Below are 60,948 nucleotides of genomic sequence, written 5' to 3' on the forward strand. Positions count from 1 at the left end.
AAACTTGCTTTTTCATTGTTAGCTGCTCATTTAACAGGCATCTGATATCTGAAGATTATTTATGAGGGTGCTGGTGAGGCATCGGTCGTGTACTGAATGAAATAAAGATGAGTATTGTATTACCCAAGCATGGAGCCAAATATAACATTACCCAATTATTTTGTTCTTTTCACTGTCTTTCACAGTCCTTGAGTGTCACCACATCTGTGGCTCCGTTCCTATTATAACACTTTGACGTATTGGATTTCTCTTTAATACATAGTTGGATCAGGGCAGTTTGTTTGAACCAGATGAATCATCAGGACATCTGAAGGCAACACTAATTGTATATAATCATGTAATGAGCACAGTTAGACTAGAATAGTTAGAATCAGGCCTTTATATTTATTTTAGGGTGTTTTTTTTTTCCCCGTCAGCCCACTGAAAGACATCTTTGAGAACAGCTGATTGACTGATTAAGGTTGACTTTGAGCGTACAAAGTAATTATGTAACATGTAAGATGACTAATTGAAGAGGTGTATTTATATGCACATAATTACTGTTGTAAAAAAAATACAGTCAAGGGGTAACTTGAAGTTTGACATGTTGCACAAAAGCATCTTTAAAATGCATATATAACAAAAAATGAGTCCCCTCTTTTTTCTAGATTACTGTATTTTTTAATATATATTGTTGATATTTTGATATATTATCTTTTTACTTCTTTTATTTGAGATGTATCAACATTTTGACCTGACTAAGATCTCACATGTGGTCAAAATGTTGCCTATTTGAATAATTTTTTTGGTTTGGAGACCTCGTTCATTGAGGCAAGATGATACACACTCCAACACTGGTGTACTTAGAGTCCTGCATGGTCACAGTGTTAATGAAATCAGTTTTTGCAACATAAGAGAGTCGTTAACATCCTCTGCTATTTGTTTGACTGTGTCATTCTGTCCCTGGTAACCCTGGGCCATCTCGCACTCATGCATAGATTGTGTGACAGCATGATTAATTGTGTCGTGTTTGGAGGCAAACTAAACTAGCAGATGGATATGTGCAGAGTCCTCTGCAGCGGGAAATAAGTGTTTATTCCTTATGTGAAAGAGAGAGGACTGGTATAATGATGAATGAAACCACAGAAATATTCAGCTGATGTCTTAGAAAATGCTGCTGAGGAATCTCCAAACAGTATATTTTTCAGAAGGATAAATGACTTCTAATCTTCCATTTAGGCGCTTTGATGGCACCTGTACCGGCAGAATAAACTATCACCGTCATATTCTCTTTGAAAGAGCGAGAAGGGACAATTTTACTGCAAATGCAGAGACTAAAAAAAAAAAAGATTTTGTAGATTCCATCTATATTTCTTTTAGTGTGCACTCACCAAATGCAGATATGCCAGGAGAGGTATTATCCAAAAGTAGTTTCCCACTCATCAGGAGAATAGGATTGGATTAGACTGCAGATTATCATGTAGGCTGTGAGCACCAGGCAAGCAGATAACCATGCCTTCAGAAATTATTCATCACAATAAACCAGCACTAAAGTGTTTTTTTCCCCCCAGTGACTGCATCAGCAACTGAGAAAAAAAAAAAAAAACTGCCTTAACATATAAGATAAACTATAATATGCAACTGCAAGCACAGCACAAGCAAGATTGATGACTTGGGTGCAGGAAAATATGCGTGTTAAAGAGTTCCTTATCCTTACACCGCAATTTATGGCGACCGAACACAAAAAAAAAGAAACACATTTCAATCATCTGCATTTCAATCTCATCACTGACAGCTGACAGGTTTTATGATTATGTTTTGCAATTTTGTTTTTCTCTATAATTCACTGAGCGGAAGCATCCAGAAAGATGACATCTGATAACGATCAACACTTGCAGATGACTGACCGTGAATGCGATGTTATAATTTTTCATTTGTGCTATAATCTCGCCGTGGCATGTAAACACCGGCCGGATGAAGAGAGAGAGAGAGAAAGAGCCTTAAGAACACGGAGGTGGCGTCAGTGTGTAATTTGGCATTAACCGTGTTTTACATGCGAGTCACGGAAATAATAGTGACAACCAAAACGTTTGACAGGGGATTTTCAGTCTGTTCCGGGTACACGCACACACACACACACACGAGTGATGCCTGAGTGAAAGATGCTCTTTATGGCTCGGTTGACGGCGCATGAACAGTGTACGGGGCTCTTGCAACATGGAATAACAAACAAAATGTGAGCTCATGTGGATCCCCCTCCGAGCACAGGAGAGCCCATTACGCTGCTCTACCACGTCTCCTTCGCTACATGATAAAAATTTATGGCGGCTGCAAGACATTAAATCGTAAACTATGTAGTTTCACTGTTATATTGTCAGTTTTGGTAAAAAATGAGTTATAATCTACATGTCAGATGTTGCACTAGAGAGTCATGAAACAACATTTTAATAAAGAAATGATAATTTCGCCTCACTATTTAGAAAAAAAAAAGTCCAAGGAAAGTAATTTATTTTTTGTTTATAAAGCATCAAACTAATTATTGTGGATGGTTGAGTCTCGGTATAGCAACCTCTTCAACTATTGCTGCATGCTGAATACAGATATTCGGTATCTTCACTGAAATAAATCTGCTCTCAGGTGTATTTTTCACGCGCTGTAGAAAATCATAAATAACCCTGCAACTAAAAATAATAAATAATAATAACATCTCAATGCATGAATAATAATGACTTTAAGAAGAATGCATATAAATAAATAAAAAGAGTAAATGTTTTTTTTATTTATCCAGGGAAGGCTTTGCTGACCAAACCAGCTCCGTTTTAGCAGCATCCTGCCTCTCAGTGTGATACAGTTTAAGAAAAGAGAACAATAAAGATGTGTTTGCTCAATATGTTATGCCGCTACCTACTAATGTTTTGTTTTTCCCCGACACCCAGATCCACAAATAATACACCTATTTATTCAACAAGCCCAGGCTGTGTTATTACTGAGCCCTTCAAAGCTGTCATCCCATGGAGAGGCACTGCTGTGCAACAATAAATTTGGAATTCAATTAACCAAAACACATCTTGACCTTTTTGATATCATATCCTAACACAACGTAAGAAGGTAGTCATTGTCATGTGTTATATAACGGTGTTCAGGTAAAACATGCAAAACTGTGCCTGCAAGTCGCAGCTTTGTTTTCAAACGACCTCGAGGATTATAACTTCTGCAACTTCACAGTTTAATTTCTTATCAGCTGTCGACCTTTTCTTTCTTTCTCTGTGTTGCTCTGCTTCACTTCTCTCAAGCGACCCCGTCTACCTCTATTGATCACACTTCTACATCGTGGTTTCTCTCACTTTCTGTCTCTGGGAGCTGTATCGACATTCGCAAGTCTGTCATATCAATAATTTACAGAGTGGCTGTGCTGTGACCTTAAATATGTAACAGAGCATCGCAACAACAAATGCTTATAAAGCATCAATGTTATAGATGTAACTACTGTAGTGTGCAGTCAATTTACCGCCGGACCATTAATGAAGTTTATAAACTGAATGTTTTCTTGCTTTTATCCCATTAAACATAGCAAGAAATAGTATGGAAATGAATTGATTAACTGATTAATTGATGTCTGATGAATTATGCTCTTTAAAATCAACTTCATACAGTGTTTGGAGGTGAATAAAGATATTGTTGGTTTGAATTATCTCTCTACTAAAGGAAGGAATGTCTGTATGTATATATGTATGTATGTATGTATTAGGGGTGTGCCCGAATACAAATACATTATTTGGCAAAGCACAAATAGTGGGTTTTATACAAATATTTGTTTCATACAAATATTTTTAAAATTATTTGTTTTTGGGAAGAAAAAAAAAACCAAAACATGTCAAATACCAGTTTGCAGGTCGGTTACATCGTTATCTCAGTCTCTCTCCTCTGCTCCACTGTTACATCTATCAGGGGTAAGTCCCAACGGACTCTCCATAACCAGTTGTTCACCTTCTCCTTTCCAAGAAGTTAGGTTGTAAAAAATAGGCAATAAATGAAAAGTGCAAAGCAAGAATCGCCTTTGAAGTTCTACTACATGTTACGTGCTGTGCTGTCTGTGTGTTATGGGTGTATAGATAGGTAGAGGTCTGTCTGCAATGAGGCGATGAGTAAAGTTTTAGCTCAGTAGTCAGTGCAGTTGTCTATGATCTGGGAGACTCCAGTTCAAGACCCGGTGTGGAAACCTCCTTCGTAAGGTAGTTTATTCATGAACACTTATTGTAACACTTTAATTTTCTAAAATTAAAAGCATGATAAATAGAAAAACAGGATTTTTAAGCCTTTTTCCACTTTTATTCGAATACTAATAATTTTGCTGCCTCAACAAATACAGATACAAATACAAATACTGGGCTCTCTGCACATCCCTATTATGTACGTATGTATATATGTATGTATGTATGTATGTATGTCCTTCACATTTCTTGAGAACTGTTCATCTTATCGACTGCCCCATAGTATGGTTGGGGACCCAAGGGAGTGAATTGTCGAATTTGGTGCAATTTGGACACACAATACATTTAATATTAATAAACTTTGAATAAACCAGCGTTCAGAGAGCAGCTCCGCTCTGTGCAGGGGCAGAGCGGAGATTAACTTGTTAATATACAAAGAGTTCATATGGAAAATGGTTGACACACCTGACCTCTGTAATAAGGATGTAAACTTGGCAGTTTTAAAAGTACATTTCACAAAAATAACACAGAATACCTAAAAATACAAAATCTATGTCAGTGATGTTCGACTAAATGACTAATGAATAATGTTGGCTATGTTAGCATGATCAGATCTTTGCCACTCTTAACTGTGTGAATGCTGTTAACTCTGAAACATACATCCAGACAGCACGGCAATGTAGCGCTGAAGTAGATGTGCCGTATGGGGAAAAGTAGGTGCTACGCAGTGTAGCGATCATTTGCTCATCGGCAAGATGTTGCATAGACGTTGCTTACTGCTGCTTCGCTGACGTTCCACCAATCTGCACAATCTTCATCAATACAGCTCAACGGGGGCTCGCTGTATATCCTACACACTGCCTACATATATTTGCACTGTAGCGTGCCCATATATATCCTTTGTCAGTATGATAATATTCAGTATAGACCTATATTATATTATATTATATCATGCCTGATAGGCTTAAATGGAGTGTGAGAGACAAATAAACAAGCAGATCAGCTCTTAAAATTTATTCAACAATCAACACATCAACCTGTATTGTTTTAATTAATCAATCAATGATCATTTTCTTTATTTCTTTTATTTCTTTTTAAAGCGTCCAACAGGTCTAAATCATCAACAGTAAACAAAGAAATTAAGGCCTCCTCGGGTGCAATCTGGAGCTACTCCTGAAACACCTTGTCAGGGTCTCGCTACGCACTGCTGATGCTGTGAATATAATGATTTTTAGGTAAATTTTAGCTGCAGTGTCATACATCAACAACCTACAGATCAGCAGTTTCAGAATTATGTTAGTATTCTTTTTAATCTTTGTTTAAAGCAGCACCACTGTAATTATACAAACTAGAAGCTATTTCCGCTTATTGACTTCCTTCCATTTGATGGACTGGAGACCATTATCTCACAGTTAATTTACAAGCAGGGGCGTGTGGTCCATTAAGGGCACTGGGGCACTGCCCTTCCCGCAAATTCCAATTGTCCAATACATATTTTAATGAAAAATCATTTTTGTTATTGTTGTTTTATGTGTGTGTGTGTATAAATTTGTTAATCTCACATAAATCACACATAATTACAGAAGCATGTGATGACCAATGAAAAAGCGCACAAAAGCTCATTCTTATATATCCAATTATTGATATTTTTTTCTCCCTCAGAGTGGATTTACAGTAGAGCCCTACAGATAAATGGTAAGTTGTGTAGACTGACCAAGTATAGACTATGTAGGCTAGAATGAGGAGTATAGATAGAGAGCATACATGGTAGACCACTATCTACAGCTTTAGAGGAGTATATTACAAGGTTAGCTCAGAGGACACCATTGGAAGTGTTGAGATAAAAGAAAAAATCGAGTTCTTTAAAATCTAGGTGTTATTTCTGTGGGTTTGACATCATTCTTTTGGCTTATGATAAAATTTAATAGACCGACTTAATTGTAGAGATAAATCTGAGGTAATCACTTACCCGGTGCTTTGACTTCCAAAACTATGGTTAAGATGATTGTGTTACGGTGGACTGATTTAAAGCTCCTATGAGGAGTTTTTCCAGTGTTTATTTAGCAAACACGTGAACTTGCTGCTGTTATTGTGTGGTACTTGGTAGACATTGCACTTGTTGTAGGCTGTGTTGGGAATTCATCAATATGCTGCTGCTGCTGTTGTTGTTGTTGTTTTGGTGATGGGTGTTATTTATCTACAGAGTGCTGTATGGTACAGAATTAATTTTCGTTAAGGGCAATAAAATTGTCAATCAATCAATAGCCTGTAGCATGTAGCCCTCTAAAAATTGCTACAAATCTTGTCAACAACTGTCTTCTCTCCAAAACAAATGCAGTCATCCATCTAAGAAATGTTATCACTAATGTTTGCAATAACTGCTAAACTCAGTCAAGATTCAGAAAGTCCTTTTAGGGGCTTTAGACTTGTCTGTGGTTTTTGATCTTTGCCCCCCTTCACCACTTTAAAGCTCTTTACTCATAACCCTGTGTCTCTTCAGTGAAGCAGATGAGAACAGTGTTGTCATGACCGATTAGGTAGGAAGCAAAAAAAAACAGAAATAAGAACAAAGTTGTGGAAGAAAAAAAAGAAAAGATATTTTAGCTGGTCATCTACTCTATGAATAAGATAAAAATCCTCTCAGTCATCCGTGCCTATCTATTATAATTTCTTGGTTTCAGAAGAAACACTGCAGGTAATGTTCAAGTTAAAAATTCTTTGTAAAAATACAAAGTGTTAATTAATGCAGTATAGAGGACGTGATATACACACGAGAAAGGCTATGAAATAGGTTGTTGCTCTCTATACATATTGGATTCATCACCAGTTTGTTTTTTTGTGGAGGTGTTTTTCAGCTTCTCCCCAAGTAAGTCATCTGATTCTTCAAGTGACTGGAGAGGAAGCTGAACATCGATATCCTCCTCCTCAGGTGGGAACTGCAACCTCCTTTCACTTCCTGCCTGTAGGGTTTGTACCATGGCTGTTTGGTGCTGGAGCTGCACCTCACTCAGGGTTTCCAATAACTGTTTGATATAAAAGCAGTACGAGAATGGTAAGATAAATAAATATTATTATGATTATACAGAAATATTCTAGGAATCTTGCTATCCCATTTCAAACGTACGTATGCATTGAGCAGGAACTAACCACCCTGTTGGCCAGACCCTGGATCTCGAGGAAGATGCTGAAACTACAAATCACGGTTTAGTGTATCAGTGGTATTTAATACAGTTACAGACAGGATTGCAAGGTTTTGGAGATGATTTTTGGCAACACTTTGTACCTTGAGTTTGGCTAATGTTCCATTTATGTATTATTGGGTCCAGTTTTCGAAGCAGGAAATGCACATGAATGCCCTACCAAGTATTGCAAACAAGTCTGATAAATTCGATTTTTCCTAGTTGTAATGTTTCAACACGGCTGTCCACAGCCAGAGTCTTCTGTGAAAAGAAATGAAATTTGATCTGATAAAACCTCAGTGAACCACAGTTAAAATTTTAAAATGTGGTAGTCTCCAAATGTTTCCCTCTCTGCTGTGGTTGTTTCTGTAAACCAGAGAAAAACCAACACTTGTTATCTAAAGCAAACTTTGTGATTAGCTTAAGATGCTAACAACAACAAGGTTTGTGCTTCCATTCCGAAGAACATGAACCCAACTGGATTTTTTACATTTAACTTTTACATTTAGCTTCCTGAGCCACCCCATGAATCTGATGTATGTGAACGTGACATAATTTCAAGTTGGAGTTTCAGATGGGGGGAAAAAGAGAAATGGGTTGCATTTTTAGGGTGTTCTCTGCCTTCATGCTGCATCATGAAAGTGTTTAACACTTCTGTGCAGATTATCCCTTACTTGACTGCTGTTTACATGTGAATAGACATAATCTTTCTTAAAATATCATAACTAATACTTCATTTGTGTGTGTGTGTGTAGCAAGAAGGGAGCAGTTGCCAAGTGGAGAGAATGATGAGATGGAGAATCACGGAAAGGTTTAATTTCTACCATGTGTGAACAACTTGACCTTGGATAAAAGATCTGCCTGATGTGACAAAACACAAAAGGACTTCATTTCTACTATGAACTGATTGTGGTCTTACCCTGGTAGGTTGGACTGGGTGTGAAGAGTGCCTGCCTGTCTTATGTTGGACTTGTTGTGGACTACCTATTAAAACAGGTAATGATGTGTGAATCAGTCTTGCCATAACAAGTCTAGTAATTAACAAAGCAGTTGAATTCCTCACACATAACCCTTTTTAATTTCTGTTACATAAGAATAACTCTCGTGTAACCTTGGAAGAGGTCTTGAGATTGATTTAGGCCTTTAAGGGCAAAAGTGTCACTCATTATTGCCAAAAGAACGGTGCACCATTTGACATAAAACACAAAAGGACTTAATTACCACAACGAACTTAATGTGGTCTTACCCTGGTAGGTTGCCCTGGGTGTGGACCTTGCTCGCCTGTCTTGAGATGGCTGTTAATACAGGTAATGAGTTGTGAATCATTCTTGTCATAACAAGTCTAGCAATTAAACAAAGCAGTTGAAGACCTCACACAGAACTCCTTTTAATTGCTGTTACATAATAATAACTCTCGTGTCACCTTGGAAAAGGTCTTGCGATTGATTATAGGTCTGTAAGGGCAAACGTGTCACACATTATTGCCAAAATAACTGTGCACCATTTGCCGTAAAACATATAATGACTTGATTTCTAGCTTGTGTGGTGGAGCTTCAGCTTTGCTAAAGAGGGAACAAACAAAAAACAAATGGTCCTACTGCCTTTGCATGGCTACAAGAGCTTAATCAACAAAAAGGGAAGGCCGTCATACGTCCTACAGCAGCTATAGATGATAGACGCTGATAAGAATCAGCTCTTAATTTATAGCGTTACAGACTCAGCCTTATTGACATTATAACCATAATCATATAAAACTCTAAGTGCGATTGAACGTATCTGCTGGTCAGTGTGAAACAGGCGAACATAACATACATCAAGGGGTTCATGTGATTTTGGAGGGGTCTGTGCCAGTTCGCTAGCTAAAGCCGCAAAAATATCCCAGAACACCTGTGTCTGCGTTAAAACATGGTTTGGAAAGGCAGAGACGCAAGCTAATTTTTGGACACCAAATATTCACTGTGCCACCAGATAAATAAAAACATATTCAGAAATGTGGACATTAGTGGACATCTAGGAAATGTATTACTGTCAAATGGAACTTCCTGCATCCACCCTGTAAGGTCAACAACACTTTTAAAAGTAAAATTCACAACATACCTAGTCTTCTTCTCTCCCTCCACATCTGAATTTAAGTCCGATGCCTCACACGAATCTCTCCATTTTTTGATAACCTCGTCCATTATGTCTGTGGGGGAAAACAAAGAAAAAGGTCTTTTGTGTATTCTGAAGTTTTATTCGCTATGTGACTACCTTAGATGTTGATTAATTCGATTTGTATGGTAATTTGCAGAGCAAAATGACAGCTCTAGAGAATGAGGCTGAGCATGATGTTGTGTTTGAGTTTAATAAATTATGGTTTTATTGATTTTGATTTTATGTATTTCACTAAATGTCCTACAAACTGTATATTTTGTTTTGCAGATTACCTGATGTTTTGTCCACCTCCTCATATGGGGGCCAGGCAACCATCCACCCACTCCTTGGTCACTGGACCGGTGGATTTTTCCTTTAAAAACTCAACAAAGGCATACATGGTTGACCTGATGGACACCATGTTAAAAAATGAAAATGAGGTGTTGTTTTTTCAGATGAAATGTTCTGGTTGGCCTCAGAGGGGTCTCTGATAATCACCTCACAATTAGGCTCAGTGGAGACTGTGATTTTCTCACAAGCTTCTTGCGGTAGTGCAGAAAAGTTTCATATTTGAAACTGCTGATATTATCCAACATCCCCTGATTTCTAACATCCTCTGCCAGGTATATGACATTATGCACATTGTAAGAAATGTACTTCTTCCCATACAGTTCCCCAAAATGCTGGACAAATGAAACCAGAAGTGCATTTGGGTATTTCATGTACTCTTCTGTGAGTCTTGGGTTTGAAAGAATGAGGATCTCCACAAATAGCAGCAAGAAGTTATGATAAATTGCAGTGTTAATAATGGCTTTCAAAATAATAGGCCCTGTGTATGACAGAAACTGTCTGAATTCTGCAGCCTTACAGCGGTCCAGTTCTCTTTGAGCCCTGGGTTTCTGAGAAAACTCGAGAGGGATGTAGCTCGTCACATCGAGGAGTCTTTGGGAAAGCCTGGCGATATTGAGAGAGAAACAGTCTGCAGGTTAGAGGACCCTTCAGCCACAACATTAACAGTCTCCACATCACCTCAAGGCAAATGAGATGCATATAGTCTAATGGGAATCCTGACACCATTCTCAGGGATGTCCTTTGGAGAGGAGAAGGGTCAAGATGGTGCTCCGCATTAGTCATCTGATAGAAGTCCTCAGAGGGACACTGGTATTAGAATAAGAAACCCTATTATCAGTGTAAGTCCCCTCCTGTGTACACTTCCCACAGCTGAAATAGCCATGTGTCCTTTAATGTTTTTCATGAATGCACAAGCTAGTGCACCACACACCACTGAAGACAATTTCAGTCTTAGTGTCAGACCTTCGAACTCAAAACCACTCTCTAACTGAGCAATTTCAGTGACATAGTCCTCCAGAAAATCATTGATGAAGTCCCAGAACAACAGGATCACTCTGGAAGTTTAGTACATGTCCAAGAGTGGGCCATAATTGGGTGGCTGAACTCCTAAAAAGTGGAAATCCATCAATATTTGTCTGCAAATTGACACATATTTTGTTCCAGCTGAGCTTTGTTTGCATGAAGTATTCCTACAATGGCATTTAGCACTCCAAATTACTAATACTCTCTACCAGCTTTCTCTAGTACATCAACAGAGCGCACAGTACCCAACAATGTCCTGGAATCTCTCAGTAGAGAGCTGTGATGTGCCAAGAGCAATTCCAGCAGATCATTTAAAGCTGCATGGGAAATTTGGTGCTTTCCTGCCCAGTTTGCCAAACTGCTCTGCAGCTGGTTACAGTCTTTGCCGTCAGAGATTACAGAATCATCATCTGAAGCAAATGACTCACGGGCATCAAGTCTTAGCACCTCAGCTCTTCAACTTAAGGAAATGTTTGGCGTTCCATGTATATGTCCTCACTGTTGTCAATAATTCTTGGAGAAGAGATCGCCTCATCCGGTGAACGAGAAATTTTTCTTCTTTCATCTAAACCGACTAACTCTAAATATCTGTCAACTCTCTCCTTAGCTTCACGCTGCAGCATCCAATAAGATGGCATGTTGCTAGTGTTGATCATACACATTCACAGAGACAAACAGTAAAACAATCAGGCACAAAAGTTCAGAGTCAGACCAGTCAGAGCCCCACCTATTCCATTAATACTGTAGCTAAACAAAGGGCACGTAAATCCTCTCAAAAAAAAAAAAAAAAAAACTGCTCAGAACAACTCTCAACACTGACACACTTTATGAGCAGATTAGTTTAATGGGATTCTTTCTCCTAGTGTTGTAAATCCTGTTTGCACTTGCCTGGCCTCTACAGGAAAGTGCCAACACACTGGAATATGCCTGGAAGTAAAAAAAACACAAAGCAAAACTCAGTATGGATTAATGGTTCAGAGTGTGTAGTCCAACAAAGCATGGCTGGATCAAGTGCCTCACAGACAACTAACGTCCACACTAATACGTTTTCATCTTAAAACAGCGTATTAAAACAAAAATGATCTTCGTCCACATGAGTGTTTTAGCACCGTTTCAGAAATAATCTCTGTCCATACTAACATGCCTGAAAACGCATATCATATGATCACATGACCATTCAGATACACTTGACATGCGCATGCCGGTGTAAACAGGAAGCAGATTGTCTAATCTGCGGTTGGTTGCTTAGTTGCAGAAAATACGATGGAGGAAGAACAGCAATGGCGAAAAGTAAGACCAGAGATTTCTTGGATTGACGATGAGATGGAACTGTCACATGATAGGGATGTGACGAATCAGGAAGCGAACACTGTTGTCTGCATCAACATTTTAAAAAGTCTCTTATTCCACCCGTCCAGACTAAAACACAATCCTGGAGTTTTCAAACTAAAACAGGGTCAGCAGTGTTTTCAAAAGTCTGCGGTTTAGGTGTTCAAAAACGAGAGTAGAGTTGACGCTAGCCGTAAACGTAGCAAAAAGTTATGCATTTTAAAACAAAAATGTATTAGTGTGGATGTAGCCAAAGACTTTAAGGACAAAGGGAGAAAATAGATCATCTTGTCTTTTATTGTGCATACAGACTAATGTTTAACAGATGAGTGGTATAAATTGGATAATGAAGTTAGTTGAGTGCATCACTGTCCAAAGTGTGTGTCCATGATAACATATATTTAAATAATGCATATCAAAATAATTACCAATAAATCTAAAAATGCATACCATAATACTGAATAAATATCAACCATCTATTCTGGAATGTATTCATGATGAACAAGTGTGTGTTATTAATGTGTATCTGGCCATGACGTTAAATCTAGCTAACGTTAGCTATGTTAAGCTAATTAAGAATACTGCTATATAGCTATGATATACTGTATGTGAGGTAACGTTGGATAATTCATTTTAACAGTAAAGTTAGGTAACGTTAGCTTGAGCGTTGATTACAATGGCTTTGTTGCCTTGCTAATATTAGCCTTTTAGCTTTATTCTTGGTAACATTACTTACAGAAGGTCTTGGTTGAAGATGGTGACGTTAGCATAGTCGCTTTTTAATTGTTTTAGTGTCAGATATGTTGGGTCAGTAAAACAGAATTATGTCGTATAACATTTTCAGAGCTTGCTCTATTAACTGTTAACCCAAGACAAATGTCAACATTATCAACACTTGGTCTAAGGTTAACCTACTTACCGGATGGCTTAACTGGTGAACAAAGGTACAATAAAATGAACTGATTAAGCTATAGCTGTGTCCCAGTTCAGGGGCCACATCCTTTAAAGGCTGCATTTGAAGACTGAATTCATCACAGTGGCACAACTAAAGCTGTTTCATTTCAAAGGCTCCTTTAAATGCAGCCTTCTTTTCCCAAATTTGAAGGATCCAACAGATGGATCCCTCGGGACAGCCAAGTATCCCAGAATGCATTTCATACCAAGTGGCAGCACTGGTGGAGATTTTGAGCCAGGCTAAAGCAGCTGTTGTAATTTTCAATCTGAGCAAAACTCAGGTGAGATACAGCAGCCACACATTTCACCGTTCTCTGTGGAATTAATCCCCCACAACAGACGTGACTTTCCTTTGTCTTGAGAAACTGCGGCATTTATTTACTGGCACACTGTAGCCTATACTATACATTTACTGCCAGATTGACAACTCACTGTTAACCTTGTCCTCTCCTCTGCTCGCATTCACTGTCACTTTTCTGCCGCTCGCACACGCTAAACCACTCACTTGCTATGTACACACATTTTGCACTGCCCTACTCTTTAAAGGAGTTACGCTACCAAGAGTTTCCCAGGCAACAACACAGAGGTTGGCTCATGTTTCGGAACAGTGGTGCACAGAGATGCCCCCAAACGCTATTGATTTCCGAATGAATGGATATTTGGCCTTATTTTTGGCATTAAAACCATTTTTTTTTGGTCTGGCGGGGGTTCAGATGCAGGCATCTGACCTAAGTTATAGCCTTTGAAAGTAAAACCTTTAAAGCCTTCACTTTCAAACTTCAGTGGTTCAAAGGTTGGCTTATATCTTACTGAGATTTGTGGCGATTTTATAGATAATTTATACTTTATATTAAGTACATGAAGGGACCAAGGTGAACAAATATGGACAGATTGTGGACCCTGCTTGGTTTTCAGACAGCTGAATATCACTTTTAAAGTCCAGTACAAACGCTGGTATAGATTACACAGCTAACCTGACATTTGTTATTTTGCTGCTTGAACTGCTTTTGTTTGGTGGTGTGAAGCAAAACTTATACTAACATTTCGTTTTGTTTTATGGAGCAAGGAGCATGCTGCTCAGTTTATTAAACTGAAGGGAGGAAATTATCACCACTTCACCGGGGCCAAAAATTCAGCTAGCGTAGCTTGGAGGTAAGGCAACAATAGCCCATTTGTAGTCTCTCCATTAAACCATTTTGTACTTAAAGTTACAGTTTAATCAGCCTGCATCCTGTACAAAGCCCATAATAGTAAGACAACTAGTCGATGGGCAATGCCATTTTCTTTATTGTGTTTTTTGTAGTTCAGTCACAGGGATGCAAGCTGTGAATGTCACCTTTTTTCTTTTTCTTTTTTGTTTTTTTAACCCAAAACAGGGCGTCCAAGTAAATGTTTTCTGGGGGATTTTGTGTCTGTCCTGCTGTGTCAACATTTCCAATCTTCCTAAATTTGCATTCCTGTGTTAACATTGATAAGTATTTCCCTTTTCTCTTGTTTTCTCTCTATGATTACAACAGTTGGACAAGGTGACTCCCCAGCCAGCAAAAGAAAGGGGGAACAGTTAAAAGAGTACAAAGTATGTACATGTGATTTTAAATTGAAATTATATTTGTTTTAATCATGCAAGGTAATAAACGCACATTTGCTGGAATTTGTTTTGCTGCTGTTGTTAACTGCCATGATTGATTTCCTCTGTTTTAGGATTGCAAGTGTCCAGGGTCAGAAGGGGGCGTGAGTGGGAAACCCACTGCTGCAGCTTGGCTGTGGTTTGTCCTCAGGATGGATGAGGTGTTGGGACAGAGGCATTACTCCACACCCACTGTCCTAATTGCCTCCATCTCTGAGGACACACCAGGGCCAAGTGCATCAGTGGATGACTAGGAGGAGGAGGAGGAAAGCCAGCCAGAGCCAGATAAGAGAAAGGGAGACAAAGAGGATGAGCTTCTTCAGCTCATGAAGGAAGACATGAAGTTACAGAAAGAGGAGAGGAGAGGAGAGAGAGAATGGACAGGCTCTAGTTGAAAAATAAAAAATATTGTATGAATCTATTAAAATAAAGTATTTGTTAGATATAGTTTATTTCATTTACAGCAATCTTTACAACTATATGCAACATAAAGTACATAAGAAGGGAATGACAGGGTGTCTGCAGGTCCTTAAAAAGTCTTAAATTCAATTTTATAAATATTCATCCCTAAAAAATGCATTCAGCTGAACAGGAAGTCCCTGGTGGTGCTGCTGGATCTGGATGTGCTGCCACAATAAAGATCCTGGTGTCTTCTGTCAGTGGGACTTTATCTTGGGTGGCCTCCAGAGTGTATTTGGGGATGTATAATGTCGAGGTTAAACTATGTTAACTAACTGTTGTTAACTAGCTAATGTTAACATTACCGTTAGCTAAAGGTACATAGCTTAACCGATCTTAATTTACCTGGTCTACCATGGTTCTCTCACAGCCTGAGATACATCACATACTGACAGTGAAGCATCTTTATTTCCTCTAAAAAATATATTTAAAAAATAAATAAAATAAAAATTCTGGCTCCATTTCTAATGTTAGCAGCTCTGTCCCGATTGTCAACTGCAGCTGTCAAGGTTGCTAAGTGACAGGAATGGCACTTCGTGAGGCAAAGGTAAGGGTGAGAACAGCTGGTCATGCAAGTAGAAAATCCTCCATAGACCAGACCGTCTCATTTAACAAAGCTCGGTTCGGCCTTCGCAGTCTACGAAGGACACGCCTTTGTAGACCGGGTCTTTCAAAGGATGCGGCCCCTGAGCAGGGTTAGCAGTGTTGCCAGATGGGAAATGTTAATCTACCAGAGGCTTAAAATTATCGTATTTTGAGGAAAATGATTGTACACGAGTCATAACCAAGAGAACAAATAGGTGTAAATGTTTAATTTCAGAAAACACGTATTTATTGAAATGAACAACTTTTTGACACCGCCTACAAATCTAGCCACATTGTTTAAAAAAAAGTTTTAAAAAACGCTGACATAGTTATATGACATGTGGAAGAGGGTCGTCTTATAGGACTCACTCAAATAAAAATATCTCACTTCTTGGACGTTGGATCCATATTTTACTATCCTGATCATATCGGGAAATGAATTAAAATGAGATAGTCTAAAACTACTGTGTCATAAAATGATCAAATTATTGTACATTATGAGACTTTTGGCATTATTGATCATGCAGAGGGTGTAATTATCGTAAAAATTATCGTACATCTGGCAACACTGTGGGACACAGCTGATGTTCCTCTAATGCTGACATCAGTGCGATGTAGGATGCTGTCTGGACATGTTTCTACATAAATAAAACAAAGTCATATCTACATTTGAAAAAGTTTGGCAGTTAAGAATAAATATTAAATAATTAAGTCTCACTAACTGTTCTTGAAACTAGTAATAGATTAACAAAGAGTTGGTATACAGAAACTTTATATTAAGCATAACATAGATATATCGGTTATAAGCTTCCACACACCTTCAGCTGGTGCTTTAATTCAGTGGTTCACAACATTTCTGGCTTAAGACCCCTTAAAATGAAGTAATGTCTTCTTAGAACGACTTTTTACTGGTTGCACATGACTATTGGTTGTGATTAGTTAACCAAAAAGTATTATTTTGTACTTGTTTTATTTGAATAATTTGTTTTGGAGGCCTGAAGACATGAAAATCTGAAAAAAGTCATACTTTTATATATATATATATACACACACATTTTTTAACCCCTTCTGGGGCTCCTCACCCCCATGTTGGGAAGTTCTGCTTTAAAAAGTCCCGTCATAGCTGCCCTGCTGTGTCATAAAGTGCTACTACCAAGACATGTAAACAGACATTTAATAGACATATAAGTTTATGGAAGCAAAGTTTTATTAATTTAGTCAGGGATTCCTGGAAGCGTTTTAATACCAGGAATTTTATGAATTAATGAGGAAGATATTTCTGTCTTGAGAAGTATTGGTCAACTGATGTAAGTGTGGCTATAACATATAAAGTGTAGAATGTCTCCATCTAGTGACTGAACAGGTGAAAATGTGAATTTTTAACGTCTAACGTCTGAGTTTCTCTCTCACTCAGAGTTCTTGGAGCAATATACTGTATATCACAAAAAGGAATGATAAAATCTTGTTGTGAAATTAGATCATATTTCCAGAGTTTTTACAATAACTTTCAATCTAATAAAGGTTGGACCTGCAGTGAGTCACTTTCCTGGTAAATAAATCATTTCAGATTATTTACCAAGCTGATGAATAGTGGAGCATTTAGCAGCTTAAAGAGCCAAATATTTCCCTCAGAGGTTAGTGGACACCAACAACAGAGTGAACGTTTGTCAGGAGGCAAGAAAGACGACTTTTGACATATTTATCTTCTAAGTTGATAATATGTCAATATTGTGTTAACATTTAGTTTCCATTGCTCCCAAGTTAATGAAGGTTCAAATTAAAGGAATAGTTTGTCATTTTGGGTTTCATCCTTTTTTTTTTTTTTGCCAAAAGTTAGTTTTAATTCTCTTTAAAAGAAATCATACTTTTATCCGAGAGCCTCTTCTGAGTTTTTATTTTCTTTGAACTGTCTTTATTTCTGACTCTTTTACATTTTCTCTCTTTTCTGTTTTGTTTTACACTAGAATTGTTTTATCTGTTTTAATTTGCTGCTTTTTTAGATTGTTCTTCTTCTTCTTCTTCTTCTTATTATTATTATTATTATTGTTATTATTATTATTATTATTATTATTCACATATCTGTCCAGAAGCAGTGACTTCATCGAGTCTCGTCCCAGCCAAGAACATTAAAAAACACAAGTTTTTGCTTTTTATTTTTTTTACTGATAAACAAACAGGATATGGTGTGTTAATTAGTGAGCTTTAGATATAGATTAACGCCTTATACTCTGTAAAGATTATAGATTTAGATGGCTGTAGCTTCATATTTACTGCACAGACATGAGAGTGGTATCAGTCCTCTCATCTAACTCTCAGTAAGAAAACAATACGTGTTGTGTCTCAAATACGCCTCCGTTCACTGAGAAGACGACATGAATTCATAACCAAGTGTCATGTAATCAAAATCTAATTTATTAGTAAACTTCAGTTCTCTGGCATTAAAATGTCAGCATCAATTGTTAGTAGACTCTCTATGAGAACCTCATTTGGCAGCATTTGCACAATGTCACTGTGACCCCTGTGGAAGATTTCTGTCAGCAGTTCCTGGATCGACTCCGCCTGAGGGACACGGTGAGGTCAAGGGAAAGTTCAACAGCGGGTCACTCTTAATTGCGCCGCAAAGGTTAAATTTTCACTCTTTATTTTACATTCCAGGCCATCATCATCTCTCTCTTTCCTCCTCATTATCCCCTCTGAGGGATGAGCTGGAAAGGTAGATAGACGTACGTGTGTCTTCCACGGTCTGAAATTTAAGCGGTTTATAGACTTTAATGTTGTGAGAGGCTCGGTGGATATTTGCTGTCAGTGTTAAAATCGCTGCAAAGTGTCGGAGGACACCTCATGGATACATTTATTAATTCACACAGGAATCCTCACATTGAGTGGATGAATGTGATTAGATTAAAGATTTATGCCAGATAGAAATGAAATATGGGAGAATTTCATTGCTTGTCTTAAAGATTCTTTTTTTTTGTTGTTGTTTTTTACTCTTTTTGTGAGTGTTTTTATTTTTCTCTTTAGACTGTGTTGTGTTTAGACTTGTTTGTGAATAATTGTGCTCTTCTATTTGCTGTTACTGTATGTTGAAAATATAAATAAACAGACTAACTACTAGAAAAAGACATACAGGAATCGTGTGAAATTAAAAGCTCAGTTGTGACAGTTGTGTTTGTTTACACTGAAACATAACTTTCTTCAGCACAGCACATACTGAAGGTCAAAGTCATTTAAAATGTTTTTATAAACTGTTTGTATGTACAGTCTATTTGCTTGTTATAACCCAGTAAGGCTTTAAAACAGCTTTAAGCAAATATTTATTTTCCAGATGTTTCAGTGGGGAAAGGAAAATGTTGATGAATCCTGGTTTCAGTCTTCATTAGAAGATGGTGGAGGACTTTGGGGGGTTTATCATATCAAGCCCTGACTTATGAAATATGAGCTTGTCCTCTGATCTTTATACAGCATACAGAATTATCCGATAGATTACATGAATTTACCTTTTAAAACCGGACTTCAATAGACTTTTGTGAGAGTCTAAGAAATTATAAACTGTAAGTTTACTTTTTAAGTTGGCAGCCTTCAACTCTCAGTCAGTCTTCCTGCGTCCTGTTCGCTTCTTCAGAAATGTCTGTTAATGGCATCACTGAATAATTAACCTACCATGAAGGAAACAGCTGCAGCTTTAGCAGAGTGGGCATTGGAGTAAATAACATTCGTCTTTTGCTTGTCTTTGCAGCTGTATGGAGCAGAAGGACTGATCACTCCCGACTAACTCTTACTTTTCATTCTTGAGTAAAAACGATTTAGAAAATAAAACAGGTCATTTCTGCTCGGTGGGGAATCTCTTAGCTCTTATTGCAGGAGTCAGCAGTTAAGTTCAACCATGTGCCAGTTTGTCAGGATTTTTCATCGGAGGGCCGTTAAGCGGTGCAGTGGAAAGACAGGCCTATATGTTTGAATTATTTATAACTGTGTAGGATTGCATCTGAGGGCTAAGAGCTTATTTTAATACCCATTTGGCTAAAAAAAACACTCATTCATGAAAATATATTCTGTTTTGCACTTCGAGACGTACTTTATTGGATATTCACACACGATAAACAGCAGCCTGCTTCATTAATGGTTGATTGAAACTACTGTTGTTGTTGTTGTAGAAAAAAATGGCATCGACACACCATTTCTGCTCGACTGCCACCTATTTATTTGTGTGAAAAATAAATCTGTTATGGTCCAAGAGGCTAAAATTGTGAAATAATTAAAACTGTGTTGACATTCATACATTTTCAAACTTTAATTTATGGTAGGTTTATTAGGTGTAATGTCAACATTGTGCGCTGTTTAAACAGAACGGTGCAAACATGGCTTTAATACCTCTCTTCATGTGAGGGCAGTACAGATGTAACATATTCCTGAATGCCTTGTGTTTATTTTTTTTATTAAACCAGTGGTTTCCAACCTTTTTGGCTTTTGACGTTTTACAAAAAGCAGTGTGTAGTCGGGGTCACATTTCAGATGTCTATGAGTTGTTAACAGCTCCACCAAATACTGATTTTTCCCTCTAAACTTCTCACATGGTTTATTTCAAGAAAATGTTCAAATGATCCAATATTTCACCAAAAATCAAAGATTAGAGAGAAAGTACAAAAACTGAAAACAGATTTGTGTATCAGAACTTTGTTTTTTCTTCTTTCCTCTCCAATTAATCATCTCACGACCCCTCAGATTTATCTGGTGACCCTTTGGAGGGACCCGACCCTAGGTTGGGAACCACTGGACTAAACTAGCTAACTGTATATAAAGTAGTTGAACTAGCTCCACCTCCAGCAGCTACAACAGTAACATGCTGCTATAACACTGATGCTTCAGTATTAATAATCTAATGATGTCATATATAATAATATATCAGTCAGAGGAACCAAACCACTACTTTTACTGCAATACTTTAACTACATTTTACTGCTGATACTTATGTACTTTTACTTAAGTAGGATTTGTCATGCAGGACTTGTACTTGTGATGGAGTACACTTACATTGCTGTATTGGTACTTTTACTTCAGTAAAGGATCTGAATACTTCTTCCATCACTGGAAACTGGTGGTTTTATCTGCCATCACAATCTCTTCCTAGTAAGTGAAGCCTTGTGGTCTTAAACCTCGTTTCACTTCCACCTCCTATCACCACCAGAGGTCCCCATATATTGAGAAATTGTTCAGTTTTGCTGTTACTTGTTAGACATCAGTTTGTTTCTCTTCTTTCCTGCAGTAGTTGCATTCTTGCCTTCTTCAGAGCTCAAAGAACTCCTCCATAGCCTCATCATCAGTGAACAAAGGCACACTTCAGATCACATCAGATCATTGATACCAAACTTGAAACCACTGGGGCACCAGTCCACAAACTGGATAATGTGTCTGATTTTGAAAACAGCAACAACACCTACACCAAGTATTGTACAGGACAAAATCTTAATGTATTACTATTCTATATTAATATAAATTGGAGTCATTGGTGTAATTGAGAATGTATTTAGGGATCTTCTTTTTTAGTGTACAAACTTTTACTTTGTTGTATATTTTACCATGTATAAGTAATTCTTCATTTTAAAATTAACTGTGATAATTACACCATCAGATCATAATGATTTGTCAATAACCTGCAATAACATAAATCTAAGAAAGCGAGCAATTTCTATCTGAAAATGAATTCATTTCAAGGGGTTCACCCTAAAATATCTTGGTCATCATCCAGCTAACTGTCAATAAGATGCACTTTTGCAGGTTTTTAAGGACTTGTTGCCAGATTCAAAGAACCGAGACATCCAGACTTGTGTCAAATTGTCAGCATCCTAATCTGGTTATCCATGTACGTAGAACAGGGTCATGATTTCTCCAACTCTCAAATTCTTAGATGCTGAGTAAACTAGTCTGATATATTTTTCAATCATACATCTCCAGCTTTGTTGGCTGATAATGAGACTCTATTAAGCCTGGTTGTAGATGGCTGTGGGCTAGAGTCTGTGAGTACAGGCTGAAAGTTTCACCGAATTTACTAATCGAAGAACACACAAACATTCACGCAAGCCTACATTTTTGGAACCATTCCAGACGGGTTCACGATTTTTTAAGGCTGTCTTAAATCAATAGTCAGGAGCCCAAATGTTCCTCCTGTTCATACGGGCCATCAATCATCAATCATTATGCACTTACAGTGTAAGTGATGGGGGCCAAAATCCACAGTCCTCCTTCTTTGCACAAATGTACTTAAACATTTATCTGAAGCTAATATGAAGCTTCAGCCGTCCAAACGAGTCAAATCAAATAGATATCTTTCAACGTTACAGTCTTTTTAGTGCCCAAGTCCTACTTTTGTTACTATACTTCCACTGCAGCTCAACAGGGAAACACTGTCTGAGGAAACACAAAGAGGGAATTTGATGCTAAAAAGACTGTAAACGTGGCAAATATCCACTTGATATGACTAACTCAGACTGCTGAAGCCTCATATAAGCTTCAGATATACTTTTGAATACATTTTGTTCACTAAATGACTGTGTGGACACACTGTTGATTTTGGCCCCCATCACTTACATTGAAAACACATTTGAAGTGGATCTTTTAATGGAAAGTATGAACAGGAGGAATAATTACAGCGAGGAAAACCTCTTTCAGTGTTCATATTGGCAACTGATTGTTGTTTTAAGACACACTTGAAAAACTATGAACCCATCCTTGCAACCAGACAACCAGAATGTGGGACTGTCGGTTGTTGGAGTTGGATATTTACGACAGCACTTGAACGCAACACTTGTACAGTTCAGGGTATCATGGCGCAGAGGAGGCCAGAGAGATCCGCGGCATCAAAGTTTCATTTCGGCTCGGTTTGTAAGCTGTTAACACCTTATACTCTGTAAAGATTATAACATCCGACGAGGACAAACACCGGTAAGCTGATTAAAGATGATTTGGCCTGTTTTTGAAGGTCGTTGTTTTCTCCAAAGCGGAGGATAGCTTAACATAAGCAGCAACGTTACATTATGTCCGAAAGGAAAATATCGTTTCAAGCTTCGTATGAAAATTACACTTTTATGTCCTTAAACGGCGTTAATCATGTGTAATGTCATTATAGTAAATATTGTTTTATATGTACACTATACTGTGTTATAAACAGCTGTCTAACAGCACATGAACGGGCGTGTAGAAATGCGGCAAGTTGATTAGCTTGACAGAAGTTGCTAAACAGTTTTTAATCATACTGTGCTGTTGTGTCATTAGCATAATAATAAATCACAATATCTAGCTTTTAATGGCAATACATCTGTGTGTCTGTGCGGCTAAATGGGCCTAACGTGGTATCTGAGCTATAATCTGGTGTTAGCTCCAACATTTGAATATTGTCTACAGGCCAAACAAGGCTGTGGATGGAGGAGAGACTTTTTTTTTTTTTTTTCCTCCTCCAAAAGCAATTTGGGACTGAAGCCTCACTGTGCTCAATAATATGGACATGTATGGCTGTATGGCCTGAATGATACACATAACTACTAAGTGTTGCTACAGGAGCAGGAATTATAGGAATGCAGGAGCAGATGAAAAGAGCAGATTACTTTTTATAACAAGCCTTCTGTGTGGCACTGAAATGGATTATTACCAGCATTCCCGGTACAAGTCTGATGAATAATGTGCTGGTTTATTCACTTTGGAAACAGCCAGACTGACAAAAAAAAAAGTTCCTTTTTAACTGGAGTTGGTTCACTGATTTGCTCATGGACACTTCAGAAGGGCACAGTAGTGGAGGAAGTAGAGAAGAAACCCTTTACTTAGTACTTTACTTAGTTTTTTATGACTTTAAACTGGATATATTTGGATTATGGACTGTTGTGGATGAAACAAAACATTTAGGGACATGTTGTTGGGCTGTAGGAAAAAGTGATCGACATGTTTTTACCACGTTCTGACATTTTATATAACAAACAACTACGATTAATCGAGAAAATACTCAACAGATTATTTGTTAATGAAAATAATGATTAGTTGCAGCCCTACAATAAAAGTAATTCTACCCAGCCTTCCCAGTACGAGACTGATGAATAATGTGCTGTTTTATTCACTTGGAAACAGCCGTACTGTAAGTTAAGTGACAAAAAGTTCCCCTTGGACTGGAATTGATTCACTGACTTCCTCAAGTAGTGGAGAAAGTTGAAAAAAGACATTTTATTCAAGTAAAAGTAGCAATAAAACACTATAAAAGTACTCCATCATAATTAAAAGCTCAGCATTCAAAATTATATGTAAGTAAAAGTACATAAGTATTTACAGGGAATTGTACTTTAAGTATCAAAAAGTAAAATGACTGCAAAATGGCACAACTCAGAGTCAGACCAATAAATCAGCTAATATTAGCCCATTGCAGATCTACTGATGTTGCATATATGTCAGTCGATTCTGCATTATACAGTTTGTCCACCGCAGAGTAGTGACAAGTCTAATGATCAGCATTTTAACCATTTTATTGACATTTTATAATCGTTAGTTGGCGTCCTAACTGAAACCATTAGGTCCCCTCAGATAATGTCTTGCGTGCAGGATTGCATCATAAACTCTCGGCCTGCGAGAGAAGATTATTTTCATTAGTGATTCATCTGACGGTTATTTTCTTGATTAATTGTTGTTTTTATAAAATGAGAGAAAAACTGTGATGGTGATTTCACAATGACGTCTTCAAATGTTTTGTCTGATCAAAATCCAAAGATATTGAGTTCACTATCATGTATGAGAAAGGAAAAGCTTAAAACTCTCACATTCAGAAGCTTCTACCAGCACATTTTTTGGCATTTAGGCTTATCAAAATAGTAATTCTCTGACTAATCGATTAATCATTGCAGCTCTGATAAGCTCTACGACAAAACTGCATTATTAAGATTAGACCCTGGCATCAATGCACCAAGAATATATCTCATACTGTCTCTTTATCTGAGTGTTGTTGCTGTTAGCAGCCTCGTGCTGGTTGGGAGTCTGGGGTTGCCTTTTTATGGCCAGGCCAGGCTCAGCTGTGGAGAACCAGGGGTTTATATTGCTCCACTCTGATGGCTGCGTCGGCCTCGTCAGCCTGGAGCGACGGCAGAGAGTCAGCAGCTGTTGTAGTGTGATTGTTGGTGCACCAGGTGCAATGCTAAGACCTCATGAATCTGACTACTTTTATGTTGTAGAGCGGGGAATAGAGGTCTTTACATCCTTCTTTTCATATTCTCCGTCATGTATTTTGATATTCAAAGTGAATTCAAATAATAAATATGAATAGCCGCGTTTCAACAGGCTAATTCTGCACATAGGAGACCTGTTCTACAGTTGATACCGAGGTGACAAAAATGCAAAACGGTGTCGAAGCCTGTATGTAAATGATCTTTCGGTGGTAGTTGCAAGCTCGCACCTGCAAGAGGCAACGCTAGCAAGAGAAAGGAGACACATTGTGAGCAGCAGCTACATGTAAGACGAGTCTGTTTTTGATTTAGCCCGTTCACATGCACGGAACAGCTCCCACATAAACAAAACCTCGCTGAATACTTGGACTCTTAGAAGTCACATAGTTTTATGAAGCTGTGGCTCAAAGTTATGCCTTGCAGTGAATAAATCAAACTTATTTTTTTTTCTAGATTTAAATGTTGCAAGATGGTTTTTACAAGATGATGCTTCTGCCTTTTGAATTTTTTTTTTTTTTTTTTTTTTTTTTTTGCATTTGTATTTTTAGCCTTTTTAGGGAAGGATGGCAATATCAGTCGCTCAGGCTGGAATATCTCAACAACTGTTGGATGGATTGAGATTATATTTTGTACATACATGGTGCCCAGAGGCTGATTTTACTGATCCACTGACTGTTAATGCCGTGACGTAGCACCACCATGAGGTTCACATTTGTGGTTTTATATGAAATGTCTCAACAAATATTGAATGGATTTCCAAGGAAAAACAGCACAGACGTTCCCCTCAAGGTGAATTGTGATAACTTTTAATTAAGCATCATCATGAGGTGAAAATTTTGAAAACTTCAAGCGACTCTGAGTCGTTTGTGTATCCTGAGTCATTGGGTTTATGACCAAATACCTGTAAAACGACGTCATTCCCATCAGTCTCAGCTGTACTTTGTGTTTCGAGCTCGTTAGCAAATATTAGAGTGTACAGCTTTAACTAAAGATTATATTCATTACTGATTACTCTCACAATTATTTTCTTGATTAATGAATCTCTCATGTTTTCTATAAAACTGAAAAATGATCATCGCAATTGCCTAATCATCAAGTTGATGTCATCAGATTTCTTATTTTGTCTGACCAGTAGTCCAAAACCTAAAAGATACTCAGACAAAGAAAATCCTCCAAACTTCACTGGAGCTGCAAATATTAGTAGATTAATCAATTATAAATAGAAAAATTAATTGGCAACTATTTTGACTATATTGATTTATCGTTTGAGTAATCATTTTTAAGCAAAAACGCCAAACATTAGATGGTTTCAATGTCTCAAATGGGAAGATTTAGATGCCTTTAAGATGTTGCGTCTTTTGCGCACAAATTCATTATTTTAATTGAAGACATGCGACAAGTGCGCTCAAAACCAAAAGCAAAACTGATGCAGCACGCATTTGTTGCAATGTGCCTGTTTTTTCTGACTTGTCCGCGGAGCACCGAGACGTTTTCGAATGCAGCAAGCGCACCGCAGGTCATGTGACAAGAATTAACCAATCAGCTCCACAGGACTTGACCTCACAGGAGATAAATTTAAGGCGCATGGGTGATTTTTCAAAAGGCTCATAAGGAATCTTATCAATGTTTATTTGAAGGCAAAACACAACCTGCTTTCAAGCTACGAAAACATACTCAGTAGTGCTGACGTAATTCGGTCGGTACCCTTAAAAGTACAGAGTTCAGTACCCAACCCTACCAATCACATACAAGCAAGAACACATTCCTGGTGGATTACTTTGTAACATGAACGCCATGTTCGACGACGAAGGATAAAACATTTGCCACCGTGATAACTTTCCAGAGTTGTAAAATCCTGTCTGTGATGTTTTGGCTTCTGATAAGTCCTTAAATACGTTAATCTGTAACTCTGCCTCGACTTCCAGGACTGTATTTCATTGTCTCACCGGTACCTCCAACAACACGTCTCCACCATCGCAGACACCTGCGCCGTAGTGCCACATTGCCAGTTTTGGTCTGAATGCGGCTTCAGTTCTGTTCTTGGATGTTTTAACTCTGATTCAGTGGGATTAGTCAGTGCCATACAGTCAAAATAATCAGTTTCTACTTACAGTAGTTTCGATTGTTTGTCTGGCTACAGATACACTAGCATCATAGTTCCCAAAAACAGACATAAACCCTCTCATCAACCTTTTTAAGGAATAGAAAATAACAACCATCCCGTAGAGGTTTGCCCCTCTGACTAACGGCATTGTACCTCTCTGAGTGTTTTTCTCCTGAATATAACCGCAGGTCATGAGCTGAGACATGATAATAATGTTACAGTACGTGATGATAGGGTTCATAGGTTCCCTTTCACCCATAAAGCCTCCCACAACCCTCCCACCCACCTGTGAACAGTCATACGCCGGCCGTTAAACCGATCTCTCTGCGCTCCTCTCTCATACCAGTGAGATTGTTTCTGCACCTCCGCTGTTTCCCTCCCTCTGACCTTCCCGCTCTCCCTTCCTTTGAGAGTATAAATTTCTGTCGTCTATTCCTGGAGCCGGTTGGTAAACACACTGATTGTAAGTTGCTCAATAGTCCTAGCTACAGGACCTACCCTATTTTGGGAAAGAAATAATCGCTTTGCTGTTAGTTGTCAACCGTTAAATTAATCGCCAACTATTTTGCTAATCGATTAATCAGCATGAGTCATTTTTTAAGAAGACATTTTCCAAATTATATGATTCCAGCTTTCAAATGTGATTATTTTCTAGTTTCTTTAGTTTTCTATTATAATAAATTGAATATCTTTGGGTTGTGGACTGTCAGGACAAAACAAGACTTTTGGGCTTTGAGAAACGACATTTTTCACCATTTTATAGACCAAACAACTAATCAAACAAATAATCAACAGATTAATCATTAAGGAAAATAGTTAATTAGTTGCAGCCTTATATAAAATAGCTAAAACATTGAGGTAAAAAGGTGATTCAATAGTTGAACGCGCTTTTGGAAAGGAAAGTTTCCTTGTAACAGGGCAGTGGGAAAAACTCATCACCTCCGTGTAAGGAAATGTCATTACCTCCTCTAACATAAAGACGATCTCTTACACAGACGTGAAGAAGACGTTTGGTGTGCTTTTCAGTGTAGGTCTGGATTGTACAGTATGTATCATAGCTCTGTGGAGGCCCTGTCTGCCCTTCAGGAGAGCGCAGTTTGATCCCTTGCAGAGCCGTGCGGACGCCTGCATTGTTGAACCCCTGTGTGGAATGTGTGCTAAGTCCTTTGGCCAGAGAACCGGAGGCTTTATTACAACCTTTAAACAAATCTCTGTAAGCAGATACCTGTGTATTTTGAGAAGGAATGATCATCTCCAAATATTGACAAGTAGGTTGGACGGACATTTAACGCCGGTTCATACTGACTCGATAGCAATTTGTGTTTTATAAGAAGTGTTTTACTTATTTTTATCATCTGTTCTTTTTCTCCTGGTGTGAACAACTTAAATTTAAACCACAATAAATGTAAAAATCGACTAAACATCTTGAGCTAACAGTCATGAATGATTTGCAAGATTATAGTACATTTCAGAAGTTGAAGCAGTCTTTTCAAATGTAATATATCATTATTTTGAATATTTCATGACCAGGGCTGCAAATAATAATTGTTTCATTACTGATTAATGTTTTGATTATGTTCTTTTTTAATCGTTTGGTCAATAAAACATCAGAAAATTGTGAAAAATGGCGATCACAAGCCAAAGATAACATCTATAAATGTCTTGTTTTGTCCAACCAACCGTCCAAACCCCAAAGATATTCAGTTTATTATAATTTAAAGTAAAGAAAAGAAGCACATTTTTCAGATTTTAGAGGCTGGTAACACTCTCACACTGACAATGTCAATGTGCTGATGTTTAATAGGTGTAATGTTTACCTTGTTCACCATCAGCGTATTAGCATGCTAATATTTGCTAATTAGCACCCAACGCAAACTACAGTTGAGGCTGATGGGAATCTCATTAGTTTTGCAATTATTTGGTCATATTTGGTCAATATTTTGACCTGACGATGGAGCTTGATGAAAAGTCAGAGCATCACTAAAGTTATTATAATCCGTCCTGATTGGGACATTTATGTCTGAACCAAACGTCAAGGTTATCCATGAAGTTGTTGTTGAGACGTTTCACTAAAAACCACAAATGTCAACCTCAAGGTGGCGCTAGAAGGAATTTCAGGAGATCACTAAGGTCATCTGGCAACGAGAAGGTCTGTTCAAAATGCGCCAATCCTTCGAGTAGATGTCGAGATACTTTACTAGATAAGTGAAACTTTTGACCAACTGTCAGCGCAAGATGAATAGTCAGTAGACTCAGGAGGATTCATCAATTTCATGGCAATTCATCCAACAGTTGTTGAGATATTTCAGCCTTAGTGGTGGACTGACCAACAAACCCACATCGCCTCCCTAGAGCCACGCTACTAGCATGGCTAAAAAAAAAAATCACATAACTGCATATTTACTCAAGTTGTGGTGATGTGTCATTTGGGGTTTCAGTAATTTATTGTTTATTTTTGTGTAGTGCTTCTTCTTCTTTTAACATCTCGGCACCATGTTGGGAATAAGTGTCTTCACTTTAACATATTAGTCCTTAAATAAATCACATTCTGTAAGATTTTGGGATCACAAAACAAAAATATTGGAAGAAGGTGGAGTTATACCACGTGTAGTATACTGGTACGTAATACCACGTGTAGTATACTGGTACATTAAATCTCTTTGCTGTCAATTTACAGTAAGTCTATCATTAGTTTTGATACCTCATGTCGATTAATATAGTTTTTGACACTTGAGCCGTCCCAGTTTCAGTTTGTCTGTCGTTATCAGAGCAGGTCTGCGCTCCGGTGTTGCTTTTATAAGCCGATTACTGGGTGTTATGACAGGAAGTTCTGTGTTTTGGTCTGCTTGCTGTGCTGATGGTGGTGAGGAGGCCCGGGCTCAGCTGGCTCTTCACTCAAAGACCTCTTACTCACACTGACTGACTGACTGACCACAGAGACATACCAGCGGGGGGTGTGGGGGGGGGGGGGGTGGCGTTTGGACTCTACCCACAGCCTCGGCTCCACGGCATGTTAGGTGTTCTCCCTAAAACGCCCCCCCACCCCCAGCCCCCACCCTTCCCTGGAAATGGACACTGCTGGTGTATTTATAGCCCCAGAGCACAAGACAGCTCTCTTTCTTAAACACGGGTGAAGAGCTGGTTGTGTTCACCGGAGCTGAGCTTCGCTGTCGTATATTCTAGGCTGTTGTGTCACTTTGCTTGTGAAACGTGCCTGGAAGGGCTTGTCAGGTACGGGAAAGAAACGTTTAGGGTTTTTTTTTATCTAAAAATCCAAAATTTATTTGAGTAAATGTGGCTGGATAGTTTCTACAGTGACTGCTACTTAACAGAGAAATCAAATGATGGAAATCAGTTTAATTGTGTTTGATTTTGGGGTTTTCATCTGCCACTGAGGTTGTAAAAATGTACATTTATACATCACTTTTGTTTTTTTTTTATCTTTGATAGAACTTTTTTAACTGTGAAACTTTGTTAAATTTTGTTAAAAGTCTTCATAACTGTTGCTTAATTCCTTTATCATGTTAAAATTCATGTTTGAAAACGTTAAGTAACATATGTAGGGTTTGTTTGACGTGTGTTTCTTGTGTGTCTGTTTTAGATGCTAACAGTATTCTGAGCACAACCACCGGAAACTGAGACACCCAGAGAGAGGCGAGATGGAAAAGCCGGTCTTACAGACGCAACCATCCACCCTGCCTTTTTTCGACACGGCCCACGCCTTCAACCTGCTGCGGGGTATCCATGAACTCCGCGCCGAACGAAAGTTTTTCGATGTGACTTTGTGCGCCGAGGGCCGCGAGTTCCACTGTCACCGCACGGTGTTGGCCGCTGCCAGCACCTACTTCCGGGCTATGTTCGCCGGGACACTGAGGGAGAGTGTTATGGACCGCGTAGTTCTGCATGAGGTGTCAGCTGAGCTTTTAGGTCTGCTGGTGGACTTCTGCTACACGGGACGAGTCACCGTCACTCAGGATAACGTGGACCTCCTGCTGAAGACGGCCGATCTGTTTCAGTTCCCGTCTGTCAAAGAGGCCTGCTGCGCTTTTCTGGAGCAGCGGCTGGATGTTTCCAACTGCTTAGAGATCCAGGACTTTGCGGAGGCCTACGCTTGCCGAGAGCTGGCGGTCAGCGCTCGACGCTTTGTCCTCAAAAACATAATGGAGCTGGCTAAAGGGACGGACTTTGAGCGGTTGCCGTGGAAGCGCCTGCTCGAGTTTGTGTCAGATGATGAGCTATGTGTGGACAAGGAGGAGACGGTTTATCAAATCGCGGTGCGTTGGGTGAAGGCCGACCTCCAGCGGAGACTGCACTACTGGCCCGAGCTCCTCCAGCAGGTCCGCCTCCCGTTCGTCAGGAGGTTCTATCTGTTGGCTCACGTGGAAAGCGACCCGCTCGTCTACCTTTCACCCACCTGCCTTCGCATGGTGAACGAAGCCCGTAGCTTCCAGTCCTGTGAGTATGACCGCCATGACAGGCCCTGCCACCGCATGCGGCCACGGCCGTCCACGGGACTGGCAGAAATCCTGGTGGTGGTGGGAGGCTGCGACCAGGACTGTGATGAACTGGTCACGGTGGACTGTTACAACCCGCAGACCGGACAGTGGCGCTACCTGGCTGAGTTCCCCGACCACCTCGGAGGAGGCTACAGCATAGCTGCCCTTGGAAGTGACATGTATGTCACAGGTAAGTTATATTTTGACATTCAAACACCTTTCTACACTTTATTATTTACAGTCATAGCACAGTATTTATTTTTCTTTTAAAGATTGTTTTAGGCATTTTTTGCCTTTACTTAATAGTTAAAAGTGCAGAGAGATGGGAAACGGGGGTAGGAGCTATGACCTGCAACAACCTGCAACCATAGACGCTGTGGTTATGTAATATGCATCTTAACCAGTAGGCTACCTGGGCGCCCCACATCACCATATCTCTGTAATAGATTGTTTGTATCAGAAGGCACAACGCTGAAGTTGGCGTCAGAGGTTGAAAGGAAAGATAAGGGAAAATTAAATGACTAAAGCATCCAGTTCTCAGTTTTGGAACCATTAATAGTTGTGGAAAGGTGTTAAATCGATTGGTATCGTGTTAAAAATCTTAACTCGGGCTGTTTAAAAGCCCTGTGAAACGGAAGTTAGAGCGTCTTAAGCCTCTGCACTGTGACGTATTTCCCAGTGAAACGGAATATTTGAGTAGTGTGCGGTTACGAGAGGGATTTAAATCAAATCTTTCACATTTGATTAGACTGCTAAAAAGTGGGCGGGCCTTAGAGTTTAGCGCGATACGGAGCTGCAGAGGATTGTTGGCTCCACTCACACCTCCCTCACCTGTTGTTACATCAGGAGGAGGACGAGGAGATGAATGAATTAGACGTCAGCCACGTTGCTTTGGAAATGAAAACAAAGTTTTTGCCCACTGATATCCAAACACACATCTCTTCCTGTCTCTCTACATATTGCTCTGTTAGCTACTACGACCCACAAACGGTGAAGTGTTGTTTTATATGACCAAGTAGCTAGCTATTCTCCCAAAGTCATATTTGATTAGATTAACTTTTGTAAACACTGCTGAGTGCAAAATGAGTCATCAAACATCTGAAAACGTTTTACAGGAAGAGAAAAAGACAGATTTTGATGTGAAAATACTCTGTTACAGATTTTTGATACATGTTTGGCATATAACAAGAGATAAATGAACAATTACCACATTGACACGGGATTAAAAATGTATTTGTCATTTCATGGGGGCTTTAAAACTCACTTTCAGATTTGTGAAATTTGTTTTATTTATGAAAAGAAAAATTGATTTCAGTTGTTTTTTATGCTAGACCTGATCTAATATGGTCTGGATGCAGAAAAATCAGTGAAATCACAAATAATAATAATAATAATAATAAAAGTCTCATAAATCTGAAACTGTTTTAAACAGTCTCTGGAGTCTTTGTTAGTCTAGTCCACGTCTGACAAGTACTGTAGTGGTTTTTGAAGAAAATGCAGTGAAATCTGAATATTGAAAACTGATGTAAAAACTCAAATTTCATTGTTGTTTTGGTCATTTGCACTGAGGATATTAATATGAGTGTGGTCTGATAAATGTAGCATGGTATAATTTTAGGGCTGTAACTAACAATCATTTTCATTATTGATTAAGCTGTAGATTATTTTCTCAATTAATCGATTAGTTGTTAAGTCCAGAAAATGTCTCAAAGCCCAGGGTGATGTCTTCAAGTTTTGTCCACAACTCAAAGATATTCACTTAACTGTTCTGGAGGACTAAAGACACCAGAAAATATTCCCATTTAAGAAGCTTGAATCCGAGAATTTGGAAACGTCTTCTAAAGAAACAACTCAAAATGATTCATCAATTATCAAAATAGTTGAATATTTAATTTAATAGTTGACAGCCGATCATTGCAGCTCTAGATCATTTACTCCGTTATAAAATGGACGGAGTGAAGACAACATTCAACTTGAAATGTATTTTGTTCCATCAGGTTCTCGTATGTTGTTTGAAGTTGATATTCAGCTGCGTCTGGTGTCCCACTTTCTGAAGAAACAGACCTCAGACGGCGTGTTACAGTTACTGTGTATGTTGAGTCACTGTAGTGTGTGAAAGCTCCAGTCAGTAGATTTCCATTCCCGCTCCTTCAATCTTATGAAATGGCCGTCAGACAGTGCTTATAAATAAACCGCAGGCTCTTTGGGTAGTGACTACATGTGTGAAGGAGGGGAAAGTGAGGCAGGACATGATGTGCTGCCAGGACTGCAGTGGTTATCGTTATCATCTTCATCATCATCATCATCTTCGTCACCGGCAGCCAGACCAAGTCTGAAAATAAGGCCGGTCTTTCCCTCAGAGAAATCATCTTTTAGACTCCGAGCTTGTGACTCCTGCAAGAAACTGATAGTGGGCCGTAAATTTAGCAACGTTAGCTCACTCCCTCGTTAACAGAAATAACAGCAGCAGCAGCAAATAATTGCGTAACGTTGACTGGCAGATTCATATTACACTTGATACAATTTATTTTAATTTATTTTTGAGTTATTATTTATATATTTGGTGTCAGGGCTGCTTCAAATGGACATAGGGGTTTTTTAAGGACAACAAATATAAAACCTTTTGCTGTTGGACGTGTTGAGAAGGAGAACTGCAAATAGCTGCGTCACATGATGTCTAGAACGATCTTCTATCATAAACTGAGCTACTGTAAAGACAAGGAATGGACAGGGTGTCTGCAGATCCTTAAAAAGTCTTAAAAAGTTGTGCTTTTGATTAAAAATGTGCATATTTTTGTCTTATTTTTAATGATAAAAGGTCTTAAAATTCGGATTTTAAATTGTTCACATTTTTATCACTATATTTTTATTATTTTATGTGACCATGAACTCATTTGTTATATGGAGACACACAGTATTACATATAATACATCTCAACAACAAAAAGAATAAATAAATCTTTAAGCATTTATACTGTACAACACACTTTTAGTTTAAAAGTTTAAAAGAGATATGCTCCCAGTTTTAGATGATATCTGGCTCTTGCTCTTACATGGTTTGAATGCACTTCATTTTCACTTTGGACAAAAGTGCCAAATGAATGTAATGTAAAAACATATTTACCACTCCTAAGGTAAATGTGTTCTGCTGTGGAAAGGGTATTAAAATTCCTTTGTTGGGGGCTTAAAAGGTCTTAAAAAGCATTAAATTTCTAACAGCACTGTTATTACCTGGAGGATTGAGATGACTTTAGGGCTGCAACTAACTAATGATTATTTTCATTATCAATTAATCTACAGATTTTTTTCTTGATGTCAGTAATGTCAGAAAATAGTGAAAAATACCTGTAATAATTTCCAAAGACCCAAGGTGACGTCTTCAAATGTCTTCTTTTGTCTGACAACAGTCTAAAATCCAAATATATTCAGTTTACTGTTATGAATGTCACAGAAAAGAATTAGGTATAAGGTATAACCAGCACATTTTTGGCAATTTTTGCTTTAAAAAAATGACTAAACAATTATTTGATCATCAAAATAGTTTCCAATTAATTTTCTGTCGATCAACTAATCGATTAATTGTTGCAGCTCTAGATTCTAGGGAGTCTATAGGGGACACATCAAAACCACAGCCACAGAATTCTTTGATGTTAACCGCTGAAACTTCACGTCTGTGTCCTTCAGGTGGCTCCGACGGCTCCCGCCTCTATGACTGCGTGTGGCGCTACAAGTCCAGCGTGAACGAGTGGACGGAGGTGGCGCCCATGCTGAAGGCCCGCGAGTACCACAGCTCCTGCGTGCTGAAAGGTCAGCTCTACGTGGTGGCGTCAGACAGCACCGAACGCTACGACCACGCGCTGGACTGCTGGGAGGCCTTACCGCCGATGCTGCACCCCATGGACAACTGCTCCACCACCACGTGCGCCGGACGCCTGTACGCTATCGGCTGTCTGACCGGAGAGGACACCATGGCCATCCAGAGCTATGACGCAGACACCAACCGCTGGTCCATGGTCAACTGTGGACAGATCCCCCCGTGGTCCTTCACACCGAAAACTCTGACCCTCAACAGACTCATCTACTTTGTGAGGTGAGGAGACGTCAGTTACGTATCTGAACTCAACCTTTATGCTTTCGTTTAGCACAAAGAAAGAATCGACTACTATCTGACGTTAAGACACTTTCCTTTTAGAACAATAATCTAAATATTAACTATAAACACTTTATGATAAATGAATCCAGACTTTATCATCTAATGAACGATCGCCCAAGTTCCTCTTTGGTTCCCAGTTTTCTGCTGTAAGAAATCACAAAGGAAGGTCTTTTCAAATTTGGTGCTTTTTAGTACAAATCAATGTACAAAATGTAATTATGTTATATAAGTGGTTTAGTGTGAATTCAGTTTCCATGAGGGCTGCAGCTAATTGATTATTTTCTTGATTAATCGATAAGTAGTTGGGTCTATAAGAAGTCAGAAAATGGTAAAAAACCAAAAAAATGTTGATCACAGTTTCACAAAGCTCAAGATGTAACCTTAAGTGTCTTGTTTTGTCCCAAATAACAGTCCACAACCCAAAGATCTCCAGTTTATCATCATAGAAAACTAAAGAAAAGAGAAAATATTCACATTTAAGAAGCTGAAACCAGATAAATTTAGCATTTTTATCTTTACAAATGACTCATTTAATGACTTGTTGGCCCATAGATTTTAAAAATCTTTGTACTTCTGTTTTTAGTTTTTTTTGGCTATCCATTTGTTAATAGATTATTCTTCATAAAAATAACATTTTTCTACATACACATAAACGTATTATATTATTACAGTGTTGATAAGATTTGTTATAAATGTCCTTACATGTATTTTTAGGATATGATTGAGACTTTGATACATCGCTGGTGTAATACTCAGTGAACAGAACTGAAGCAGCGTTTTTTTTGGCAGCGGTTTGACCTTGTTGTCTGTGTGTTTTTTTTTAGGGATGATTCAGCCGAGGTTGATGTTTATAATCCTCAAAAGAACGAGTGGGACAAAATTAGTCCGATGAACCAGGTTTGTATTTCACATCAGATGTTTGTCTGCTAGTGTGCTGTAGTTATAAATACGTACATATAAAGAAATAACTGCAGTGTAATAGTTAATTTTACTTTTCTGAATACAGTGAAAGTGATAAATGAATACGGCTATTTGAGTTCGGTGTGATTACTCAGAGCTTTGTCAACATGAAATATAATTTGTTACTGCTTCTTAAGATGTGACATAAACCTGTTAAGTTTAGTACAACATGAAGCAAATGTTCTTAATTTAATTTCTGTGTTCAGGTTCATGTTGGAGGCAGTGTGGCAGCCCTGGGCGGTAAATTATACGTGTCTGGCGGTTACGACAACACGTTTGAGCTGTCAGACGTGGTGGAGGCGTACGACCCGGCAACCCGCACATGGACTCTTGCTGGACGACTACCTCAGCCCACCTTCTGGCATGGCAGCGTCAGCATATTCCGTCAGTTCATGCCCCTAGTGTCCAGTGCATTCGAACCCGTTGACGTACCCGAGACAAACGCCATTAACCTCCACCGGCACCAGCGTCACCAGGCGCTCAATAATCTCAACATCAATCTCAACCAGAACCAGGACGTGAACCCAGCGCACTGAGTTTGGACTCTTTCGATCTGTTCCCCCTCGTCGTACCATCAGTAGTTTACTGTGAATTTACCTCATCACAATGCTAAAGCTGTGTTAAGTTAAAGTGTCAAGCTGTCGTACTGAAAAAGGCTTCTTGTTTGGGGCTGTCTCTTTAGGTTAGCGGCTGTCTGCTGCTCTCTATCAGAGGTGTGGTAGTTAAAGGCACCCTGTAGAGACAAAAGTCATGTTTACATTGAATATTACTCACCAAAACACATTGTGTGTATCCTTTGAGCTCTAACAATAGCGTTGAATGCATTTTCTTCCTCAAAAACATTTGCAAAGCCTAATTTTGAAGTATTTATGTTTGCTAGCTTGCAGTCTTCTTCTTTCCTGCCTTTGTTGGCGCATGTCTGCTTTTCTTGGCTCATCGCAGCTGCTTGTAGATCCTGGCAACAGCGTGAAAACCACTGGAAGGATCGTGTATTGCATCATCTGTGTGCACTTGCATGAGACAAACAAAACCGAGACCCTCTCATAACAAGCTGGACCGTGTATGAATTTGAAATGGATACAGTAAGTGGTGGCATTCGGCTGACCAATGGTGTAACTCAGTTACTCAGTTAGGCACATTTGCGTTTATAGTGCTGGCCCCGCTGTTGCTCCAACAGCGCTACTAGAGGTCAGAAACTCCACAGGGTGCCTTTAAACAGATGTGTATTTCCCAAAGCAAACAGTCAGTTCTCATTATTGAAGTCCTTTCTCTTGTAAAACAGAAAATGCAAGATTGCAAGCTTATTTCTCACTTGTCCAAGTAGGTTTTCAAGTACGGTGTTTAATTTGTCTCATTCTGTTGTGTCAAGCTGTGACGGGCTTATCACTGTCCCCATGACGCCCAGAGAGAAGAAAACAACCACTGCAACTACGAGTGATGAGAACTAGAGCTGCAGTGATTAATCGATCAGTCGATTGACAGACAATTATTTAAGAAAGATGTATCAAGAGCAACTGGATTTATGTGCTCTTGACTCAACCCTTCTGGATATATGTTATTAGAAGTGATCTCAAACAGTTTGTTTCTGTGTTTATAAGAGAAAAAACTTCAAGGATGAGGACTAACTGATTGGTTTAACAAAGGCACATCTGGTTAACTTCTCTGCCTTTGATAAAGTGCACAGCTGCTTCCCTAAACCTTTCCCTATGAGAGTCTCCCACACGGTGGATAAGACAGTCTCCAATGAGGCTGGGTGTTTCTATGTATGGACATGTCTGTTAGCTGTGGATCACTGTGGATTTATATTTTTTTTACTACAAACACAGTAAATTTAAATTTGAAGAAGCCAAATATTTGGTAAGAAACGGCAATAATCTGTGTACATTCCAAAAAACTGTCGACAATCATAATTGATATGAACACTAATCACAGATTAGACGGCTTAACTGAAACTTACCAGGAGAGATATCCTGCACTCCAGGGTGTGCTGAGAAAGCTGCAGAATTTCAGGATGGTTGCATGTGACGTGAATTTGTACCGGGTTGATACACTATTGCTTGTGATAATTAGCATCTCCTTTTCTTCCCCCTTAACCCTTAAACAAGACTAGATCTGCCTTTATAACCAACAGATTAATGTGCATGAAGTATTTTCTTTTAAATTTGTATTTATGGATGTTTTACAGTTTTGTATTTTTATTTATAGATATATATATATATGTGCTGTGGTTGCATAAGATGTCCCTGCCTATCAGTTGCAACAAGATTAAGTGACACTATGTTGGAAATGGGTTGGCAGTCATAACTGGAAGTGCAAAAGAATCTCAATTAGCTTTCATGTAAAGTTATTTTAGCTTTAATGGGAATGGTGTTTCTGAGTGTTTTTATGGTAAAGTTAACGCAGCGTTGTTTTCTTAGTTTTCATACAAATTTGTGATGTTGAATCTGTTTTGTAAATACAGTATATTCTTAATCTTATGTACTGTGTTTGTATGATGTTTTATAGTGTGGTTAGCATAAATTAAACTGCAGACAGGTCTGAGAGTTTATTCTGCTGAGTCACGGTTGATGAGCAGTTAGCAAGTCGCTAATGCTAACATATTTCTTGTAAACAATGGAAAGTAGATGCTGCAGAGTGTGAAAAGACAATAAATGCATCTTTTTTTTTTTATAAATAGCAAGAGTAAGCCAACGTGTTCACCTATAAAGCTGTATATTTTAACAAAAATCATAAACCTGTGTAGCGTTTTAATTCCAAAGAAGGATGTTCTGATATCTTTAAAGGGGACATATAATGCTTTTTGTTATTTTCTGTTATTTATATACTGTTATGACATGGTTAAACCTCGCAAGTGTTCATGTACAGTGGTTCTTGAAAGTTTGTGAACCCTTTAGATTTTTCTCTATTTCTGCATTAATATGATTGAAAAAGTGATCAGATTTTCACAGAAGTACTAAAACTAGATAAAGTGAACTTATTCATTTACATATCGAGGGGAATGATCCAATCTTACATATTTGTGTGAGGCAAAAGTATGTGAACCCTCGCTTTCAGTAAAAAGCGTGATCCCCTTTTTCGGCAATAACTTCAACTAAATGTTTCCGGTAACTGTTTATCAGTCCTGCACATTGACTTGGAGGAATTTTAGCCCATTCCTCCTTACAGAACAGTCTCAGCTCAGGGATGTTGGTGGGTTTCTTTGCATGAATTTCCACAACATTTTTATAGGATTAAGGTCAGGACATTGATTCTTTTCCATCACAAAACATCACCTTTCTTCTGTTTTAGCCATTCTTTGGTAGAGCGACTTGTGTGTTTAGGGTTGCTGCCTTGCTGCATGACCCACTTTCTGTTGAAGCTTCAGTTCACAGATGGTAAATGGACTGTACAGCGCCTTTCTAGCCTTCCGACCACTCAAAGCACTATGAATCACATTCACATACGCTGAATGGGTACAGGGGCTACATGCAAGGTCCCAACCTGCCCATCAGAGGAAGCTAACCATTCACACACATTCATACACTGATAGCACAGCCATCAGGAGCAATTTGGGGTTAAGTGTCTTGCCCAGGGACACATCGGCATGTGAACTGGAAGAGCTGGGAATCGAACCACCGATCTTCTGATTAGTGGACAACTCGCTCTACCTCCTGAGCCACAGCCGCCCTTGACATTTTCCTGTAGAATTTGCTCATACAACTCAGAACTCATAGCTCCATAAATGATTGCAAGCTGTCCTGGTTCAGAGGCAGCAAAGCAGGCCCAAACCATGATACTACCACCACCATGTTTCACAGATGGGTTAAGGTTCTTAAGCTGGAACGCAGTGTTTGATCGTCACCAAATATAATGCTTCTCATTCAAATCAAGAAGTTCGATTTCGGTCTCATTTGTCGTCAGAATTTCCAATCGCCTTCTGGCTTATCCACGTGGTCTTGCGCAAACCATAGATGGCAGCAATGTTCCTTCAGAGAGTGGTAGCTTTCTCCTTGCAATGCTTCCATACACATCATTGATGTTCAATGTTCTTCTGATGGTGGACCCATGAACATTGACATTAGCCACTGCAAGAAAGCCCTTTAGTTTCCTAGACGTTACCCTTAGGGTCCCTTGTGACCTCCTGGACTATTACACGCCTGCTCTTGGAGTGATCTTTGTTGGTGGATCACTCCTGGGGAGGGTAACAATGGTCTTGAATGTCCTCCATTTGTACACGATCTGCCTGACAGTCGCACCTGTTGTGCAGTTCAGACTTTGACAGTGAAAACCTAGATTTCTCTTCTTTAAATAAGGCCAATAAGAACAACGAACTCATCGGGAGGGGGGCCTTAAAGAGACAGGAGCTAAACTAGCCTGTTTCAGACAGAGGCTGAACTGAGGTGCTGCATAAAACGCCAGTATAAGGTATATAAGAAGTTTTTTGAACTGTAAATCATGAAAAGATGTTCCAGTAGAGCCCCACATTAAAAATATGAACCTGTAAATGTGCATCTGTTATGATGACCCACATTTACTGAGAACATCAACAACAAGGTGTCCTGAGGAGTTTTCAGGTAAACAAGCCAAAGTTTTGTTTACATACAGGGTTACTCACAAAAAATGTTTAACAAACATGTTGAATTAATTTCCTTAAAACATTTTAGAATATTTTCCTTCCATGTTAACAAGCCTGCAGTTGTACTTTTCATTGCCTTTGTGGGAACATTATTACACTTCTTTGCGTATTATCAGCACCAACTATGTATCAACATGTATCATATCGCCCGGGAACCACTTGTAAAAACATTGCTCCATTGCACTACTAGTGGTGAAAAACTCCATGGGGTATCTTTAACTAGGACCCCTACAACATATATGTGGTGGGACCCAAAAATTGCCGAAATTGATTTAAAAAAACCCAACTGAATCTAAATCTTTCAGTAGTACCTTTCTAATCCCCTTCAAAGTACTCTCCTTGAGATGTGATATACAACGTTTCCTGTATCATCAGCGTTTCAGTCCCAGTTTTAGTTTCACCCAGCTGTAGGCATAGACCGGACCAGCATCACGTCATCAAGTGCCAAGGCCATGCCCCCTTTTGGGGGAAAGAATCACACTTTCACCTAATGGGAGAAACAGGAAAATGCCAAAAAGTTGTTGTATAGCAGGTTGTAAAACAACTAAATGCATGAATCCAGATCTCCGGTTCCCCATCCTTCCTGGAAAAGAAAAAGATCCAAAAAGGAAAGTTTTATGGCTTCAAGCTAAAAGATAAGGAGTGGAAGCTATGGGACCCAGTGTCTTCCCATGTATATGTGTGTGGGAAACACTTCATAACTAGTAATGTGACTCTTTTATAACTTACAAAGTAACATAACTAGTCTTTTCTAATTAAGACTTAGGACTAGACTTTAAAAAAAAAAAATGCGTAGATGTCCAGATAAGCAATGTCTGCCACTGTGTCGGTCTCTGATCCACTTGGATGGAGGGAGGCTGAAGGGGCATGACAGCTGACCGATCAACCTTAATTTATTAAGGTATCGTGAATGCTCAGGTTCAGGCAAGATAGCAAAATAATTACTAGACATTTCTATAAAACAAAGGTTTGTTTAACACGAAATGAATGCATAAAAACTTGCCAAAAAATCTCAATTAAACACACGTCAAATTGGATTTGAGGTTTTCTGTCCCCCCAAAAGAGATGCGGCCATGATGTTTTGCAAAGCACCCTTGCGTGTTGGTCTGGTCTATCTAGCAGCAAATCCGATTAACTACACCCTACTCCCATGCTATCGATGGCTGGTATTCGCTCTATAATCAGTGTCCCTACTTTAGTTCAGATAAAGGAACATCCACCTTAATACCTTCAGCAACAAAACTGAACAAAAAGACCTTTATTATTCATTTTCCAGCTGCAGTAGGCACAGTGATAGAAGGAGGCTCAAAAACAAGCCAAAATGAAACATTCAAGCAACTCTCACACACATGCAGTTCATTTATTGTATATAAACTACTAGAAGCATGAAAACAATTTGCCTCTGGCATGACTGGCAACAGTAGCCGACTTTATTGCAGTTTCTTTGTCTTGGGGTCTGTAAAAGCCAAATATTTTAAGCTGTGTTTCACCATCCCTCACATCAGATTTAAGTGCTTCTCATGTAGAAAGTGTTCTTCACAGTAATTCTGAGTTGGTTGCACCAAGTCTCAGGTCTTACTCTCTGATATATTCTCAACGATTCCCTCCATATCCACCGTGGTCTGGTACGCCTCCGTGACCAGCTGTGTTTGCTGCAAGACTTCTGGTACAGAGAAACCCTCCACCGCCTCGACGTGTCCCAGGTTCTGGTTGGACACCACCTCCTCCATTGCCGCGTCACTCGACCCGATCACCACTCTCACTATACAACTAGAATTGAGGGTTGACGCAGAGTCTGATTCCGGGTTTGTGGATTCCTGGACAGCAGCGGTGTAATCTGTCTCCTCTGTGATCAGTGAGGTTTCTCCCATTTTAGTAGCTTCGTTTTCACTTCCGTCCACATCCTGCACAATCACGTTCCTCAGTTTCCTCTGCCGGGGGTTGTAGTTCTCGGTGCGTTTGTGGATTTGAATGTGGCGTCGCAAGTGTGCCTGGAAGAGAGAGCGTGTAGAGATGTGAGTGTAGTTAGCATTCATTCAGGCTGGTGAATAGAGCAGAAACAATTAGCGATGAATCAAGTGATTTTTCAAGCAAAAATGTCAAACTTCCTCTATTTTCAGCTTCTCAGTTGTGAGGATTTGCTGCTATTCTTTGTCTTTTGTGATTGTAAACTGAATATCTTTGAGTTTTAGACTGTTGGATGCACAAAACAAGCCAAGTTTAAGCTTTGGTAACAAAATAAAACAGACAAACTTAAAAGATAGTTACAAAATAGTCACATAAGAATAATATTAGGAAAATATAGTCTATGTTATACAAATATAATTACAAATCAAATGTTGTCTTCACCTGTAATATAAATACAGACACATCCATGGAAGCCTATATGTATTAAAATGTGTATCTTTGCATTTTCACACACTTGCACAGATACTAATGGGTTTTTATTCAAGAAAATGTCTGAATCGATGAATTAAACTTAATATAAGAGAGAACAAGAGAAGAAATAAAGGGTCAACACAAGACAAAAAACAAAAATGAATGAATAAATAAAATTATTTGTGAAGAGTCAGTACTGTCTGCCCACCTGCTGTTCTAAAAAGGACATTTTTCCTAAAGACATACATGTGGTGAGTTTGTTTACACACTGTGTATGAGTGAGGGGATTTTCTTTTATCCAAGTAGAAATTATACATGTTTTGCAGCTCTTATGACCTCCCCAAAAAATAGTTTCCAATGAGTACTGTGGATGGTGTCACATGAAATTCCATTTAAGTGGTATTTTCTAGAGATTAAATTAGTTGATTAATTGATAGTTGAATGCCAGGAAATTAATTTGCAACTATTAAGCTAATTGATCGATCATTTTTTAGCCAAAAATGATCAAATTCACGAGTTCCAGCTTCTCAAATATGAATATTTGCTTTTTTTCCTTTTTCTCCTCTGTTTGTAAACTGAATCTCGTTGGGTTTTGGACTCTTTGGTTGGATATTTGAAGAAGTAACTTTGGGATTTTGGGAACTGTGATGTCCAATTTTTTCCACTTTTTGGATGTTTTATAAACCGAACAATTAGTGTGCGATGTAGGACGCAATGAACAACATCAGTTCATGCAAAGGCTACCATCCCTGTCCATAGAATAATGACTGAAAGGATTACAGCCTGAATACCACTGAACAATGGGTCTGCACAGTGGCTCCCCAATAGTACCAGCAGCCCCAGTGGCCTAATGGATAAGGCACTGGCCTCCTAAGCCAGGGATTGTGGGTTCGAGTCCCATCTGGGGTGTGTAACAGACTGGCAAAGCAGTGGGGTTAAAAACTTCCTCTGTAATGTCATGTTTTTATACAGAATCTAAATATCTTTTGGTTTTAAACAGTTCATTCAAAGACCTGAAGACATTTGAAGACGTCATCACAGACTTTAGGAAACTGTGGTGGATAATTTTCACTCTTATGATGTTTTATACCAAACAATTAGACGATTAACAAAAGAATCACACATTATCATATTAATCGATATAATAAAAATAATAAGTTAGTTGCAGCCATAGTATTCTGTATGTCTTGCAATCATGTTTCCAGCTTTGAACATGACCAGGTCACCATATGTAAAATCTCAGGTTTGCATCTGTTACAGTTTGGAGAAACAACTTAAATTTTGTATTTATAAACCCTTGTTGTGCACTCTAATAAATAATAAGAATAATAATAATAATCTTTATTTGTAGAGCACTTTTCAAAGCCCACATTACAAAGTGCTTCACACATGGCAGCAAAAAAAATCAAATTATAAAATCATTAGATTTTATGATAAAACATATAAAACCAATCCCAGTAATGTAAGAAAATTTAAAAGAAATTTAAAAAAAAAAAACAGTTCAAAGTAAATAAAAACTCAAGTAAAATCCGGAAAGCCACTCTAATATGTTAAGTTGGCCAGTCTGGAACAGATTTAAGATCTCTGCCTGAGGATCTCAGACTATGTACAGGCTCATATGGAACTAGGACGTCAGAAATATATCAGGGAGACGACCATCAAGAGCCAAAAAAATACTCAGTAAGATCTTGAAATCAGTTCTAAAACATAGTGGGAGCTGGTGTAAAGCGTCTAAAACGGGTTCTGGTTAAAAGCCTGGCAGCTGAGTCTGTACAGTCTGGAGTCAATCAATAGATTATTGGTTAAGGCAGGTAAACAGGTTGTTACAATAATCAAGGCGTGATGAGATAAAGGCGTGTAAAACGGTCTATGTGTCTTTCAAAGTTAAAATAGATCATATGTTTGAAATATTTCTGAGATGATAAAAACATGAATGCACAAGCTTTGCGATGTGCTGCTCAAAACTTTACTAGATTTGATTTTTTGTATTAGTAATTACTAGCAAACCAAAGACCAAGGTTCTTTGCAACTGGCTTGATATGTTCCAATAAGGAACCAGCAGATGGCAGCATTTGTTTTCCGATGTTCTGACCTTCTCTAACAAATGACTCAGACTAATGTTCATCATCTGCAAAACAATTTTAAGACATAACCTCGAGCTTCAGGAAACTTATGTGTTTTATGATATTTTACCATTGACTATATAGAGATATGGACGTCATGACAGCTCTACAAAAGTGAAGCCAAAACATCTGGATCGGCCTCTTGCAGCTGGCTGCAGTACAGGTCTTAAATCTCGCCACCTCAATGTTAGCAGATGAGACAGACCCAGGAATCCAAGTACACATCAAATAAGTTTTTCCCAAAGATGGTTTCTGTAATTGTAGGTATCACGCTGATGTTTGTCCAAGTGCTCATTTTTCTAATAAGTTGTTTTAATTAGTTATTTGATGATATAAAAAGGGGGCGTGACGTCATGATTGATGGCTGTGACAGCCGCTCTCAAACCTCCATCAGGCGGTGGACTGGCTGAGGGGGCGTGTCCCACAGCCCGGCTCCAAATGACGTCACACAAGCAAGGTGGCAGCTTGTGGAAAGGAGATACTTCTGGCTTCACTTTAACATAGCGGCAGGAAGTGCAGACGTGTCGTTCATATTTATATATAGTCAATGTATTTTACAGATAAAATGATGAATCATCAAATAAAACAGCAGATTAATCAATAATAAAAACAGTTGTTAATTGCAGCCCCGGTGAGCCTACCTGTCGAGTGAACTTGTAGCCGCAGTCTATACACTCGAACTTCCTCATGCCTTTATGGCGACGCAGATGGACACGCAGTTGTTCCCTCGCTGGTGAAAACCACGAAGAGAATCACATTATTGAGCTAATTCATAATGTTGACATTTTATCCACGCTCAACACACCACAAAACATGATTGTGAAGGTCATACTGTATTCTGTACAATCAGCATATCTTACCTTTAAAGGTCTTGTTACATATATGACAACAGTGGGGGCGGCCTTCCTCGTGTTTGCTGGCCTTGTGGCGGACAAGGGCGCCTTTCTCCGTGAAGCGCTGCTCACACACGTCACAGCTGAAGGGACGCTCACCCGTGTGTGTCCGGTGGTGTTTATCTAGACTGGCTGCCATTAAAAAACACAGATTAATACAATAAATAATATCTGTTTAAGTGAAAGTTGGTGGTGAAGTTTTTGAGAGCTCATCTCTGAGTGCTTGGATTGATCTGTTCAACGACGGTAGGACGGCTGTTACCTTGTGTCCTGAAGGTTTTACCACAGAGGTGACACTGGTACGGCCTCTCACCACTGTGTACACGCAAATGCATGTTGAGGTTGTTCTTCTGGGAGAACGCATGGCCACATAAATTACATACAAAAGGGCGCTCATTTCTGTAAAAAAGAAGAGAAATGTTATCACAGTTTTTATTTAAAAAAGGAACCTTTTCCAAATTGGCAAGTCTCTCTAGTCTGATCATGGCAGTACTTAAACATGCAATAAAAATAGAAGTTCCATTACCTGTGTATGGCTTTGATATGCATCTGCAGGCCGTTTCGACTGGACGCTCGATGGCCACACTCCTCACACACAAACGGCTTTTCACCTCGATGTTTGGCTGCTTCATGCACTCGCAGCTCAGTCCGAGTTAAGAAGGTTTTGGGGCACTGTGGGCACTAAAAAGGAAATATCGTTTCAACTCAAGACACAGGATTCAAAATCGACTTTTAATGAAAACACAATGCATGTATGTTTACTGCATGTCACACCATGCGAGATGGGTTAAATAAAATCTTGGTTCACAATCTGCGATATCACAGATGGATATCAGAATGTACGATATCCATTTGTGGCACGTCACATTGTGTGATGACTGCATGGTGAGTCAGTATATGGAAGCGGACGCACGTCGTCAGCTCACGTCAACCATCTGTGCTGCTCTTATGTTTTGAAAGTGCAGCAAAGCCATAGTGCTGATATTTCTGTGCATCGAAAAATCTCAAAAGAGGTTTGTTTTGGTTTGTGTGTTTTTTCCTAAACTTTATTCAAAAATGGCGCTTATGAATGCTGCATCAGCCAGTGTATTCTGCATTATTTCATGTCATATTCTGATTGGTTCACATTGTGACAATTTGCTCCTAAATATCTGACTCAGGATTTTGCTAAAAGCTTTTTTGATCAGTAAGCTGGACGTGTCTCACAGTGTGATATAGGACAATGTTTTGGATTGATGGCAAAAGACGGCTGCATTTCTCGCACAATTGTCAACTTTTGTCTCAAACACACAGTGTAAAGACACCTTAAGTTTTGAAACACAACTTTAATCATTATAATAGTACTAGTCCTTTCCAGTAAGTCAAATTCGTATTGAAATATTGTATATTATAGATATATATATAAAGCAAACTTACTGCATGTGGTTTGGGATGACCATGGATCTTCATCATGTGAAATGTCAAGTTTTTCTTGTACATAAATTGCTCAGGACATGTTGAACACTGAAAAAAACGACACCATGTCAATAAAGACATTTTTAAAACCTCATTTTAGATTTGATATAATTAACTGTCGTCTGTATTTGATCAGAGCAGGATGTACCTTGTAGGGCATGTCTCCTGTGTGGGAGATAACGTGCACACGAAGATCTTCTTTTCCATTAAATGTTGCGGAACATGTCGGGCAGGGGTACGTCTGTAATTATATCACAGAACAAATACTGATGTAACACTTTATAGGATCTTACTTCATTATTGCAGACTGATTTCACAAACAGCTGACTGAAGATAACAAAAAAGTGTTTTTTTTCTCACCTGTGCTGTAGCACAGTTTCTGAACTCATGTATCAACAGATTCTCCTTTCTGAAGTACCTCTTTCCACATTTAAGGCAACCGAAGGGTCTCTCTCCTGTATGCCGTCTAAGAAAAACACAAATAACATTAAAGGATATTCTTTCAACAGCAGTAATTTGAAGGAAAATGCTGAGTCTGCAAACCTGTTGTGGACTTTGAGGTAGTATTTGCTCTTGAAGGATTTGTGACAGATGGGGCACTCCACAGAGTCCTTCTTGGAGTCTTCTTCCACCGCCTCACCATTTGCGTTTTTGTCCGATTTACTCTGCGACTTTCGCCTCCGTGCTGTTGATGTGGATGGGGCTAAGGAGGTGGGCTCATCAACGGGCACATACTCCTCATCTGAGTCTTCAGCGATGCCCTCAAAGCCCCCGTCATCATCGTCTTCTACTCCTTCAATCACCCGGCTAACACCATTGTCATTTATGTCAATCTGCAACTCGGTTATCTGCAAATAGAAGTGGAATAACAACCAGCATGTTCATCTTTACAATCACATCATCATTATTTGCACTTGCAGTTACATGTAGTAGTAAAAGCTCAATCACTGTAATCCTTATTCATGCATGTGTTCATGTTTTCTACCTCAGTTTGCTGATCTGGGTTTTGATTCTCCACAACATCATCACCGCTTTCTTTCTCAGTAGGAATAAGCGATGCCCTCTTGCTGGCTTTTTCAGTGGCTGTAAAGTCAGCAGTGGGGCTCTCATCAGTCACCAGTCGTTTGGGGCCTTTGACCACTCGACCAGAGCGGGTGGTGGTGGTGGTGGTTGTAGGAGCGGTAGTGGCAGCCATGCTAAAATTGTCTGTAACAGTATCAGAGCTGGACTCCTCTTTTCTGACTGTAAGCAAGGTCTCTTCTGTGACTGAACAACGAGGGTTTGTGTCTGATTTAGACTTTCTAGGTCTGCCTCTTTTACGCTTGAAAGGGACAACATCCGCAGAGGTTTCCTTGAACTGCTCACAGAGCGCCAGTGCTTCTGGCACACACAGGCTGGACGCTGCATGCTGCACCTTCTCCAGGTTGTCAGGATCCAACTTCAGCTCCCCTGTGTAGACAAAGTTCAGGAGCAGCTCCAAGCCATCGTTGGGGCACTCTTGGAGGCAGAACTCCATGCACGGTGCAGTGGGCATGTTGGACTGTTGGAACAGCTCACTGAAACAAGCAAGGATGTTACGGTGGGCCAGGTAGACCACCCCACCTCCCACATTCAACACTGCATCACAAAACCTCCCTACTGCCCTCTGCTGGTTCAGGGAGGACAGGACACGCTGTGCATGGTTGCTCTCTGCTGCAGGCATCTCTCCGGCTTCACTGCAGCTACATGAGACACAGAGACAAGATACTGTATGAATATTAAGTTAAAATACTTAATACATTACCCAAACAGTATTTATTGCAGAGCCCTTTGCACTCTCATGCACGGTAGCATTATTGTAACTCTGTATACTCAGTTTACAACAAGTCTGACCTGTATATTCATGTTATTGTCCATTGTTATACATATGAATATACTATATAGATATATATTTTGGAGCTGAAATGATTAGTTGACAATTAATTAGCAACTATTTTGATAATCAATTAATCTTTTTTAAACATGGCCAAACATTGGATGCTTCCAGCTTCTCAAATGTACAGATTTGCTGCTTTTCTGTGTTTCATATAATTGTAAATTGAATATTTTTGGGTTGTGGACTGTTTGTCAGACAAAACAAGACATGTAAAGACGTCACCTTTGGCTGTGGAAAATTACACTGCACACTTTTCACTATTATCTGACATTTTATAGACTAAATTATTAATGTATTAATCAAGACAGTAATTGGCAAATTAATCAATGATGAAAATAATTATTAGTTGCAGCCCTGATGTTTCCCCCTACTTGCCTGTACGTAATAGTCTGCCGTGTATCTTACTGTACATTAGTATGTGCAACATCAAATTCCTTGAACGTTCAAACGTACTACAAAAAAGGTAATTCTGATTATTTCACAGCAATATAAGGCTGAAAATATGTTTAATGGAGTTAGTTTAAAATGAGCATATCTGAAAATGATGATGATTTTAAACAGATGATTAATATTTAAGAGAGCTTGATATAATATGCATCGAATTATGTCACTTGAGAAAAAATAGCTCAATGACAGCAACCACATTAATTACACTGATTATGAACAATATAGTCAAAGTACTTCACACTGTACACTCACCAGACACTTCTTTAGGGACACCTGTGCAATCTAATGCAGCTAATGCCATAAATTCTACTTTTACGAAGCTTCTACACTCTCAGTTTTTGTTGACATTATCAGAAAGGTGATAATTCTACTTCAAGTTTATTGTTGAGGTTGTAGTGAGTGGTGGAATGGTTTTCCTAATATTTTGTCCACTCCGTTAACATACATGAGGGGGGCAAAATATTAGGAACACCTTTCAATATAATGCACCCCTGTACACCACCAGCACCCACTACGACCTCAATAATAAACATAAAGAATGTGTAAGCTTCGTAAATGTATAATTTATGGCAGAGCTATTGTATTAGATTGCATTAGATTGCATAGGTGCACCTAATGAAGTGACCGGTGAGTGTATATTCTTCTGTTGAGACTTAAAATGATTGCAAACCCCTGGCTACCGACGCAGCTCGACGTTTATTTCCTTGCATATCTTTTTAAAGACGCTCCCTTAGCGCGGTGCTCACCCGACAGCTGCATTCACAGACTCACATCTGCAGGACGGATGAAAACTGATTATTTTACTCTCAGTTGCTGCAAAGCTGCACCCGCTTCGGCTGAAATGAAGATAGGTTAAGAAAAGTAGCAAAAGCCGAGCTGCGTGCAGCTTGTTTTCACTTCTTGCAGGGCCCTAAAAACCTGCAGAAGGAAGAGGATGTGACGCTGCCGACGCGACGAACTCCGGGAAAGATTTTGTGTTGTCCATAATTAAACACCTACAAACACAACATTAAGAATACAATTTAAAAAAACAAAAATATTACTTGTGTCTACATTGCGTTGCCTAATTTTCCATCTTCACTAACTCAGCTAAAGCGTATAATTAATTAGTATTATAACTTTGCCGTAAATAATAACACTCCGGGCTAAACCATAGTCGGCCAGCAAGAAGCGGCGTCTGTTTGTGGCTCACACATGTTAGCAAGTTAGCATGTTAGCACTGCTGTATTAACAGCTGGACAGCTCCCTGGATCCACTTTAGTAAGTTATACGCGCTGTCCACTTAGATTTAAGATAAACAGTGATCCCCAAAGTTCTGCATTGTTTTTTTCACAAGTTGGGGGGTAAGTTTTCTCCACCTTAAGGCAACAACCGTAGCTAGCAGTTAGCTTGTTATCTTAATGCTTAATGTGAGCCTTAATAATAAGTTTAAAATTCACGTCGCTTTGTTGTCTGGCAGCTTTGCGCCTCTTTGACGGTGATAATGTTTTTATTTTTCTGCCTCGTATGTTGAGAAACTTCAATATGATGTAGTTATAAGCGTCTTAGCCCGGTTAGCTTAGCCTTCAACTGCTATCGAATTGTCTGGTTAAATCAAGCTAATTACGGTTGCAACAAACGGATATTTTAATCATTATCGATTAATCGATTGGTTGTTTTGTCCATACAATGTCAGAAATTGGTGAAACATAGTGATCACTGTTTCCCAAAGTCCAACGTGACGTCTTCAAATGTCTTGTTTTGTCCATAACAACAAAGATATACAGTTTACTGCCATAAAAGATGATAGAAACCAGAAAATGTGGAAATTTTCTTCTGAAAAAATGACTCAAAATGATAAGTATTCAAATCTTTTACTTAAGTATAAGTACCGAAACAGTAATGTAAAAATATTCCATTGCAAGTAAAGGTTCTGCAAAATCCTACTTTAGTAAAAGTACATAAGTATCAGCAGCAAAATGTAGTTAAAGTATTGCAGTAAAAGTAGTGGTTTGATCCCTCTGACTGATATATTATTATATATGACATCATTAGATTAGTAATACTGAATCATCAGTGTTAGAGCAGCATGTTACTGTTGTAGCTGCTGGAGGTGGAGCTAGTTTCAACTACTTTATATACAGTTAGCTAGTTTAGTCCAGTGGTTCCCAACCTAGGGGTCAGGCCCCTCCAAAGGGTCACCAGATAAATCTGAGGGGTCGTAAGATGATTAATGGGAGAGGAAAGAAGAAAAAACAAAGCTGCGATACACAAATCTGTTTTTCAGTTTTTGGACTTTTTCTCTGATCTTTATTTTTTGGATCATTTGAACATTTATTGAAATGAAACCATGTGAGAAATTTAGAGGGAAAAAATCACTATTTTTTAGAGCTGATAGCAACTCATAGACATCTGAAATGTGACCCCGACTACACACTGCTTTTTGTAAGACATCACAAGCCGAAAAGCCAAATCTTCATCTGAAAAGTAACTAAAGCTGTCAAATAAATCTGGTGAAGTAGAAAGTACAATATTCACCTCATGTAGTGAGATGATGCTATAAAGTAGCATCAAATGGAAATACATTAGGGGAATAAGTGTACTTAGTTACTTTCCACCACTGTGATTAATTTAATTGTTGGCAGCTAATCGATTAATCGTTGCAGCTCTCTTCACGGCTACATTTTGTAATTGCTGAATAATTAGTAAATGGTTAATTGCTATTCTTTGTCCACAGAGCTAATGACACCTATTTCAGATGCTAATTTTCTCATCTCTCTGTCTTTGTAGGCTCTCCCCCTTTGTTTCCCATCAGCACCTGCACGAATAAGTGTTGATTAGAGAATCATGAAGGTAAACAAACCCACACAGGTAAAGGGCCACGCTAAATCTCAGAAGTGGAAGGATGTGAGGGGCAGACGGAGCAGGCCTCCCATCAATTCCACTGATCTCAACTCTAGTCCTGTCATGGCCAGGATGGTTAAGGAGCACCAGGTGTCTGTGAAGAAAAAGCCCACCGTCAAGAGACTGAAGAATAAGGTGAAGTCTGTGTCTGACTCCAAGAAAAGCACTCCTCAGTCTGGACCGAAGAAACCTCACAAACAGGCAAATGGAAGTTCAATGTTTACAATGGACAATGAGTCAGATGACTCAGAGGAGTGGAAGGAGTATTCCCGATCCATTCAGGGGAACGGTGTGGAGACCTCAGGTGGCATGGAGGATATCCAGCCAGGTAGACTGGAGGGAGAAGCTCTCCATTACTGTGCGGAGAGGAATGACCGGCAAAATCATGCAGTACTTGTCATGCAGAAGGATCAGGTATGCAAGTTACACACTGTCCAGAATCAGGCCATTTTTGGTAAAGAATCAGTCTGGCAACAATTAAGAGTCGGGGCTGCAGCTAACTATTTTTACGATAATCAGTTGGTCTATAAAATGTCAGTAAATTGCGAAAAATGCACATCACAAACTCCCAGAGTGCAACGTGATCTCATCAGATATCCAAAACCAACAGATATTCAGTTAATTGTCATAGACTATTAAGAAAATCAGAAATGATTCCCATTTGCAAAGCTGGAACCAATATATTTTTGCTATTTTTACTTAAAAAGTTACTTAATTGATGAATTACTAATCAAAGTTGTTGCCAGTTAATTATCTTTTTATCAACGGACTGATAAAAAACCTAAATCTGTCTTTATCTTTCTGCATAATGCAGGAAACTGAGGCCGTAGAGCAAACTTGAAGGTTAACAGTCATTTATTAAAATACAGGCCTGGAAAAAATCGCATCACAGATACATCATGAAGTTCTAAAAAGACACAAGATGAGCAAGGGGTTATAGAGTCTGTCCAGTAACAATTCAAATACTGTCTTTCTTTCCTTTATTTGGTCAGATACATGATTAGTAAAAAGTTAAGGGAAAACAGGATGGAAGTACATATAAGGCAAGTAGTAGATCCAACAGACAACCAAGGTCACGGGGAGGGGGAGGGAGGGGGAATCTTTTCCTGGCAACATTATACATTTTTCTCCATCAACTAATGGATTAATTGTTCTTATAAATGCACTAATGTCCTTTTATATGGCTAAGCATTATGCTACTCTCCTTCAGACCCTGTGTTTCCGAGGAAAGTGTTTTTTGACCTGCCTGTACGGCCGGGTAGAAGTGATGGGGTTCACCATCGAAGAGGGCCAGCAGTCATATCCGCTCTTCTCTCCGGCTTCACATTGTCCACTTACCATCAGAGCTTTGGAAAGCCCCGATGAAACCAGAGATGACAGAACGGAGGCTTCAGCCATCCTCCACAAGTATCTCCCATCAGGTAAATTCCCTCCCACTGTAGGAGAGAGGTATAATTCCTATAATCTTTTTTTTTTTTTTTTTTGCATATTTGAGGAAGTGTTACATGTTGAGACAATCCTGAGCTGCTTTATAGGGAAAGAAGTGTATTATTATGTGTTTCTGTCTTTAAACCCCTTTTGAATGTGGTTTTCTGCAGCATCACGGAAGAAGCTGCTAAAAAGAGTAACATCACACTCATCCGTCATCCTACTGGAGCCGATGGAGACGCCTCTGACTCGGTTTCTGTCGAGCTTCACAGAGCTCAGCGAACTGTTCAACCCCCCGATGGTACGTTGACTAATAAGTCTACGGTTGGCGTCAGTCATTACTCACCAAATCACAGGATATATTCAACCACATTTAATTTGGAAAAGAGCTGGAATCAGCAGTCAGTCTTAAGACATGTCTAACAGAAGCTTTTCATTCCCCTTGTTTTATAGAGTGAACTCATGTCAGCTGTTCTCGACACTCCGCTCAACGGTTTGGGGATGATTCCTCTAGTCAAGACCATCGAGGGCCTGAAAATGTCTAACAGCTACAGAGAAGCTCTTAACACGGTGGTCAGCGCCTGCAGAGGTAAGCTCCTTTTAGATTTACATAAACGTCATGACAGGTCTGGTCAGTGGTCAGTAATTATGGTTTCAATGAGAAGACAAGTTTTCAAATCTGGCACGGATGCTGCCTGTGAGAAAACAATTCGCAGTAGCACCTCTCCTTCTCGCTCACCAGATGCCACATATCACTGAAGCATTGTGGCTTTTTCAAAAATGGCCAAAAGCTGTTGCTTAAACAAACAGATGAACGCAGCAATGTTACATATTCAATGTCTGGTAAAAGCTCTACACACACAACATTAAGAAAATATGTCTTTCTTTCACAGGCGACATGGATGGTTGTGCAGTTATTCTGGTCTGTGGGACTAAGAATGTGGGAAAGTCAACATATATCCGCATCCTCATCAATACCTTACTAAATCAGTAAGTTCTCTCAAGACAATATACCATTTTCATTCATTATAAACTGAATTTTTATTTACATGCTAACATTTTTTTATTTGTGTGGTTAAAGCTACAACTATTAGTCGATTAATCAGTTAATTGGTTGACGTAATTGTTAACTATATTGATTAGCAAATAATCGTTCTAGTAATATTTTACACATAAATGCATCAGGTGGTTTCAGCTTCTCAAATGTGGTGATTTAATGTTTTTTTTGGTCAAACATGATAGTGGACAGAATTGATAAATCGAGAAAATAATCGCCTTATTAATCGAAAATTGTTGTTAATTGCAGCCCTATGTGACATACATGGGATGATAGTATGCCCTAATGTTAGTATGTCCTAATGCCCTAATGTGTGTGTGTGTGTCTGCAGCACTACCAGTGTAGATTATTTGGAAGGTGACCTCGGTCAGACAGAATTCACCCCGGCTGGTTGCCTCTCTTTGTCAACCGTCAGAGAGCCGCTCCTGGGTATGTTTTAATCTCTCGTTACTTCACATCACTTTCACACATCTTATTATTTAATGTTTGCGTGACTCCACAGTTTTTCCTGTTAGTTTGTTGTTTTATTTTACACTCAGTTGCCAGTTTCTTAGGTACACCTAGCTACAACTGATATAGCAGCCCTGATTAAAGGAAGATAATTCAACAGCACCACAAACTACAGCCTCCAAAATTACCGTAAAGGTGAATTAACACTTTTAGAAAACAATTTCACCAAAAGCTGAACATTATACCTTTTTAGAAGGGTTTGATATTATTGCAGGCCTGTTGTATTGGACTGCATTAGTTGTAGTTGTGAATATTATGTATGCATTTATTACATTTTGAAAGCACTATAAACTCTTTAAAATGCTACATTTAACACATTATTGTTGCACCAGTTTAGTTAATTATTAAAGTATTAATAAGTAAATGAAGTGTTAATGTGTTTTTTCTCATGTTATTCCTGTACTGTTTGCGTAAGAGGGGATCAGTAGACTTATGTTGTGGTATTTTTCAGGTCCTCCTTTCACACATCAGTACACACCAGAACACATGATCTACTACGGTCAGACATCATGCGAGTCGGACTTAGACCGCTACCTGGAATGCCTTAAGTCCTTGTGGCGTAGACGCTCCCAGAGCAGAGAGACTCCTGTCATTATCAACACCATGGGCTGGGTCAAAGGTCAGCTGAGGATACCCCCTGTGAAATCAGTGGGAAATTATTTTTAAATATAGAAGGTAATTAGCGTCTGAACATGTGCTTTTCTGGGCCGTCCACAGGATTTGGATTCCAGCTGCTAGTAGACATGATCCGCTTCTTCCCAGTCTCACATGTGGTCCAGCTCGGTCATAGCGGGACCACCCATTGTCCCGCCCTCACTCCAGAGTTCCTCAGGACAGCGCACGGCTTCCAGACTCACCCACCAGCTCAGACGGCTCTGGACGAGTTCACGGAGAGCCACAGTCCCCCCAGAAGCTACATTCACCTTATTGCAGAATCAGATTTTCAAGGAGTGGGACGCCAAGGAACAGCGTAAGTAGACCTCTGTCAGCCTGGCATGAACGTACAGAATGTAATGTTTATTAAATTATTTGTGCATTGTGTTTGACAGGAAACACCAGCGCACTAACGAGCACAGAGAGCTGTCACTGCTGGCCTACCTGAGTCAGCTGCAGTCCCCTGACCCTGGACCCGTCAGACCTTTAAACTCCCTCACCCCGTACCAGGTACATGAGAAGGATAATGCCGCAGTTGTGTTCTTGATAGGAGTCCCAGGTTTTTATTATTAGCTCAGAAGTGAGTCGCCAGAATTTAATTACACTTGTCTGAATCATGCCTCTTGGCATCCAGATTCAATATTCGCCGTGATTAGCCAGGAATTTTTGTCCTTCTCAGAAAATACTTTGACAGATATGAAAGAATAACACAGGACATTTAGAGTATACATCATCTAATGATTAATTAACCGCAGGTCTGTGTTTAACTTAATTTATGGCGGAAATCCCAGGAAAAGAGTGATATATATTCCTGTGAAGTGATGATTTAATAATCATGGAAAATTTTTCTCTCCCTCTATTAAAAACCACAACACAAGGACGTTTTGTGGTTGCAGGACTGTATCAAATGGAAAATCTTACATAATTTCATGTAGACACAATTTTCCTGAAATTCTGCTGAACCTATTTTCTATCTTCGGAAACTGTTTAAGTTCATTACTAGAACTTGAAAAGTTCAACACGAGTTTATAACTACTCACACACCAAAGAGTTGGTGGGTTTGAAAATGTTTCTTCTACGATATATATCTTCTAATAGTTTCTGCAGTATCCAACCATCCTCATTCTGAACCCACAGGTGCCTCATGCAGCAGTGGCTTTAGGTGTGATCCATTGCGAGGTGGTGCCCAGTCACATGTTTTATGCTGCCAATTCCAGTCTGGTGGGACTCTGCTGTCTGGGAGAGAAAGTAACGAGCAGGGGGGGCCCGGTCCTGCTGTCCCAGGCACCCATCTGTCCATGTGTGGGCTTCGGTACGTATCCTGCTTGACCTGCCTGACCTTTGTGTAAATGATCAAATTAATGTCGTCTGAGCCTTTTAAAGCGATGGCTCTTGGTTCTTTTAACCTTTTAGTGCCGAGTCAGTTGAATCTGAACACACAGACATGAGACAAATATTTTTCAGTTCAGATTCAGTGTGAATTTACGAGACCGGTGCGGATAAATGTCCATAAATTATAAATAAAGACACATCTTATACATGTAAGTTCAGAACTTGCCTGAGAATCATGACATCAATTTACTTCAGTATCAATGTAATCCAGTGAAAGTTGTGTGAACATCCATGTGTGGCGATTTGCACTTTCAGTATTTTTTTTTTTACATTAGCGCTGACATCCTCTTATCTATTTACAAATATTTTCCCTCTGTTGAGAACTTGTGGACATACAGACAGAAGAAGTCAATTTTAAATTGCATAAAACTTTTTTTTTACTCATAAAAACATTCCTAGAACATGTACGATACAACTCATATGTAAAACGTCTGGTATTTCTAAATAGCCCAACTCATTGTGAAAATAACAATATATGACATGTCTGACTAGGATACGTATTGACTTTGCTAAAAGTCTGTAAATAAGGGCATGAAAACCAAGCAGAAAAGCCTAGAGTTCAAAGGGCAACAAGTCAAAATTCAGCATATTGTTCACGTTCCTGTGTTCCAGGTGTGCTCCGAGGTATCGACATGGTGCGAGGTCTGTACTTAGTGCTGACGCCTGTAGATCCCTCCATCCTTCGTAAGGTCAACTGTTTCCTCTTAGGAGCCGTATCGCTGCCTTCCTGCATCCTCACAACACAGGTCAGATCCACAGCTCCATTATTTCATACACAATACTCTTCAAACTTCATTACAAAGCTATTGAATTAACTTTTTTTTTTTTATAGTAAACTTGATTAGCATATTGTGACTGATGGTACCTTCTTTGTTTCAGACTGGCTTCGAGGGAGAGATGCCTTATGTCACTACCAACTACAGTTTTGATCTCACCGGTGCAGGAAAGCTGCGAGTCTTCAAGGGACTGATGAGACCCAGTCAAATGGGGACTCAGTGACTTTTTCTACACGCCACCAGTTTATTACTCTTTACCCTTCTTGACTGCTCTTCTTCTGCCAAACCGATCCGGATTGGCCTTTGAATGTACAGAACTGATGTTGAATTGGACTTTTTTTTTTTTTTTTTACTTCAAGATTCAGTCTGACAGAGCAGCCGGTATTACAAACTCTGCAGGAGGAGATGGCAGCCAGCTCCTTCCTGTTGCTTTTTTGAAATCCCTGGAATCACGTCTTACAACCTGCTATAAGTACTTTAGATGGTAAAGTTCAGTGTTTTCTGTCACAAGGACAATAATAATCCTAACTTGTAGTTAAAGCCCTTTTTTGTAGGTGACATTCCAAAGCTGGAACTGAATACACAAACCTGTCAGATATTAAATAAGAAACAACTTTTGTTCAGACTTTGTGCTTTTTTTTTTTCTTTCTTGCATTTATTTTCCAGATGTGCTTTTTGGACCAGTGTCACTGGTGGTTGTTAAAATTGATATTTGTTTCACAGTCATACGTCCGTGTAGATTTGAAGCAGGTAACGGTCATTTTACATGTCGGTTCCTGATTCAGATAAGTAGTTTGTTCATTTCTCACAGTTGTATTATTGGATAAAATGTCCGATGCCGGGGCTTTCCATCCAACATTCAAGTAAAGAACAATTAAGAAGGGATCTTTGACAGTAAATCTTTTTGTAGATCTGATGGTTTATAAATGAAAGAAACCCCATTTTGTCAGTGTTGTTGTGCTTTTATGCCAGTCGAAAGTTCTACTGAAAAGGCTCTATTTTTTATTGCTGACTAAACCCGCTTTAACTGTTGTACATTTTGTTATCGTGTTAAAAATGACACCAAATTGTTAGTGCACTTATACGTCACTCAAGAGGTTTTGTAAATGCGACATGTTTACGGTTTCTTATGTAGGCCCCATGTGGGATATAAAAGATAAAAAAAATAAAGATCATTTTGTTTCTCGATGATACTGGTTTTTGCCTCAAGGGAGCAGCAAATATATATGTTGTGATTTTTGCTCTGAATGACAGAAGATGCTCACTTAAAAGTCTCAAGCTGTAGTTAAAACCCTATAAGACACATCCATATAATACTGAGTTAAGAACTATGTTTCATAATGGCTTTAAAGGCAAATCTTGACTTAATAAAGAAGTTACTAGCCCCATCTGACCTACTTGTCACTGCATGCGGACTGACTTTTGCGTTATTTGACAGGAGGAATGAAGGAGGACTCGGTCGTAAACATCCACTCACGCAGTGGAGAATTGCTAATTTGTGAAGTGGGCTGTTTTAACATCCCCTCTCTGCCCCCGTGCTTTTCTTTGTTCACTGTTCCCCCGCCTCTTTATTGAGGGTGGGAGCATACAAACACAGCAGAGCCACGTTTTTGGCAGAGTCATTGTTTTGGCTTTGTCAGGTCAGATGTTTTCCCATAGACCTCATGCAAACTAAAGAGACATCCCGC

At 39.1% G+C, this 60,948-nt stretch overlaps 3 protein-coding genes, 1 long non-coding RNA gene and 1 other non-coding gene across 10 annotated transcripts; 4 read left to right on the forward strand and 1 right to left on the reverse strand.

Annotated features, from left to right (window-relative positions):
- Positions 1-12,439: 12,439 nt before the first annotated feature.
- Positions 12,440-15,501, forward strand: LOC137184986 (uncharacterized). Of its 3 annotated transcripts, none has more exons than XR_010928734.1 (4): positions 12,440-13,440; positions 14,226-14,311; positions 14,677-14,735; positions 14,861-15,501. It is a non-coding gene; the product is annotated as an uncharacterized lncRNA (long non-coding RNA). The 3 variants fall into 3 exon arrangements; XR_010928735.1 differs by lacking the exon at positions 12,440-13,440 and adding an exon at positions 13,864-13,952; XR_010928733.1 differs by lacking the exon at positions 12,440-13,440 and adding an exon at positions 13,868-13,952 and having other exon boundaries at positions 14,222-14,311.
- Positions 15,502-22,625: 7,124 nt separating this feature from the next.
- klhl21 (kelch-like family member 21) lies at positions 22,626-39,403 on the forward strand. 2 transcript variants are annotated; one of them, XM_067593164.1, is made up of 5 exons: positions 22,626-22,769; positions 30,727-31,811; positions 35,305-35,710; positions 36,598-36,670; positions 36,940-39,403. In XM_067593164.1, exons 2-5 carry the CDS (start codon positions 30,785-30,787, stop codon positions 37,267-37,269), a joined length of 1,836 nt encoding a protein of 611 aa, XP_067449265.1. In that variant the 5' UTR covers positions 22,626-22,769; positions 30,727-30,784; the 3' UTR covers positions 37,270-39,403. The 2 variants fall into 2 exon arrangements, with proteins under 2 accessions (XP_067449265.1, XP_067449264.1); XM_067593163.1 differs by lacking the exon at positions 22,626-22,769 and adding an exon at positions 30,222-30,356.
- A 3,170-nt stretch (positions 39,404-42,573) lies between these two features.
- zbtb48 (zinc finger and BTB domain containing 48) lies at positions 42,574-51,494 on the reverse strand. 2 transcript variants are annotated; one of them, XM_067593159.1, is made up of 11 exons: positions 51,332-51,494; positions 49,184-49,919; positions 48,742-49,046; positions 48,559-48,664; positions 48,347-48,439; positions 48,160-48,246; positions 47,270-47,424; positions 47,006-47,142; positions 46,711-46,875; positions 46,492-46,580; positions 42,574-43,339 (listed from the first exon to the last, which is right to left on the reverse strand). In XM_067593159.1, exons 2-11 carry the CDS (start codon positions 49,898-49,900, stop codon positions 42,917-42,919), a joined length of 2,277 nt encoding a protein of 758 aa, XP_067449260.1. In that variant the 5' UTR covers positions 49,901-49,919; positions 51,332-51,494; the 3' UTR covers positions 42,574-42,916. The 2 variants fall into 2 exon arrangements, with proteins under 2 accessions (XP_067449260.1, XP_067449259.1); XM_067593158.1 differs by having other exon boundaries at positions 51,307-51,491.
- trnar-ccu (transfer RNA arginine (anticodon CCU)) lies at positions 44,564-44,636 on the forward strand. Its single transcript has one exon. It is a non-coding gene; the product is annotated as a tRNA-Arg (tRNA).
- Positions 51,495-51,650: 156 nt separating the features above from the next.
- Positions 51,651-60,448, forward strand: nol9 (nucleolar protein 9). 2 transcript variants are annotated; one of them, XM_067593160.1, is made up of 13 exons: positions 51,651-51,903; positions 53,330-53,857; positions 54,654-54,864; positions 55,042-55,172; positions 55,325-55,460; positions 55,765-55,861; positions 56,260-56,357; positions 56,890-57,057; positions 57,156-57,408; positions 57,488-57,602; positions 58,230-58,404; positions 59,097-59,230; positions 59,364-60,448. In XM_067593160.1, the coding sequence occupies exons 2-13, from the start codon at positions 53,387-53,389 to the stop codon at positions 59,481-59,483; spliced, it is 2,109 nt and encodes a 702-aa protein (XP_067449261.1). In that variant the 5' UTR covers positions 51,651-51,903; positions 53,330-53,386; the 3' UTR covers positions 59,484-60,448. The 2 variants fall into 2 exon arrangements, with proteins under 2 accessions (XP_067449261.1, XP_067449262.1); XM_067593161.1 differs by having other exon boundaries at positions 51,651-51,820.
- The last annotated feature ends 500 nt before the right edge of the window (positions 60,449-60,948 follow it).

The sequence above is a fragment of the Thunnus thynnus genome, chromosome 6 (assembly GCF_963924715.1).
Source record: "Thunnus thynnus chromosome 6, fThuThy2.1, whole genome shotgun sequence".
NCBI lineage: Eukaryota > Metazoa > Chordata > Actinopteri > Scombriformes > Scombridae > Thunnus > Thunnus thynnus.

Coding starts and splice junctions, on each gene's coding strand:
- nol9 (XM_067593160.1), top strand. CDS start 53,387: ATGAAGGTAAACAAACCCACACAGGTAAAGGGCCACGCTAAATCTCAG. Junction 55,173..55,324: donor AACTGTTCAACCCCCCGATG/GTACGTTGACTA, acceptor CTTGTTTTATAG/AGTGAACTCATGTCAGCTGT. Junction 58,405..59,096: donor CTGTCCATGTGTGGGCTTCG/GTACGTATCCTG, acceptor CCTGTGTTCCAG/GTGTGCTCCGAGGTATCGAC.
- zbtb48 (XM_067593159.1), bottom strand. CDS start 49,900: ATGCCTGCAGCAGAGAGCAACCATGCACAGCGTGTCCTGTCCTCCCTG. Junction 48,247..48,346: donor CAGGAGACATGCCCTACAAG/GTACATCCTGCT, acceptor CGTTTTTTTCAG/TGTTCAACATGTCCTGAGCA. Junction 46,581..46,710: donor ATGTAACAAGACCTTTAAAG/GTAAGATATGCT, acceptor GGTTTTCACCAG/CGAGGGAACAACTGCGTGTC.
- klhl21 (XM_067593164.1), top strand. CDS start 30,785: ATGGAAAAGCCGGTCTTACAGACGCAACCATCCACCCTGCCTTTTTTC. Junction 31,812..35,304: donor AAGTGACATGTATGTCACAG/GTAAGTTATATT, acceptor TGTGTCCTTCAG/GTGGCTCCGACGGCTCCCGC. Junction 35,711..36,597: donor AGACTCATCTACTTTGTGAG/GTGAGGAGACGT, acceptor GTTTTTTTTTAG/GGATGATTCAGCCGAGGTTG.